General features: G+C 35.8%; 1 protein-coding gene across 2 annotated transcripts; it reads right to left on the bottom strand.

The window, feature by feature from the left end:
• Nucleotides 1-296: 296 nt before the first annotated feature.
• On the bottom strand, nucleotides 297-14,124 carry LOC131147724 (uncharacterized). Of its 2 annotated transcripts, none has more exons than XM_058097260.1 (3): nucleotides 13,782-14,124; nucleotides 13,440-13,577; nucleotides 297-1,303 (listed from the first exon to the last, which is right to left on the bottom strand). In XM_058097260.1, the coding sequence occupies exons 1-3, from the start codon at nucleotides 13,971-13,973 to the stop codon at nucleotides 1,235-1,237; spliced, it is 399 nt and encodes a 132-aa protein (XP_057953243.1). In that variant the 5' UTR covers nucleotides 13,974-14,124; the 3' UTR covers nucleotides 297-1,234. The 2 variants fall into 2 exon arrangements, with proteins under 2 accessions (XP_057953243.1, XP_057953242.1); XM_058097259.1 differs by lacking the exon at nucleotides 297-1,303 and adding an exon at nucleotides 8,450-8,681.
• Between the last annotated feature and the right edge of the window lie 40,165 nt (nucleotides 14,125-54,289).

Raw genomic sequence — 54,289 nt, 5'->3', positions numbered from 1 at the left:
TTCAAAATATATAATTGGTAAATTTAATTATAACGAAGGTATGATCAATTCTCCATTTTTAAATTTAATCCCCAATATATTTTTAAAACCCGAATATAATCAAATCCTCGCAATTTAATTTAACTCCAAAATATTCCCAAAAAATCTGATTTGATCAAATCCATAGAGTTTAACTTAATTAGAATATATTCCCAAAAATCCCGATCTGATCAAAACCCTATAGTTAATTTAATTGAAATTTATTCCCCAAAACATACATATAATAATTCAAAATTTCCATTTCCATAAGCCTAAATACTCAGAAAATCATGTATATTATTCTTGAAACCAATTATTACAATTTAATTGGGAATATTTTCAAAATAAACTGACATAATATATTTTTCTTACCTCACCCCAGTAGTGGTACCTACGACACTCTTACGACAAATCAACTCCAGTTAAAATGTTGGTTGCCTAGAATGGAACCCAAGGGTATTTTCCATTCTTCGATCAACACACGTTTGGCCGATGAATTCGAGAAGAAAGAGACAAGAGAGACATGAGGAGAGAGAAGCAGAGAGAATGGCGCAAGAAACTCAGCTTCTCAAGAAGCAATTTTTTCTTTCTACTTTCTTGAAGCTTTCTTATGCTTCAAGAGCAAGTTATACTTATATATATATAATATAATATTATATTAATATATTATTATATCGTATTAATTAATTATTTTTTAAAATTTAATTTAATTTAATTTTTTTTTGAATCATTACATTTTTTCCTCATGAAAAATTTCGTCCTCGAAATTTGTTTATCATTACGTAATGCAATTTTCTCTAGAAATCACCGAATTGTTTACCCAACTCTAGAAAGAGTTGGGGCCACTCACATAGCGGCCCCATCCCAATACAGCGAAGATCGGCACCTTTGACCATACAACGCTTCATATGGTGTCATCTTAATATTAGTCTGATAACTGTTATTGTAGGCAAATTCCACCAGTGGCAAAAACCTGATCCAACTACCTCTGAAATCCAGTACATAGACCCTCAGCATATCTTCTAAGATTTGAATCGTTCGCTCCGACTGTCCGTCAGTCTATGGGTGAAATGCAGTATTGAAAGTAAGTTGAGATCTCAAAGTTTCCTGCAAACTCTTGCAGAACCGAGAGGTGAACCATGGATATCGATCTGAAACAATGGACACAGGCACACCATGGAGTCTAACTATCTTCTGCACATAAAGTTTTATCAACCTATTTATGGAGTAACCGACTCTGATCGGAACAAAATGTGCAATCTTTGTCAGTCGATCCACAATTACCCTGTAATGACCCAAAAAATAGTTATACAAAATTAATGAAATGATCCTAAAAAAAAAAGTTGTTAATTAATTAATTATTATTAAATTGAATTAAGTAAATGAATAATATGATATACATATATATATATATATATAATATTAATATAATATAATATAATATAATATTAATTAAGATATAATATATATAACTACAGGAAAGGTGATTTCAATTGGAAATCTCTTTGATTTCCTGCAAAGAGCCCCCAGACGCTCCTCTCTCTCTCTCTCTCTCTCTCTCTCTCTCTCTCTCTCTCTCTCTCTCTCTTTATTTTCTTGGTGAATTTTTGACTGATTAAAGAACGGAAAATACCACTGGGTTTCTATCTCAACCACCAACATTTTAACCAAAGTGGATTTGTCGAAGGAACGTCACACACACCACTCCTGGGTGAGGTAAGGGGAATCAATTATGTCAATTATTTTCAAAGATTAACCGATTAAATTAAAGAATAGAATTGTATGGACATTATGTTGATTTTAATCTGAGTATATGTTGGTTTTAAATTTGAATATATGATTATATTATAAGATATATGATTTTGCTGAGTGTTATTAAAGTATGATTTTATTATTTAAATGTGTAGCATGAGATTATTTCAAATTATTGTATAAATTAAACATGTTGAGATCACGGAGATTATTGATAGTAATGTGGGTAGACCTTTATGAATATGGTACCATGGTATCATGCAATTGTATATATGAGAGATATGTTTAGTGACATCAAGGCAAAGGGGGACGTGATCTTGATTATGGGATCCTGATTCTTGGGACTTAATCGAGGGCTTGCTGGTGGGGGATAGTGAGACGTAACGCCTCACAGCGAGTGTCTGGGTATGCACCAGATGTGACCACTGAAAGATAGAATTACTTATACGTAAACATAATATAGGGAATGAGGAGATAGAAAAATTGGTTTATAGAACTATTTAGTTGTTTTATATGTAAACATGAATGTTACACTATTAAATGTTATATATATGTATGATAAACTAAAACTCATTGGGCACACACTGATAATAATTTATTTCATCCTTACTGAGAGGAGTCTCACCCTATCCATATCTAACATTTTTCAGATACCATGTGGTGTATAACAGTAATTAAAGTGCACAGTGCAAACGTGAGTGGGATAAAAGGTCCTTGGTTAGAATTGTTAGTATTTTATTTATGTTTTTGATGACCTCAGAACCTTATTATTATATTGGGATTTTTATTGTAATAAAAGTTAATTTCTAGTGTTTTAGTAATTGTTATGGAAATCTTCCACTATTTTGTTATATGGTATCAAAGATTTATTTAAAATAACAATTCGGACCCCAGTTTCGGGTTTGGGGTGTTACAAGTGGTATCAGAGCTTAGGATATAGATTCTGTAAACTCTAGGAATGATGTTACCAAAGTACAGGAATAAATTCTGATGAAGGTAGGAAATGGGTAAATTAGGAATCTAGTAAATCATTATTGGAAGTTAAAGTGGAATTTGAGGTTTGTCTCATAGGCTAAAGGTAGGAATTCTGTGACGGTCTTATATGATTTTCCTGAGACAATGATTTTAGGAAAGTCATGGCAAATTATCGACGATTTTTGTTTATGATCAGTGAGACGGTTTTAGAGTCATATAACTATTTAAATACATTTTTGAGTTTGTATAAAATGATTGGTTAGCAAATTGCGAGGACGAAATTTTATAAGGAAGGGAGAATGTAATAACCACAAAAATAGTTATACAAGATTAGTGTATGATTCTAAAAATAAATAAATAAATAATTAATTAATTATTAAATTGAATTAATTAAATGAATAATATGATATATGTATTTAATATTCATATAATATAATATTAATTAAGTTATAATAATATATATATATATATATATATATAACTACACCTTTCCTGAATCTTCAGGAAAGGAGATTTCAATTGGAAATCTCTTTGATTTCCTGCAAAGAGCCCCTAGACGCTCATCTCTCTCTCCTCGCCTTCCCTTTCTCTCTCTTTATTTTTTCAGCGAATTCTCGACCGATTGAAAAACGAAAAATACCACTGGGTTCCTATCTCGGCCACCAACATTTTAATTAGAAACGATTTGTCATAGGAGCATTGTAGACACCAAATCTGGGTGAGGTAAGGGAAATAAATTATGTCAATTATTTTCAAAGATTAACCGATTAAATTAAAGAATATAATTATATGGACATTATGTTGATTTTAATATGAGTATATGGTGGTTTTAAATTTGAATATATGATTATATTATGAGGTATATGATTTTGCTGAGTGTTATTAAAGTATGATTTTATTATTTAAATGTGCGGCATGAGATTATTTCAGATTATTGTATAAATTAAACCTGTTGAGATCACGGGAATTGTTGATAGTAATGTGGATGGACCTTTATGAATATGATACCATGGTATTGTGCAATTGTATATCTGAGGGATATGTTTGGTGATGTCAAGGCAAAAGAGGGGCGCGATCTTGATTATGGGACCTTGATCCTCGGGACTTAGTAGTCGAGGGCTTGCTGGTAGGGGACAACGAGACATAACGCCTCACAGCGAGTGTCTAGGTATGCACCAGATGTGGTCACCGAAAGATAGAATTGCTTATACGTTAACATGATCTAGGGAATGAGGAGATAGAAATATTGGTTTATGAAACTGTTTAGTTGTTTTATATGTAAACATGAATGTTACAGTATTAAATGTTATATATATATATATATATATATATATATATGTTACACTAAAACTCATTGATCACACACTGATAATAATTTATTTCATTCTTACTGAGAGGTGTCTCACCCTACCCATATCTAATAATTTTTAGATACCATGTGGAGTATGACAGTAATCAAAGTGCGCAGTGGAAGCGTGGGTGGGATAGAAGGTCCTTGGTTAGAATTGTTAGTCTTTTATTTATGTTTTTGATGACCTTAGAACCTTATTGTTGTATTGTAATAAAGGTTAATTTTTAGTGCTCCGATAATTGTTATGGAAATCTTTCGCTGTTTTGTTATATGGTATCAGAAATTTATTTTAAATAACATTTCGGACCCCAGTTTCGGGTTCAGGGCGTTACATACCTAGATGACGTTCTGTCCATGCAACGCTGACAGTAACCACGTGACAAAGTCCATTGAGATGTGCTCCCACTTCCACTCAAGAATGTGAAGAGGTTGTAGTGGTCTCGCTGGTCTTTGATGTTCTGTTTTCACTCACTGGCATATCAGACACTTCCACAAATCGGGCAATCTCCCTTTTTATATTGCTCCACTAGAATAATTCTTGCAGATCTCTATCCATCTTTGTACTCCCTGGATGTACAGTATAAAGATAGCGATGAGTCTCCTCCATAATAGCCCTTTTTATCCCTATGTCGTTAGATACACATAGTTTGGTGTGAAATCTAAGAATTCCATCATCTGAGATATTGAAATCTGTTTGTTGTCCACTCTGTACTTTCTCCACAATTTTCACCATTTCTGCATCTTTCATCTAAGTAGCTTTAATCCTTTCCTGTAAGGTTTTCTGGATTGCTAGGCTTGCTATAAATGCCGAGTGATTCCCTTCCACCATTTCCATGTCAAACCTCTCCAGGTCCATGTTGATCTGGTGTTGGGTCACTACTGTCGAAACTGACGCATCCACTGACTTCTGACTCAAAGCATCTGCTACCACATTAGCTTTTCCTGGGTAATAACTGATAGTGCAGTCATAGTCTTTTATGAGTTCAAGCCATCTTCTCTGTTTCATATTCAACTTTTTTTGTGTGAAAATATACTAAAGACTTTTATGATCTGTGAAAATTTCACACCTTTCACCGTACAAATAGTGCCTCCAGACTTTTAATGCAAAGACCACCGCTGCCAACTCCAAGTCGTGCATAGGATAATTCTTCTTGTATTCCTTGAGCTGTCGAGAAGCATATGCAATAACCTTTCCCCATTGCATCAGTACGCACCCAAGCCCATTTCGAGACACATCACTGTAAATTACGAAACCCCTCTTCTCCTGAAGGGATTGTCAGTACCGACACAGTGATAAGTCATTGCTTTAACTCTTGAAAACTCTGCTCACACTCATTTGTCCACTCATATCTCATAATCTTCCTGGTCAACTTTGTCAGAGGGTCTGATAACTTGGAGAAACCCTTCACTAATCAACGGTAGTATCCTGTCAATCCCAAGAAACTCCTGACCTCGTGGACATTTATTGGTGTTACCCAATCCACTACAGCCTCTATCTTGCTCGAATCTACAAAAATACCATCCCTGGATATCACGTGCCCCAGAAATGCCACCCATTCCAGTCATAACTCACATTTCTTGAATTTGGCATACAATCTCCTTTCCCTCAACACCTGAAGCACTATCCTGAGATGATCCTCGTGCTCTTCGAGACTCTTTGAATACACCAATATGTCGTCAATAAATACCACTATGAATTGATCCAGGTAGTGATGGAAGACCCTATTCATCAAGTCCATGAATACAGCCGGAGCATTGGTCAGTACGAATGGCATAACCAAAAATTCATAATGGTCATACCTGGTTCAGAAAGCGGTCTTCGGTACATCCTCTGATTTAACTTTCACTTAAGGATACCTGAACCAAATATCAATTTTCAAGAAAACCTGCGTTCCCATGAGTTGGTCAAATAGATCATCGATAAAGGGTAGCGGGTACTTATTCTTTATCGTCACTTTATTTATCTCGCAATAGTCAATGCGCATCCTCATCAACTCATTTTTCTTTTTAACAAATAATACCGATGCGCCCCACGGAGATACACTGGGTCTGACGAACCCCTTAGCCAACAACTTTTGCAGTTGTTCCTTTAATTCTTTCAACTCCGCTGGGGCCATCCTATACGGAGCCTTAAAGATCAGTGCCATTCCCGGAGAGAGGTCAATAGTGAATTCTACTTCACGCTCAAGAGGTAATCCTGGAAAATCATCCAGAAATACGTCAGGAAACTCCTTTACTATCAGAATATCCTTTAGCTTAACTTCCCCCTTGGATGTTTCCTTTACCCAAGCTAGGTACCCTTGACACCCATTCAAGAGTAACCTTTTAGTTTGCGTGGCTGATACAATTGATGTTGAGGCGCGCACACGTAACCCCACAAATCTAAATTCCTGTTCCCCTGGAGGTTTAAACACCACCTCTTTCTTGTAGCAATTGATACTGGCATATCTAGAAGCAAAACAGTCCATCCCCAAAATCACCTCAAATCTGTGCATGTCAAGAACTACAAGATTAGCAGGCAACGTCTTTCCCCGAATATCAATCGAAAAATTTTCAAGTATCCTCCTACACATTACTACGGTCCTTGTCAGTGTAGCCACTGATAAATCGACGCCTAGTGGTTGGGCCTCTATCCCACACAATCCAATGAACTCTCGAGCCACGAATAAATGTGTCGCCCCTAAATCAAACAACACAATAGCTTTATGCGACAAAAATAAAAAAAATATGTGTCACCACGTTGCTAGCGTCCTCTGCATCTCTCGACGTAAGCGTGTACACCGACGCTTGGGTGGTGCCCCTGTAGTGACCACCTCAGGGTGCCTGATTATATCCCCGGAACTGATGAGGTGCGAGCGCATCACTGAACGGTGCACGGCAGTCTCGTGCTATGTAGCCAGGTTTACCACATCGGTAACAGCCAGTGAATCTACCTCGGTACTCACCCCAATGCTTATGATGACACCTGGGGCAAAGAGGGCATGACTGAGTTCCCTAAGGAACTTGGGGCTCCACCTCCTGTCATTGACCCACGTAGCCACCAGGCCTCCTCCATGTATTCCAACTAGTGCCGGTTTGAAACCCATGAGGCAGGGGTCTATTCCTCTGGTTCGCTACCCCCTCACACTCCTGTATACTAGCCTCCATTACCATGGCCTTGTCCACCACCTCAGAGAAACTTTGGGCCTACAACGCCACCACCTATACGCGTATTCCCTGCCTCAAACCTCTCTCAGACCTCCGGGCTTTCTTCGGCTCATCCGGGACCATGTACGGGGAGAAGCGAGATAGCTCCACGAACTTGGTCGCGTATTGCTGCATGGTTAAGTGCCCCTGTGTTAGATTCAGAAACTCCTCTGCCTTAACTTCCTTAGTGGAAGCGGGAAAATATCTGTCGAAGAAGATCTCCCTAAATCGGCTCCAGGTAGTAACTGCAGGTCCTAGCCTCTAATCCTCCACCAGCTTCACTACTCTCCACCACCGCTTAGCCTCCCCAACCAACTTGAAAGTAGCGTATTGCACCCTCTGCTCGTGTAATGTAAAACAGCCAAAAGCTCCTAAACCCAATCCTCGGCTGCAATTGGGTCCGCTCCTCCTACAAATGTCGGCAGACTCATACGGGTGAACTGTTCAATAGTGCAGCCCCAATCTACTTGTGGGTGATTCTGTCCTCTAGGGTCCCGCCGAATTTCCTTCCTAACTTGTCGAGCTAAACCTTGCAGCACCGCCGGGGTATCTATATCCTCCTCGATAGAAGTATCCACATTATTATTACCTTTGGCGTCTACGCCCTTATCCCTAGGATCAATCCTGAAAACAGAGCAAAGAATAGTTTCTTAGAATCGTATTGCTGGGACCCAACCAGTACAACAAATTAGGTAAAACAATAGAATTCCCTACATTCTCGTACTTAAATGCTTAGACTTCCCTGATGCACTTTTCTCGCACAAATAAATCATCTGACCTCCAACACCCCAATCCAAGGGTCAGCCTTATCACTCAGAAACGAAATCGTCAATGGTTTGCCATGATTTTTTTAAGACCGTCGCCTCAGGAAAACCACAGAAGACCGTCAAGGGAATTCTACCTCTAGGATACAAGACAAACACCAACATCTCAGGTACTCTAATCCACTATCCACCCTATACCTGACCCACTTTACCTTACCTAAGCTACCCCTTCCCTACTCTTATCACCACTCATTCCTATACTCTGATAGTATAATTCCTTTAGAGTATGCAGAACCTAACAACCTAGGCTCTGATAGCACAATTGTAGCGACTAAAAATTTATGCTATATATATATATATATATATATATATATATATATATATATATTTTTTTTTTTCCATATAAAATAAGTCTGCCCGGAGTGCTAACATTCCTTAGATAATTTAAACATACAACCAACGGAAGCAAAATATAATTTTACAACCACGCCTAGCAGAGTACTACCTCTCAACCTTAACATCAACATCTCCCCAAAAACATATTACAACCCCGAATAACCAAAACAGCTAGATATAAACAAAATATTGTCCCAGCACTCCCGCCTTGAAGCTTCCAGACTCAGTTTCTGAAGGTCCTGAAAAATTGGTATATTTAATGAAATGAGACACTTCTTAGTAAGACGGACTAGATTATTATCAGTATGTAGCTAACATAAGTTTTAGTGAAATCAGACACCTCACTTAATTTACTTTATCTGGCAAATATGGTATTTGTATAATATCACTGACACCTATATAGTTGGAAATATACATTTTCTTCGTAATATAACTTAGTTGCATACATAATATCATTTACATAAATTCACATATATGCATAGAAGAAACCCCATTTTGGACAAACAACATCATCATATATAAACCCCCATGATCGGGTTATGCGGTCCGAAGACTGGACCTAACCCTGACTGGCCTACCACCAGGCTAAGTCAAACCTCATGTCTATAAGTCTGATTTACCTACCCAGCCTAGTCTAGACTCCATGGGGGTACACAACCCTTCTATGGCCAATTTCACTTTTCATTACCAACACTTCTATCCAGAGCAATGTGGTTGCATTATCTCAAATATTAGTTACAGTACCGTGCTCTCATTACATTTGGTTCTCAAGGTTTTTAAACCATATAATGCAATTTAGTAATAAAAATTGTTATTTAAACTCATTTCGTCATTCAGTATAAAATATGTCAAATAAAAACCTGGCATTCAGCCGTCATATCAAACCCTCGGCATACAACCGTCATATCAAAGCTTGGCACTTGGCCGTCAAATCAATCTCAACATACAGCCATCATATCAAACCCAGCACTTAGCCGTCAAATCAATCTCGGCATACAACCGTCATATCAAAACCCAGCACTTAGCCATCATTTCAAAGTTTCACCATTTCCCACATTTCTAGTATTTTCATTAATCAATATAAATCACATTTTTTTTCCACGATAATACCATAAAAATACTCAGATTCAATTATGCAATAAAATATAATTAAATTTCATGTCATACGATTTATTCAATAATTATAATTTCACCAATTACCTGCAAAATTTTCAAAATATATAATTGGTAAATTTAATTATAACGTAGGTATAATCAATTCCCTATTTTTAAATTTAATCCCCAACATATTTTAAAAACCCGAATATGATCAAATCCCCACAATTTAATTTAACTTCTAAATATTCCCTAAAAAAAATCTGATTTGATCAAATTCATAGAGTTTAACTTAATTAGAATATATTCCCAAAAATCTCAATCTGATCAAAACCTTGCAGTTTAATTTAATTAAAATTTATTCCCCAAAACATACATATAATAATTCAAAATTTTCATTCCCATAAGCCTAAATACTTATAAAATCCTGTATATTATTTTTGAAACCAATTACTACAATTTAATTGGGAATATTTTCAAAATAAATTGACATAATTTATTTCCCTTACCTCACCCCACGAGTAGTGCCTACAACGCTCTTATGACAAATCCACTCCGGTTAAAATATTGGTGGTCGAGAATGGAACCCAATGACATTTTCTATTTTTCAATCAGCGCACGTTTGGTCAAGAAAATCAAAAAGAGAGAGATGTGAGGAGAGAGAAGCGGAGAGAATGACGCAGGAATCTCAGCTTCTTAGGAAGCAATTTTTTTTTTTCTACTTTCTTGAAGCTTTCTTATGCTTCAAGGGCAAGTTATATATATATATATATTAATATATTATTATATTGTGTTAATTAATTAATTAATTAAATTAATCAATTTATTTATTTATTTATTGAGATCACTACACACACACTAATTCATGTAAGTTCAAGCCCACTGCAAACATTTGAAATCAACGAAATGGTTGAAAAAAAATTATAAGAGTGATAAGACATATTATAATTCCAAATAACTTTGAATAGTTGTTACTCCATGTAAGTTGGTGGCTAATGTTGATGCAAACTCCTTCAAATATATTTCATGCTTTTCAAAATGTGGAGATTGCCTTTGGGGCAAATATAAACACTTGGTGTCATTTTTAACATCTCCACATGCTCTTGAGGTCATCCATTAGCCAATCTAAGTCAAATCCTTATAAAAAAACTTTCTAGTCAATTGACTTTAAGAACACAATGTCACAAAGATTTGGCCTTTAAACAGTCCTGACTATGGAGATTTCAATGGTCAAAGTAATCACTCTTGCCAACATTTGCCTATGTCAAGGAGTCACGTTTGTGCGATTGTAAGACTATACCAAGTTCAATTCAACAATATTCATCCTTATCTAAGGAAACACTCAAATAGCTAACTAAGTAGTTGAGGCTCATGGCTTGATAATCCTTGATCTAAGTGAGGTTGTCAAAAAGTATCCCAAACTCTAACAATAAATGAGATAAACTCTTAATCCACCAATACTGAGGGTAACTCTTATTCTTAGAACATGATCTTGTGTTAGCGTACCTATCACTAACCACCCACTAGTTGGGACTAGGGAAAGTGATACCATATAAGACTCAAGTACGACACACAAAGGATTAATACTCCTTAATAGTTCAACCAAATCTATAATGACTCCGCACAATAGAATAGCCAACGACTAAGTAGAGATGGACATCAAACCTTTGGTTGAGAGTACGACACAATCTCATTACTAAATGGATCGTCTGTGGACTCCCAATCTCAAATGGAAGCCGAAAATACCCCTTGAGGATGTCAAAAGCCCGCCCCTGAGCCCTCCTCAAGGTGCTCACTTAGTTCCCTACCGAGGAAGGTAAGGTGCTCATCTAGTGTTCTTCCAAAAGATATCTCTCCAAAGTATTCTATGTTATGTAGAGCCAAAACTATAGGGATCTACCTATAGGCACATTAAACCTTTCGTTACTCATACACTTAATAAATAGGATGTATCTAAAATAAATAGATACATACCTAAAATTAAGGTATACTCACCTAAATGACTTATAGGTTTATGAAGTACATAAATTAAAACTCATCTAAACGTAGATACATTTCTCAACCAAAGGTACATGTCCTATCCCAAGATACATTCACTCCATATATAAATTAATAATATTAAAATATTAAAATACACTAAAAATTCCCTCCTCATTTCAATATTATTAATGCAATATGCATGTAGAGAGTTCAACAACCAAAGAGGGATAATTATGCATAATTAAGGTGTGTTTGCATTGAACTTTCACTTAGTGAATAATAATTTTACTCTAGAGTCAGTAGTGGTCTCAAACTTGAACTATGATTGCTTAAGGGAAATAAAGTATTACTGCTTACATATAATGATCTAGATGTTTGACAAAAACTTTAACAACCAGTATGTTTTGGCCTTGTATTAATTCCAATTTCTTGAGCATATTTGAGAATAAGCCCAATTTTCATAGAAAGCAATCCTAATCTCATACTCATATAGGTAAAATCTATCAAGGGTACTCATGTAACTCTAACATCCCGTTCATAAGAGATACAAATTATCATTGAGAGTTTTAAAAACTCAACTTCCCCTGTTATAAGATAAATGAATATACACCATAAGAATGAGTTTAAGATAATAGTGCATTTCTTACAACAACATATGATTCGTTCTTTCCATTGAATCCAATTATAAGATCTCTAATCCTTGGGTTTGGTATCCTTGGTTCATAATTCTATGGACTTTAACTCTGTCCCTCTCAATATATTCTAGACCCCTTCTCTTGCTAAGGCTATAGTAATGGATATGCAAGATTCTTAGTAAATCTTATATAATTCGCATTAATGATGTCACTACTTAAATATAATCTCACACTATTGTGTTTCCTTCTTATTTTTTGTTGTATAATCTCTTTGTATCAAGTATTATTAAAAATAAAATGATTAAAAATTAAGAAAATCAAATGTAATCATGTGTACGATTAAATTTTTTTCATTGATTTAATATATTTTTATTTTTTTCTCACTTATAAACGTGAGAAATTAGATTTTTTTACTACTTTCTTTCATTTTTCAAATGTTTTTCAATTTCAAATTGATGATAATGAAAAATGAATTTCTTTCTTATTTTTTTTTCCCTTTTCTCAAACAAAATTCTTACTTCAAATGGACCTTAAGTTCTGTCTAGATGAATAATTTTGTTTGGAAAAAGAAATGTAAAAAAAACTAGAAAATTTTCATTTTTCATTATATGTTCCCTTGCTATTAAATACTATTAAAAATAGAAATATGTTCAAATTAAATATTAAGGACATAAAAAATCAAACTTTTATTTATTTATTTATTATATTTTTATTTATTTTTTATTTTTTAATGATCAAACATGAAAAAGTGTATCTATTCATATTAATTTTTTTAAAAAATAAGAAGAAGAGAAAAATACATAAGGAATTTTTAGAAATATTTAGGAAGAATTAATTATATATATATATATATATATATATATATTAAAAATACTATAAAAAAATGACTTATTAACACTTGAACTCACAACCACTTTATTAAATTTAAATATTGAGATAAATACACTAATATCATAAAATTGATGGGTTTTACATTTTATGTTGAGAAATTATTTCATATAAACATTTCTTCAAGATTATTTATTTTTACAAAATTCTAAAAACAAAAAAGTAAAATAAAAAGATCTTCCAGAACATAATAAAGAGACGGTCATTTTCGCATCAAACAACTATCAGTATACGGTGCTGATGCACTAGGGTCTAGGAGTCGTGGTGGGCGTAGATGTAAAACCCACCAAGTGAATTGATGGGTTCATGCTTTTATGCTTATGCAACTAATCGATTAAGAAGGTTGAATTGCAGAAAGCAGAGAGATATTTTGATTTTGAGTTTGGAGGGCGGGCTTACATGAAGCTTGGCAGCAGAAAGGTAGGAGATGGAAATGTCGACTGAAACGTTACCGGGTCCCACCACCGGCAGCACCGACGCCCCCGCTGCATCCACCAAGGTCGCGATTGCGCCCGACGCCAATTCCCCTTTCCTGTTCTGCAACCCTAAAATTAATTAACAATCCCCAAAAAAAAAAAAGGTGGGGGGGGGGGGATCTGGATCCTTTTTCTCGAATTGGAATTTATTAGTTTTGAGATGGATTTGACTTTGAAATTTTCTGAGGCGAATTGATATCGATAGGAATAATATTCTTCCGGCGAAAACGAAGAATGTGCGAGTAAAGAATGGGGATAAACTTACGGTGAGACGAGGCGGGATCTTGAAGGAGCAGAGGGCAAAGCCGGGGCGGGCTTGGAGGACTCGGATGCCGCGGAGGGCGAAATCGTCGTAAAAGCTCGTCTCGTGGCCGACTCTGTGAGGCCGGACGGCGACCCTCGACACGGTCTCCGACTCCTCCTCCGTCACTTCCAGAAACGCTTTGACCTTCTCCATTTTTATTTTTTCAACGGGAGTAGCTCATCCAGTAAGAGAATCAAGATTCATTCCCAATGAAAGTATGAAACTACTTGGGGCTTCTCTAGGATCCTAAAATGCCCGCAAAACCGAAGAATGCCGTCATTGGGTACCCTCTCTCTCTCTCTCTCTTTCTTGGTAATGTTGTTAAGTTTCCTATACGAACGTGGCACGGCTTCATTGGTCCACGCTACTGTACAGTGAGACCTTGCCACGTGGATCTGATAATTATGGGGCATGATAATGAGTATTTTCTGAAAAAACATCATAGTAAGAAACAAAATATATAATTTGCATATATAATACAAACAGTTCTATCTTTGTATGTATGTAAATATAGAGTTGTAAACAATTCAAATTGTTCACGAGCTATCACGTTCCAAATTCGGAAAAGGGACCTAGGGATGAAAATGTAATCTAACATATTCCAGTATCTAATAAATCATCCAAAGATACAGTACAATGAATAAGGGTCCAATCTCGTGGGGTTTTTAGGCACCCTACACACATCCATACACAATAGAAAATATGCAGCGAAAAAAAGTCATTCTATACATATATGGTACCATACCAGAGTCTATACCACAAGAGTCCAAACTCCATAACACAAAACATAACCCAGTTATCAACCATACTCCAAAACGACAACCTGAGAACAAAAGTCCTAGTACTTACCCAATCGTTATCTGTGATACACCGACCACTATGCTCCTACACCAAGAAGCTAGTCCCGGTTACCCAAAGGACTTGAAAATATGTACGTACAGCAGGGGTTTGACACCTCTCAGTAAGGAAGAATACAAGTTATATCGGTGTGTAGCATTTGAGTGTTATCATGACGCAACACATATACAATTAAATGCAGTTCCAGTACTAATTTCACAACAGTGCATATACGCACACACACATGATTAAGTAATCCCGATATCGTCACACCCTTCAGCCCGAAGTCAGCTCGCGACATACGGCGTTGGCCCGTAGCCAACCCGCGAAACACGGTGTCACTAGCACATAGCTAGTCCCAGACTCTCATGGCATCGTACCGGTGCTAAACTGGTGGATCCACACCCTTCGATGATCAGCCGGTAAAACTAACGCCCTCAGATATAAAGTTAGACACTCTTGCCAAACATGACCAGCGATTTTATATGCCTTCAGATATAGAGTTGGACACTCTCAGTACCTGGAACAAATTCAGAACCCCGTTCCTACTCGCATTTCAACCAAACACAACATAAACATGCATGCTCATATAACCAAACAAACCACACTTATTTGGTAATCTAAAATCATGATTTTTCAAACACATATAGTTTAAACAAGTCAAGGCACGGTCATCTCTATAACACAGTATAAATCAACATATACATTCGGTTTTCAACAAAACTAGGGATGCAGCCCGTCGCCCCCTTTTTCCCAAAACTGTAATCATGAAAAACCCATAGTTTTCCCTCCATTAGATCCCCCTAAATGAGTAGTCAAAATACAGACAAGACCGTAATAACCGACATAAACAGATTCCTCTTACCTTTCTCCCAATGATCAAATCTCGAACTCCAAGGCCCCTAAACAGCGAACCGAGTGCCAAAACCTACAAATCCCAATACAAAAAATACTCATAACACTGTTCTCTACAAAACTACCGATCAGAATTGAAAATCGAGTCTTACCTCAATTTTGAGCCAAAACCCGAAAATAGCCGAACCGAAAATCCAATTCGTAGAACTTGTAGAGAATCCTTCCACGATCCTCGTGGTAACTTCGGATTAACGATTCTCGCGATGAACGGTGAAGAAATCTAGAGAGATGAAGAGTATGAAGAGTTTCTAGAAAGATAAAGAGAGAAAATGAAATTTCTTAGTTGAGAAGTAATGAAAATATTTATTTATAGTACCCTTAACTCAACCGTTCTCGTCGACGAGTCCCTATAAACACCTCTTTGAAGAAGTGGGTGATCTTGTTGACGAGCCTGAGATTCCCGGTTTTCCGAAATCCTTCGATTTCTCCTCGTCGACGGGCCCCTGAAACTCATCCGCGAGTATCCTTAAGACTTCGTCGACGAACTCTGGATTCGTTGACGAGGCCTGCTTAATTTACCTTTTTGCCCCTCATTTAATTAATTAAACCCACCTATCACGATTCGGGTTCCTACACGAGTGGTTTGGGAGTATAGTTCGGTAAGAGTTGGTTCAAGCATATTTATTATCTAAATGAGAGAGTCTCACTTATAATTTTTAAACTTGATTTGTAAACAAGTCAAGCATGAATACAATCAAATTTGACTCGTTTCGACTTGTGAATGGCTTGATAATCAAGTCGAATGAACTTGTTTATTAAGCTCATTAAGGAACTCGATAATGAACTCGTTAATAGGCGCATTAAGTTGGTTAAATCCCAAGAGTCTAATTTTGACCTAATTGTCCAAGGAGAAAGACATAAATTCTAGGTCAAAAAAAAAAAAAAAAAAAACAAATGGATGAAATTAATATTATTAGGTCATTTATAAAATTTCAACTTAACGAGTCGAGCATGAGTACAGTCGAGTTTGGCTCCTTTTGACTTGTATATGACTCAATAATGAGGTCGAATGGACTTGTTTATTAGATTCATTAAGGAACTCGATAATGAGCTCGTTAATAGGCTCATTAAGTTTGTTAAATTCCAAGAGTCTAATATTGACCTAATTGTCCAAGCAAAAAGACATAAATTTTGGGTAAAAAAAAAAAAAGAACAAATGGATGAAATTATTATTATTAGGTCATTTATAAAATTTCAACTTAACAAGTCGAGCATGAGTACAGTCGAGTTTGGCTTGTTTTGACTTGTGTATGGCTCAATAATTAGGTTGAATGGACTTGTTTATTAGACTCATTAAGGAACTCAATAATGAACTCGTTAATAGGTTCATTAAGTTGGTTAAATCCCAAGAGTCTAATACTGACCTAATTATCCAAAGAGAAAGACATAAATTTTGGGTCAAATAAAATAAATGGATGAAATTATTATTATTAGGTCATTTATAAAATTCAACTTGAGGCCGAACCCAAGTCTGCAAATAAGTCAAGCCCGAGCTTGAGCTCGAGCTAATATTTTAATCTCAAGCCAAGCCCGAGCTCAAGTCTAACTTTCAAAGCTCAAACTGAGCTGAGGTAAGCCCGAACATGCTGAAGCTCAGCTCAATTTGACTCGTTTGCAACCCTATATATATATATATATACGTGCATAATATATACATAAAAAAACACAACTATTTTCACAAAATAATATACTATATTAGTAAATTATAAAAGTCATAAGCGCGCGCGCACACGCGCACACACACATTATAGTGCCCTCATAAGCCTCCAAACTCAATTCTAATTTTCTCAAATTTTTGGAATTTCAATTTATATGATTATTTTTTAGTTAGTTGATTTTTTTAGCTCTTCAACTTTTATTTGTTCAAATATGGATGCAATTACATGATTTGCACCGTTTCAAAGTTTTTTGTAGCGACCCAAAAATTATACTGCTATAAATATGTTTCGATACCAATAATAATAGTATCTACAATGTCAACCCGGACCCAAAGTGGGGTACCAGGGGTATTCCTGTTCTTAAATACATACTATTCATGCAGCGGAAAACATTATGTACCTGAACCTCACATATAATACCAAAGTTCTGCTATCTTCATAAATATACGTACACATTCCCAAAAATCCATAAAATATCTTAGGGATTCCACAAACATATCCCCCAACTCAAAACACTTACCTTAATACTATAGTACCAAGGCCTCCTTTACCTCAAAGTTTGCTCCACACGACTGTCCGGATTTCCTGAAATATTTAAATTCCTAGGTGAGACACCTCTCAGTAAGATGGAATAGATTATCATCAGTGTGTGGCAACATAAGTTCTAGTGTGTAATAAACATATCTTATAAAATAAAACTGTAACATAATTAACTGTAACTGATAAATCATATAAATTTGTACTCATACTTATATAAGTTTGGTAAAATATTATTTTCAAAATAAGCTTACTTTGACATAATAAATTTCTATATACATGTAAATCGTCTATTGTATTTGTATAATACTAAAATTTTCCTCTTGATGGATTTAGCTAGTTGATATCATGTATTACCCCCACATAATTGGATAGTGCAGTCTGTAGGCGGGACTTAGCAATGACTGGCCTACAACACTAAGTCAAAACTAATTCGTCTATAAACATGATTGGCCACCCCAACCTGGTCTAGACTTCCAGAAGGGATATGCTACTCTTCAATGACTCAATCGTCTACCATACACCAACACTCTATTTGAGACATATGGTGGCACTAATATGAAATAATAGTTACGGTACCATATTCTGAATTTAAACTAATCCATCAGGGCTCTGCTACCATATAATACATAATATAACCGTAACATATCTCATTTTCATATTTCTGCGTAAAAACTATTATATCATAATTTCTAAATAAACTGTCATATCATAATTTTTGAATAAATTGTTATATCATAATTGATCACGACATAAAGTTGGCTGAACTATCACAACACTTGGCCAGCTGAACTATCATATTATACTAAACAATATCATATTTTCTATAATGTTTATAACATTTTTTAAAAATCATTATCAAACCACACTTCTTCTATATAATCATAAAATAATCTGGTCTACTTATCTATGTTGGCTTTTTTAGTCCAATCTCTGTTCTGATACTGACAAATCACTAGTATATTATGTATGCATTTAGTGTATGAATAGGTTATCATTTTAACACGAAAATAAGATACTAGAAAATGGAAGCCAGTAGGGACATAAAACTCACACACTCTTGGCGAATTCCATGGAAAATGAAGAGCAAAAGAAGAAGATATTTTGATTTTAATTTGTATTGCATTTAATTTTTTATTTGGTTTGTAATAATACATGCATATGCATGATATGATTTGAATGCTCAGATGACCGTAGTTTGACCATTGGGAACCAAAGGCCATAGACAGACCTTAGGGCTGACTTCAATCAACCGACCCCAGGTTTTTTAGGCTAAATTAAAGAACCTTGACCTTAGATAGATCCTAGGTCCTTGCACGTAACTTTAAATGAAAATCACGACTTAAATGCACACCTTGAGTGTGTTCAGTCGACTGAACCCAAACCTTCATAGAAGAGTTGGTCGATCGAACCTCCTAGGGTCAATAGGTTGACTATTTGGTCGACCATTTTGAAATGCACCTAACACTTACTATCGACCGAACTGGCACGTGGGTGATTCTCAACACCCTAGTCGACCGAACCTCTTAGTTCAAATTGGATATGCTCGATCAAACCTTAAAATTTGGTCAACCGAACATGCCCTGGTTGTCCGAACCTCGGAGGGTTCAAAATCGAATATGGTCGACTAAAACCTTAGTTCAAAAATAGCCTGATCGACCGAACTTAGTGATATGGTCGAACGAACCTTAAATATGGTCGACCAAACCTCTCGGGTTCCGAATTTTTTAAGGGTTTAAATGTAATTAACTTTTAATTAAACAAAAACAATTTGAAAAATACCCAGCATGTCCTCAACAGTTATAATTTTTGAAAAATCTATAAATACCCTTTCTATAACTCAAATTAACAACTTTGATTAGCCTTAATTTTCTCTCTAATTCATTGTTAATTAAAGTTCCCCCAAAATATTTTTTATTGTTAAAATCATTCCTTTGGGACCAAATCTTTTATACAAATCTCTCAAACTCTCTTTCATGCATTTATTTCAAAATCATTTTTGAGGAGAGTATTTTATTTAGGGCATTTTATTTGCTTTTACTCTTACATAGCTTTTATCTTTGAAAAACATTTTTTAGAGTATTTTCTTAGGTTTTCTCCCAGTTATCTCTTATAAATATTCTTTATTTGCAAAAATATTTATAAGAGAACAATAATACTCATTTTTCATATGCATTTTATTTGTGTAAAATTATTTGATAGCACCCTTACTCTACTGAGCATATTTCATATGTAATGACCTGTTTAATTAACATGATTATATATATATATATATATATATATATAGACTCAGATACCTTCTACGTCATTAACCTAAACAGCAAGAAGCGTAAATCATAATAAACATATCCATACAATATAATACTAGAGTTATATACATATTACTGTTTTCCCAAAATATAAATACATCTCTTCCCCAAAAATACCCTCAACTAGCTAGGGTTAATACAAAATCTAACTCTGTACTCACTTTGCTGACAGGGCATTACAGACGCCCCTTTACTTGAGAGCCTGGTCTGCTCGCCTACCTGGATCACGTAAAAAATGTTTCAATATTGGGATGAGCCAACGCTCAATAAAAAGAAATATGCTATTACTAGTGTGTGGCAGATGAACTACTGTATATATCATGAAATCTGTTTCCATATAAAATGAATAACTGAATACAAGAGTACAGTACCATAATAAAATACATCTCCCCTTTTCCCTGTTGCTTAACATATCAGTATTATGGTTATAATTTAAAATACTTCTAGTATACATAAGTAGGATCCCTGTTTCTGTAAATCCATACGTAAATAATAATAATTGAAACTATTCCCTGTGGCTATCTGTGTCATGACATGCTCCTTATGATGAGGTTGTGCGGCCCGTAGGCTGGATTTACCCTGACTGGCCAACTAGGAATAAATCACTGAACTCCGTGAGTCGACCTGCCCACCTTAACCCATATCTGGATGGGGAGTCTAACCTCTTCAAGGGCCTAGGTGGTCGACCGTACCACATATATTTGAATAGGTGGTTGCACTCATAAAGTAACATCGTATCTGTAGCAACGGTACCATGCTTTGTAGCTGCAAGTCCAACAGGGTCTGATATCATATAATATATTTCTATATACATGTCTACCTGATTTACCATGATTCTGAAATACTGAAATAACCATGATACTGCATAACGTACTGAAATCTGAATAATCATAACATGGAACTGCATATTCATAATACTGGAATTCATGTTATCATGGCACTGAAATTCATAAGATCATGGTACTGAAATATCGTAAAATCATGGTATTGGAATTCGTATAATCATGGTACTGAAATACGTATAATCATAATACTGAAATTCGTAAAATCATGAAACTAAATTCATAAACGTATTCCCGTACCATATACATAATCATAAGCCACACCATACTAAAATACATAATTTTTGTAAATAAATAAATTGCATAATATTCAGAACTTTCCGAACATAGCATATTTCCCTTGCCTTATCTCTGAAAAGCCCCTATTGTACTCTAGCCTGATACCCGCAGGGCCTCCTACAAAACACCCTAAAACCCATATTTTTCAGAACTAAACATCAATATTTTTCGGCCTGTATCAATTCCTATAACTACCACAAGGCCAAAAGGAGACTAAAAGGCCTTACCCTGAATTTGGGATGATTTCCAACTCCAATTTCCTAACAATCCGCTCTGGTAGATGCGTAAAGAACTTCGCCAGGAGCGTCGTGGTAGCTCGGATCATCGATCCGGCTACTGGTGGGGCCGAAAATGAAGAGAGAAGGGAGAGAGAGAGAGAGAGAGAGAGAGAGAGAGAGAGAGAGAGGAGAGAGTGAGAGAGCGGCGAGAGAATAAATAAAAATCCCATCTTTCCACTATTTATGCTTTTAGATTCGTCGACGAGACACGCCGCCTCGTCGACGAGTGCTTCACAAAATTCGTCGACAAAGCCCTATATTCGTCGATGAAATTTAGACCGCCCCTAGACCCTCTCTCGGTATTTTCTCGTCGACGAGGCCCTGTGTTCGTCGAAGAAATCCTTAATGTAACGACCTACTCCTTTTTCACATATATATTTATATATATATATATAAATTATCATCACATCATACATTCCAACTTAGCAGGTCACAATCCACCTGGGCCCGTGGGCACCAGGGATATAACAAAACACACAGAAGAAGCCTACGCAGCAGAAAGTATAAAATCATATACATCTCATCATAATGTGCATAACACATACTAGAGTCACTACAATTACTATCTCACAGTGTATACATCTCAAAAATGAAATCTAAGGACAATCCCCACAAAACCTAACTGTCCCTACCAAAAACTTACCCTTCCAAAGAGGGCAAACAACTGATCTAGATCAGCGGGGCTTTTCCCACTCTCCTATAAGGGGCTCTTGAAAAATGTATAAGATTTAGGGGTGAGACACCTCTCAGTAAGGGAAATAAACTAATACCAGTGTGTGGCAACATGAGTATTCTGTGTGCTACATATACTATACATAACATATTCAATACTGTTTATCAAATCTGGGAAAACATATGCATATCAAAACATGGCAGAACATACTGCATTTTCGTAAACATTTCTCATCTCATATCATAATAATAATAACATAAAAACAATCCTAGTAGGTTAGCTGACTGTTGTCATGTATTACCCCCACATGACTGGGTTGTGTGGCCCGAAGGCGGGACCTGACAATGGTTGGCCGACCACTGCCAAGTCAAACAGTAGTCTATAGGTCCGATGGGTCTACCCAGACTGGTCCGTACACCAGGGGCGATAACAACACACTTCTTGAAAATAACCACATCGACCATCCAATCTCACACCACTCCGTACAGCGGCGTTAACACAGATATCATGATCACGAGGACCATGGACACATAGCAACGGTACCGTGCAAGTGCTAGCCTAGACCAAGCCAACCAGGTTCTGATATCATATACATATACTAAAACCGTGATACATAAATATCTCATATAATTTATTTTTTCACATCAATCATATCATTTCACATATATACGTGTATCATGAAAATCATCTACCGGTACGCCGGTATTACACATTTTATCATAGCTCGGCTCGTACGCCGGCAAATCACATAGCACAGCCCGTACGCTGGCAAACCACATAGCACGGCCCGTACGCCGGCAAATCACATAGCACAGCCCGTACGCTGGCAAATCACATAGCACGGCCCGTACGCTGGTAAATCACATGGCACAGCCCGTACGCTGGCAAATCACATAGCACGGCCCGTACGCCGGCAAATCACATATACATATAAAAATATCTCGGCCCGTACGTCGGTTTTCCATCATAGAAATCCATATCGTCCCTATTCCAAAAAAAAAAAAAAAATAGTATTTCACAACATTTTTATACTCATGCCACACTAAACAAATTTTCTACGTATTCAACATATCATCATTTAAACAGTATTTTTCAAATATAAATCATATATATAAATATATTTATTTTTTCTAAAACCAGATGCTACATATATATACATACATTTTCTCAAAACAAAACTAGTTTAGTTTATCCCCTTACCTGATTCCTGAAAAGCCCCTAAGAAAATTTTTCCCGTACTCACAAGGTTCTCAACTCAACACCCTGAAAATGAAAACTCACAGAATTAAAGTTTAGTATTTTCGTACGTACAACATTTTTTATAACTACCATTAAGTCAAATTCGACTTAAAAAGTTTTACCTCAACTTAGGGATGATTCCCAACGTTCCCAATTAACACGCTGGAACTGAAAATTTCCAGTATTAAAGTTTAGTATTTTTACGCGTATATCACTTTCTTCAACTGTCAAAAATCCAAATATTGAATATAAAGTCTTACCTTGGATTTGGGATGAAATTCAACTTCGTTTCCCTGACGATCCGCTCCGGCAGACTTGTAGAGAACTTCGCCAGGAACGTCGTGGTGGCTTTGGTTTGTCGATCCGGCATAAAAATAGCCCAAAATTGAAGAGAAAGAAAGTCGTAGGAGAGAGAGAGAGAGAGAGAGAGAGAGAGAGAGAGAGAGAGAGAGAGAGAGAGAGAGAGAGAGAGCACTTCCAAAAAAATCCAAGTAAGCTTCTTGAAGAAGCTTGAGTTATATTTTATATATAGTAATCATTAATTAAAGTAAAGCTTCTTGAAGAAGCTTTCCACTTTCTATATATATATATACCTTTAACCTTTATATTAAATGCATATCATAATAACTTACTTTTATATATATATATATATATATATATATATTTCTTATCATACTATTCATTTTACTTGTTAATTTAATTAATTTATTTTATTTTATTATTTTATTATTATTATTTTTTTAAAATTTTATTTTTCCCGGTTACTACATTCCTTTCCTCTTAAAAGAATTTCGTCCTCGAAATTTACTATTTCCGTAACTCGCCATCCTTTAATCAGGAAAAAGGGTCTACTCATTTTATTACCTACCCTCACTTATGGCGGAGGAATACCGTGATTACATTCCAAGTCCTAGAAGATTACATGTACAAAAGAAACTTCTTCTAGAACTAAAATACTACACTATTCAAATCATTACATGTACCTGCAAAAGAAACTACCTAACTACTTACATTTTATCCACTCAGACCTCTTGAAATAAATGCGGATATCTCTGTTTCATCTGCTCTTCGGACTCCCAAGAAGCCTCTTCTACTACATGATTCCTCCACAGAACATTTACCTGAGGAATTTTCCTGTTACGTAGTTCATGTACTTTCCTATCCAGAATCTGTACTGGTACCTCCTCATATCCCAGTGAATCACTAAGTTCCAACTCATCATAACTGATGACATGAGAAGGGTCTGGGACGTATTTCCTCAACATAGCAACATGAAATACGTCGTGAATCCTGGACAATACAGGTGGGAAAGCTAGCCTGTAGGCTACCGGTCCCACTTTATCTAGAATCTCAAATGGACCGATAAACTTAGGACTAAGTTTACCTTTCGTCCCAAATCGCATAACCTCTTTCATCGGAGCTATCTTCAAAAATACGTGATCACCTACGTCAAACTCTAAATTCTTGCGGCGATGGTCGGCATAACTCTTCTGTCGACTCTAAGCTGCACTGATTCTGTCCCTGATAAGACGAACTTTATCACATGCCTGCTGAACCAGCTCTGGCCCCACTACTCGCTGCTCACCCACTTCATCCCAAAACAAAGGAGAACAGCATCTCCTACTGTACAGAGCCTCAAATGGTGCCATGCCAATGCTAGACTGATAACTGTTATTATACGCAAATTCTATTAATGGCATGAACTGAGTCCAACTACCCCCAAAGTCTAGTACACACGCTCTGAGCATGTCCTCTAATATCTGTATCGTCCTCTCAGTCTTCCCGTCTGACTGAGGATGAAATGCCGTACTAAATGATAACTGAGACCCCAGAGCCTCCTGCAAACTCCTCTAAAATCGTGATGTGAATTATGGGTCTCGATCCGACACAATAGATACAAGCACCCCATGAGAACGTACTATCTCCTGAATGTAAATCTCCGCTAAACGGCTGAGGGAGTAGCTGATCTTGATGGGAATAAAGTGAGCGGTCTTCGTCAATCGATCAACAATCACCCAGATGGCATTATGACCATGCAACGCCGTCGGCAGTCCTGACATGAAGTCCATCGATATGTGATCCCACTTCCACTCCGAGATGAATAACGGCTGTAACTGCCCTACCGGTCTCTGGTGCTCAGCCTTTACCTGCTGGCACGTCAAACACTGCGCTACATATTCGGCAATCTCTCTCTTCATACTACTCCACCAGTATGACTCTCGCAGATCTCTGTACATCTTCGTACTACCGGGATGAACTGTATACAAAGATCTGTGAGCCTCCTCTAGAATAGTCTTCCTGATCTCAGTATCGGCAGGAACACATAATCTGGAACGGAACCGCAAAGTTCCGTCATTTGCGATACTGAACTCCTCCCCCTGCCCACTCTGTACTTTGTCTATCACCTACACTAGCTCTGGATCTTCCTTCTGGGCAGCTTTAATTCTCTCCTGCAGGGTAGGCTGTACCACTAGGCTGGCAATACATACTGGGAGATCACTCTCCACCAACTCTATGCCGAGTCTCTCCAAATCCATTATGATTGGATGCTGGATCCCCGTAGCCGCCAACACTGGCTCCCTAGATTTCCTGCTCAACGCATCAGTTACCACGTTTGCTTTCCCTAGGTGATAACTGATGGTACAATCAAAATCCTTAATCAGCTCCAACCACCTTCTCTGCCTCATATTCAGTTCTTTCTGCGTAAAGAAATACTTCAAACTTTTATGGTCAGAGAAAATCTCACACTGCTCACCGTACAGGTAATGCCTCCAAATCTTCAGTGCGTGTACCACTGCAGCCAACTCAAGATCATGGGTAGGGTAGTTCTTCTCATATTCTTTCAACTTCCTGGATGCATACGCCACTACCCTGCCATGCTGCATCAATACACAGTCAAGTCCTTTCAAGGATGCATCACTGTAAATGGTATACCCCTCACCCCCACATGGGATGATCAACATTGGTGCAGTGACTAGTCTCTGTTTTAGCTCCTGAAAACTCTGCTCACAACTATCGTCCCACTCAAATCTAACATTCTTCCTCGTCAGTCGTGTCAAGGGCCCTGACAAAGCTGAGAATCCCTCAACAAAACGACGGTAATAGCCTGCTAGCCCCAAGAAACTCCTGATCTTGTGGACATTTCTCGGTCTAGCCCAATTCACTACAGCCTCAATCTTGCTAGGATCCACAGAAATACCGTCTCCAGATACAACATGCCCCAAGAACACGACCTTCTCCAGCCAAAATTCACATTTACTAAACTTGGAGTACAACTTCTTTTCCCGAAGTGTCTGCAAAACCTGCCTCAAGTGCGTCTCATGCTCCTCATAGTTCCTAGAATATACCAGTACATCATCAATAAAAACAACAACAAACTGGTCTAGGTATTGGTGGAAGACTCTATTCATCAAGTCCATAAATACCGTAGGAGCATTCGTTAAACCAAACGGCATCACTAGAAACTCGTAATGCCCATACCTAGTCTTGAAGGCCGTCTTTGAGACGTTTTCTGCTTTCACCTTCACCTGATGGTAGCCAAATCTGAGGTCAATCTTCGAATACACCCGTGTACCCTGGAGCTGGTCAAACAAATCATCGATACGGGGTAGAGGATACCTATTCTTGATTGTCACTTTATTTATCTCCCTATAGTCTATACACATCCTCATAGTCCCGTCTTTCTTTTTCACAAATAAAACTGGAGCGCCCCACGGAGATACACTGGGCTGTATGAAGCCCTTATCTAGCAGAACTTGCAACTGATTCTTCAATTCTGCTAACTTCACTGGCGCCATTCGATAAGGTACTTTAGAAATCGGCGCTGTACCGGGAGGTAGATCAATAGAGAAATCCACCTCACGGTCGGGTGGCAAGCTTGGTAACTCATCCGTAAAAACATCCACAAACTCCTTCACTACAAGCGTGCTAGCAAGTTTCGACTCATTCTCTGACATCTCTTTCACAACCACCACAAACCCCTGACAACCACTCAGCAGTAGTCTCCTGACCTGAATAGCTGAAACTAGCTGAGGCGGGGATTGTACATGCGACCCTTCAAACTTGAATTCTGCTTCCCCCGGGGGTCTAAATATCACCTCTCGTGCACGATAATCTATGCTGGCAAAATTAACTGCTAGCCAATCCATGCCAAATATAACATCAAACCCATGCATGTCTAACACTATCAAATCACCAGACAATGTTTTCCCCTGAATCTCTACTGGGCAGTCGCGGAGTACCCTACCACACCTCACTACCGACCCAGTCGGTGTAGATACCAACAGTTCAATATCTAATGATTGTATTTCAGCCTCACATAATTTAATACACTCCAAGGACACAAATGAGTGTGTAGCTCCTGAATCAAATAATGCAATAACTTTAAAAGAAAGCATAATGACCATATCTGTCACCATGTCACCTGACGCCTCAGCCTCACCCGGCGTCAGAGTAAACACCCTAACTGGAGCAGTATTCCTCTACTGGCCCCCCCGTGGTGCCTGATAACCTCCCCGGTATGGTCTAGGAGCTGGAACTGCATCTAGTGGAGTAGGACAGTCTCGTACCATGTGTCCCGATCTACCGCAGCGATAGCACACCGGAGCTGCATCTGGCGGGGTAGGACAATCTTGCACTATATGTCCCGATCTACCGCAGCGGTAGCACACTACACCACCAACTCGACACTCTCCCCAGTGTCTCCTACCACAAGTCTGACAAACTGGAGGACCCTGCCCTGTCTGCACCTGGCGTCCTCCCGTCTCCTGTCTCCGCCCTCTATCATGATTACCTCTCCTCCACTGACCCGGCCTGTGACCCTGCTGGTAGCTTGTAGATGCAGATCTCTTCCTCTGTCCCGGCTCATCCACATCAAGACGCTAAACAATCTCTGCCAAGGCCGCCCTGTCGACCAACTCAGCGAAGTCCTGGATCCGCAGCACCACCACCTGCCTAAATATACTCCGCCTCAAGCCTCTCTCAAACTGCCTCGCCTTCTTCACCTCATCAGGAACAATGTATGGGGCGAAACGAGAGAGCTCGATAAAACGTGCTGCATACTGCTGGACGGATAGCTGTCCCTGCTTCAGAATCAGGAACTCTTCTACCTTAGCCTCCCTCACAGTAGCTGGAAAATATCTGTTAAAGAACAGATCTTTAAACCGGTCCCATGTCATAGCTATTGGAGTCACCCTCTGCTGCTCTAATAGTCTCACCACAGTCCACCACCTCTCAGCCTCTCCTGTCAATTTATAGGTGGCAAAGAGGACCCTCTATTCCTCAGTACATTGCAGCACAGCCAAGATTTTCTCAATCTCCTGCATCCAGTTCTTAGCGGCTGCAGGATCAACTCCACCTGAGAACGCCAGAGGATTCATCTTTGTAAATTTTTCTATAGTGCACCCATGGCCTGTAGATGGACCACTCTGCTCCCTCGAACTCCTAGCAATCTCAGCTATAACCTGCTGAGCCACGCTACGTAATACCGCAACAGAGTCGGTCCTAGCTGTACCTGATGGTCCTGCTCCATCACTGCCACTCGCATTGGCACTATGTCCTTCTGGATCCATCCTGGAAAATAGCAGTTGCAATTCAGTAATCCTATCCTCATAATTTACCCACCTATCCTCACCACTCATCTCAACATTTCTAACTCATTATTAATCCCCAGTTCTACATTCTAGGAACACAACCTGACAATAGCTTACTATGGTTTTCCTGAAATCGTCACCCCAGGAAAAACACAGAAACTACCATGGAAGTCCTGCCTCTAGACTGTAGAACAAAACCTCAAATCATTTCCTCAACTTTGGTATTATTCCTGCTGCACTTTAAAGTCTACAGAACCTAGCAACCTAGGCTCTAATACCAACTGTAACGACCTACTCCTTTTCACACACACACACACACACACATATATATATATATATATATATATATATTTATATAAATAAATTATCATCACATCATACATTCCAACTTAGTAGGTCACAATCCACCTGGGCCCGTGGGCACCAGGGATATAACAAAACACACAGAAGAAACCTACGCAGTAGAAAGTATAAAATCATATACATCTCATCATAATGTGCATAACACATACTAGAGTCACTACAATTACTATTTCACAGTATATACATCTCAAAAATGAAATCTAGGGACAATCCCCACAAAACCTAACTGTCCCTACCAAAAACTTACCCTTCCAAAGAGGGCAAACAACTGATCTAGATCAGCGGGGCTTTTCCCGCTCTCCTATAAGGGGCTCTTGAAAAATGTATAAGATTTAGGGGTGAGACACCTCTCAGTAAGGGAAATAAACTAATACCAGTGTGTGGCAACATGAGTATTCTGTGTTCTACATATACTATACATAACATATTCAATACTGTTTATCAAATCTGGGAAAACATATGCATATCAAAACATGGCAGAACATACTGCATTTTCATAAACATTTCTCATCTCATATCATAATAATAATAACATAAAAACAATCCTGGTAGGTTAGCTGACTGTTGTCATGTATTACCCCCACATGACTGGGTTGTGTGGCCCGAAGGTGGGACCTGACAATGGTTGGCCGACCACTGTCAAGTCAAACAGTAGTTTGTAGGTCCGATGGGTCTACCCAGACTGGTCCGTACACCAGGGGCGATAACAGCACACTTCCTGAAAATAACCACATCGACCATCCAATCTCACACCACTCCGTACAGCGGCGTTAACACAGATATCATGATCACGAGGACCATGGACACATAGCAACGGTACCGTGCAAGTGCTAGCCTAGACCAAGCCAACCAGGTTTTGATATCATATACATATACTAAAACCGTGATACATAAATATTTCATATAATTTATTTTTTCACATCAATCATATCATTTCACATATATACGTGTATCATGAAAATCATCGGCCGGTACGCTGGTATTACACATTTTATCATAGCTCGGCTTGTACGCCGGCAAATCACATAGCACAGCCCGTACATTGGCAAACCACATAGCACGGCCCGTACGCCGACAAATCACATAGCACAGCCTGTACGCTGGTAAACCACAGAGCACGGCCCGTACGTTGGCAAATCACATAGCATAACCCGTACACTGGCAAATCACATAGCACGGCCCGTATGCTGGTAAATCACATATACATATAAAAATATCTCGGCCCGTACGCCGGTTTTCCATCATAAAAATCCATATCGTCCCCATTCAAAAAAAAAAAAATAGTATTTCACAACATTTTTATACTCATGCCATACTAAACAAATTTTCTACGTATTCAACATATCATCATTTAAACAGTATTTTCCAAATATAAATCATATATATAAATATATTTATTTTTCCTAAAACCAGATGCTATATATATATATATACATACATTTTCTCAAAACAAAACTAGTTTAGTTTATCCCCTTATCTGATTCCTGAAAAGCCCCTAAGGAAATCTTCCCCGTACCCACAAGGTTCTCAACTCAACACCCTAAAAATGAAAACTCACAGAATTAAAGTTTAGTATTTTCGTACGTACAACATTTTCTATAACTACCACTAAGTCAAATTCGACTTAAAAACTCTTACATCAACTTAGGGATGATTCCCAACGTTCCCAATCAACACCCTGGAACTGAAAATTTTTAATATTAAAATTTAGTATTTTTACGCATATATTACTTTCTTCAATTGTCAAAAATCCAAATATTGAATATAATGTCTTACCTTGGATTTGGAATGAAATTCAACTTCGTTTCCCTGACGATCCGCTCCGGCAGACTTGTAGAGAACTTCGCTAGGAGCGTCGTGGTGGCTTTGGTTTGTCGATCCGACATAAAAATAGCCCGAAATTGAAGAGAGAGAGAGTCGTAGGAGAGAGAGAGAGAGAGAGAGAGAGAGAGAGCACTTCCAAAAAAATCCAAGTAAGCTTCTTGAAGAAGCTTGAGTTATATTTTATATATAGTAATCATTAATTAAAGTAAAGCTTCTTGAAGAAGCTTTCCACTTTCTATATAGATATATACCTTTAACCTTTATATTAAATGCATATCATAATAACTTACTTTTATATATATATATATATATATACACACACACACACACACACACACACATATACATGCTTCAATATATATATATATATATATATATATATATATATATATTTCTTTATCATACTATTCATTTTACTTGTTAATTTAATTAATTAATTTTATTTTATTATTTTATTATTATTATTTTTTTAAAAATTTTATTTTTCCCGGTTACTACACTTAAGGCCTTCGTCGACGAAACCCTGTGTTTGTCGATGAAGCTGGAAATTTCCCTGAAATTATAATTATTTAATATTATCTCCCAAAATGCAATGTCGTCGACGAAATCTACGACCTCCTTCTGTTTCAGTATCTATTTTCTCTCCCTCTTATTATTATTAACATGCTATTATTCTTTGAATCACTATATCATATCATATTAGAGTGCATGTATTTAGAGCTTCAACATTGTACATCTCTGCTTGTATTTAGAAGCATTTTATCATGTACAAAAATGATTTTTATTGTATTGGTTGGGTTCAGCCCGGAATTGAACTAGGGAGTCTCAACCTCGTAAGTGAGACCGGTTCAGTTCAGTCCGAAAATTGAATTGAGATTTTTCCTCGCTTCGTAAGGAGAGGATGTAAACAACTTCTGCTCCGTCCGTTTAAGTGAGCAGAGATAGTGTAATCCTTGGGGGGTATGCCCAAGGCGGGAAAGTAGGTTGGTTTGGCCAACTTTGATAACAAATATCGTATCTCTCTCTCTCTCTCTCTCTCTCTCTCTCTCTCTCTCTCTCTCTCTCTCATTTAAAAAACTGTACTTTAAATTCAGTATGCGTATGCCTATTTATTTACTATCATATTTATTTACATGCACACATTTAAATTAAATGAACGTGTATGTCTGCACTCAAAATTTAATTATTTTACATACATGTTTGTATTATGAATGAGATATGATATGTAGTGAATCGGCGTAAATGTTTAATTTTGTCAAAATGTTTTAAAACCCAATTCACCCCCCCCCCCTCTTGGGATCACACCAATTCAAACAAAATATACTATGAAATATTCATACTCATGCCACACAAGTGAGTATTACTCTATAATATACTATCAGCTTGGGAGAAACATATTTTGCTGAAAAACAATATTAATACAACTTCTAGGGTTTACTCAACTCAAACACTTGATTTCCCAAAAATACACAATTTATAAACACCATTTCCATATACCTAATTATTCAGAAAATCATACATATAATTTCTGTAATCAAATACTACATTTTAACTAGTAAATTTTCTAAAAATACCTAACGTAATCTATTTTCTTACCTGATTCCTAGAGAAATGCCTACAGGGATCCTAAAAAAGTACCTGCGGCATTCGCACAAAACCATGTATTCATATACCTTAGTTTAATGAGCTTAATCTTTGAATGATAACCATATTAACATTCTTAGGTCCACATACTCCCAAAAACTGGTTAAATTTTAAAAACAACTGATATAATTCATCTTCCTTACCTTAACTTTGGAGTGGTGCTTAGGATCCCTAAACTACGAATCTGCTCCGGTTAAATTGCGGAGAATCGACGTTGGGATCCCAAAATGCCGTTTATCCTTCGATTCGGGCTTAAAACGGAAGAGAAAATGAAGAGAGAGAGAGAGAGAGAGAGAGAGAGAGAGAGAGTTTAAATTTACCCCCAAAAATGACTTAGAATCTATTTATAGAGATGTTGGCCCGAACAAAACCGTTGACAGTCAATCAAACCTTTTCCTACTATTTTACCTTCACCCAACCTCGGTAACTCAAAATTGTCGACGATTTTACTGGGGCGCTCCAAACCGTCAACGGTTTGGTCCTGAACCAAACCAAATTCTCCATTTTATTTATTTATTTATTTATTTATTATTATTATTATTATTATTTGGGTCTCTACATTCTCCCCTCCTTATAAAAATTTCGTCCTCGAAATTTGTTATCTAGCCCTTATACCAACATTTAGGAAAATCACTAAAATTTTATTAATTACCCTCGCTTATGACGGAGGAATACCGTAGTTACATCAAAGGCTTCTAGGAAATTACAATTAGTCACATAAAAACTCTCCCAAAGCCCACTCAAAACACAAAACTATTACATGAAAATCTACAATTAAATACACCTAAATTTACTTAAAACATACTTACATACCACTAAATTCTTACCTGGACTATTATATTATCTGTCTAACTTTGAGCCCCGCTGAACAAGTGTGGGTATCTCTGGCGCATCTCCTTTTCTAGTTTCCATGATATTTCCTCGACCGCGTGATTACGCCAGAGTACTTTTACCAGCAGAATCTCTTGGTGCGTAGTTCCTGCTCTTTCTGATCTAGGATATGAACTGACACTTCATCATATGATAGAGTATCACCAAACCCAGTTCCTCATAACTTATTATATGTGATGGATCTGAGACCTATTTCTTAAACATAGACACATGAAATACGTCGTGGATTATGGATAATGTTAGGGGTAACGCTAACTTGTAGACAACTGAATTGATTCTTTCTAGTATCTCGAATGGTCCAATGTACCTAGGTCTTAACTTACCCTTCTTATCAAATCTCATCACTCCTTTGATTAGTGCAATTCTCAAGAACACGTGATCTCTTACATCAAACTTCAGTTTCCTTCGGTGAGTGTCTCCATAGCTTTTCTATCAACTCTGAGCTGTTTTAATTCTTTCCTAAATAAGCTTGATTTTCTTAGAGGTCCGCTGTACGATTTCCGACCCTAAAGTTTGTCTTTCACCAACGTCATCCCAATATAATGGAGTCTAACACCTCTGACGACATAGTATTTCATACCGGGGAGGTTAGCAGGTGCCACGTGGGGGCCAACAGAGAAATATGGCTCCATCCAAAGTGTTCGCTCTAATATCGAGTGATGCTGAGGCAACAGGTGACGTGGTGACTGGTATGGTTTGTATGCTTTCTTTTAAAGTTATTACGTTATTTGATTCAGGAGCCATGCACTCGTTTGTATCTTTGGAGTGCACTAGACTCTGTGGGGCAGAAACATAGTTGTTAAACACTGAAATATTGGTATCTACACCAACTAGGTCAACAGTGAGGTGTAGTAGGTTGCTTTAGGGTTGTTCAGTCAGTATTCAAGGGAAAATCTTGTCTGCCGATTTAATAATGCTGGATATGTATGGGTTCGATGTAATATTTGGTATGAATTGGTTAGCAACTAATTTTGCCAGTATAGATTGCTATTCACGAGAAGTGGTATTCAGACCTCCATGAAAAGCGAAATTCAAATTTGTAGGGTCGCAAGTGCAATCCCCGCCTCAGCTAGTTTCAACTATTCAGGTGAGGAGACTACTACTGAGTGGTTGTCAGGGATTTGTGGTTGTTGTGAAGGAGATGTCAGAGAATGAATCGAAACTTGCTAGCATGCCTGTAGTAAAAGAGTTTATAGATGTTTTTCAAGATGAGTTACCAAGCTTGCCACCTGATCGTGAGGTAGATTTTCCTATTGATCTACTTCCGGGTACAGTGTCGATTTCTAAAGTACCTTATCGTATGGCACCAGTAGAGTTGACAAAATTGAAAAATCAGCTGCAAGATTTACTGGATAAAGGATATATACGACCTAGTGTATCTCCGTGGGGAGCTTCAGTTCTATATGTGAAGAAGAAATACGGGTCTATGAGGATGTGTATAGATTATAGGGAGATTAATAAAGTAACAATCAAGAACAAATATCCTCTACCCCGTATAGATAATTTGTTTGACTAGCTCTAGGATACACGGATGTATTCGAATATTGATCTCAATTCCGACTATCACCAGGTGAAAGTGAAAGCAGAAGACGTCTCGAAGACGGCCTTTAGGACCAGGTATGGGCATTACGAGTTCCTTGTTATGCCATTTGGTCTGACGAATGCTTTTACTATATTTATGGACTTGATGAATATGATTTTTCATCCATATTTAGATCAATTTGTTATTATTTTTATTGATAATGTACTAGTCTATTCGAGGAGCTATGAGGAGCATGAGACACACTTAAGGCAGGTTTTGCAGAAGCTTCGGGAAAAGAAGTTGTACACCAAGTTCAGTAAATGTGAATTTTGGCCTAAGAAGATTGTGTTTTTTGGGCATGTTATTTCTGGAGATGGTATTTCTGTGGAACCTAGTAAAGTTGAGGCAGTAGTGAATTGGGCTAAACCAAAAAACATCCAGAAAATCAGGAGTTTCTTGGGGCTAGCTGGGTATTACCGTAGTTTTGTTGAAAGATTCTTAGCATTATCTAGTATCCGATCATGATGGATCTAGAGAGACTTGGCATCAAATTAATTGAGAGTGATTCTCAGGTATGTATCGCTAGTTTAGTAGTGTAACCTATTCTGCAGGAAATGATTAAAGCTGCTAAGAAGGAAGACCCAAAATTAGCAGAAGTGATGAACAGGGTGTAGAGTGGTCAGGGGGAGGAATTCAATGTTGCAGATGATGGAGCTTTGCGGTTACGTTCCAGAATATGTGTTCCTACTGATGTGGATATCAGGAGGACCATTCTAGAGGAGGTTCATAGATCTTTATACACAGTTCATCCTGGTAGTATGAAAATGTATAGGGATCTGTGAGAGTCGTACTGGTGGAGTGGTATGAAGAAAGAGATTGTCGAGTATGTAGCCTAGTGTTTGACGTGCCAGTAGGTAAAAGCTGAGCACCAGAGGCCGGCAGGGCAGTTGCAGCCATTATTTATCCTAGAGTGGAAGTGAGATCATATATCTATGGATTTTGTGTCAGGACTGCAAACGACGTTGCACGGACAGAATGCCCTTTGGGTGATGGTTGACCGGTTAACTAAGACCGCCCATTTCTTGCCTATCAAGATAAACTACTCCCTCAACTGGTTAGCTAAAATTTATATTCAGGAGATAGTTCGTTCACATGGGGTGCCGGTATATATTGTGTCAGATCAAGACCCATGCTTTACGTCACATTTTTCGAGGAGCTAGTAGGAAGCTATAGGGTCTCAGTTATTATTTAACACAACATTCCACCCTCGGTCAGATGGGCAGACTGAGAGGACGATACAGATTTTAGAGGATATGTTCCGAGCGTGCGTATTAAATTTTTGGGGTAATTGGACCTAGTTCATGCCGCTCGTGGAATTTGTATACAATAACAGTTATCAGACCAGTATTGGCATAACACTATTTGAAGCATTGTATGACAGGAGATGTCGTTCTCCTTAATTTTGGGATGAAATGGGTGAGCGGAGAGTTATGGGACCAAAGCTTGTTCAGTAAGAACGTGATAAGGTTCGGCTTATTAGAAACAAAGTTAGTGCAGCTCAGAGCCGATAGAAAAGTTACGCTGATACCCGCCGCAAGAAGTTAGAGCTTGACATCGGTGATTATGTATTTTTGAAGATAGCTTCGTTGGAAGGGGTTATGAGATTCGAAAAGAAATGTAAACTTAGCCTTAGGTTTATCGGTCCATTTGAGATTCTAGATAAAGTGGGGCCGGTTGCCTACAGGTTAGCTTTGTCACCTGTATTATCCAAAATGCATGATATATTCCATGTTTCCATGTTAAGGAAATACGTCCCTAACCCTTCTCATATTATCGGTTATGATGAATTAGAGGTCAGTGATTCACTAGTGTATGAGGAAGTGCCACTATAGATTCTGAATAGGAAAGTACAAGAGTTACGTAACAAAAAGATTCCTCTGGTAAAAGTTTTGTGGAGGAATCATACAGTGGAAAAGGTTTCTTGGGAGTCTGAGGAGCAGATGAAGCAGGAGTATCCGTAATTATTTCAAGAAGCTTAAGTAGTTAGGTAATATTTCTTTTGTAGGTACATGTAATAGTTAGTAAGTAGCATTTTAGTTTTGGGGGAATTTTCTTTTGTATATGTAATCTCTCAAGACTCAAAATGTAACCACGGTATTCCTCCACCATAAGTGAGGGTAAGTAATAAAATAAGTAGTTCGTTTTGTTTTAAAGGGATGATGAATCGTATGAATAGCAAATTTCGAGGACGAAATTTTATAAGGAGGAGAGAATGTAGTGACTCGGAGAAATTATAGTATTTAAATAATGGAAGAATGAGGGAAAAGAGAAATTAAAGAATAATTAACAAGGCCTCGTCGACAAAGGCAGAAGATTCAATGACGAGAGCACATGAGGGACTCATCGACGGGCACGTGTCTCGTCGATGAGAGGATACCGAGAGGGTGTTTTGGGCAACTCTGAATTTCATCGACGAGGGGGAGAGTTCGTCGACGAATTGCCTCTTGATCTCGTCGACAAGGTAACGTGGCTCGTCGACGAAAGCCAGTGTATAAATAAGCTTAACCTTCATTTTTTGGCCGAAAAACTTGCGATAATTTCTCTCTCTCTCTCTCTCTCTCTCTCTCTCTCTCTCTCTCCTCATTTCATCCCTCCTACCTTCTCTCTAAGATCTCGGGCCAGATTCTCACCGGTTTGACGATCTGAAGTCACCACGATGCTCCTAGGAAAGTTCTCTGCAAACCTACCGGAGTAGATCGTCGATGGAGTTACTTTGGAATTCATCCCAGAGTCAAGGTAAGACTTTTTATTCAAAATTTGACTTTACCATAGTTATAAGAAATGTTATATACAATGAAATACTGAAGTTTAGTTATGAGAAATATCATTTTCAGGGTATTGAACGGAGAACCCTGCGAGTGCAGGGCTAATTGTCTTAAGGGCTTTTCAGGAATTAGGTAAGAAGATAAACTAAACTAGTTGTTTATGAAAATTATAAGTATGATTTTATAGCATTTGATATATATATATATATATATATATATATATCTGTGTGTGTGTGACGATATGTTCTGAATATACGTACCCATTTTGTGTGGTATGAGTAGAATTTGTTATAAATTACTGTTTTCTGAGAACATGATAATGATACAGAGTTTTAAATATGAAAAATCGGCGTAAGAGCCGAGAATTTAATATGATTTGTTGGCGTACGGGCCAAGTTATGGATATGTTTTGTCGGCGTATGGGCCAAACTATGAATATGTTTTACCAGCGTATGGGCCGAGTTATGGATATGGTTTGCCGGCGTACGGGCCGAGTTATGGATATGATTTGCCGGTGTACGGGCTGAGTTATGTTAAAATATGAAATACTAGCGTACAGGCCGATGATTTTCATAATATATACATATACAAAATGATGTGATTTTATTAACTTGGCAAATATTAGTATGAAATATTCATGTATCACAGTTTGATTATATGTTATATGTTATCAAAACCTAGTTGGTTTGGTTTAGGTTAGCACTTGTATGGTACTGATGCTATGTGTTCATGATCATCATGATATTGTATTAACGCTGTTGTACGGGTGGCGTGAGGATGGATAGTCGATGTGGTTTATAAAAAGTGTGGACACCCCTAGTGTACGGACCAGGTCTGGCAGACCCATCGGACTTATGGACTGTACTTTTGACCTGACAATGGTCGGCCAACCATTGTCAGCTTCCGCCTTCGGGTCACACAACCCAGTTATGTGAGGGTAATACATGACAACAGTCAGCTAACCTACCAGGGTTGTTTTCGTATTATTATTATATGAGATAGATTAAGGTCTGGTAGATCCATTGAACTTACAAATTGTACTTTTGACTTGGCAGTGATCAGTCAACCATTGTCAGGTCCCGCCTTCGGGCCACACAATCCAGTCATGTAGGGGTAATACATGATAACAACCAACTAACCTACTAGAGTTGCTTTCATATTATTATTATATGAGATAGATTATGTTATGAAAATCCAATATGTTCTGTCATGTTATGATTATGCATGCTTTTCCCAAAAAAAATACAAACATATTTACTAGATATGCTTATATATGCTTTTATATATAGCACGGATAAACTCATGTTGTCACACACTAGTATTAGTTTATTTCCCTTACTGAGAGGTGTCTCACCCCAAATTATATGATCATTTCAGGAACCCCTGATAGGAGAGCGGATAAAGCTCTGCTGTGATAGATACAGCTGATCTGCCTTTTCTAGAGGGTAAGTATTTGATAGGGTCAGATGGATTTTGTGGAAAGTGACCCTAGGTCTTTTTTGGGTTGTGTATATAAATATAATGGATGTAGTAACTTTGGTAATGTGATGAGTGATGTTGAGTATATGGTATTATATGATATGTATGGTTTTATGTTTCCTGCTGTTTAGGCTTCCGTATTGTACTTCTGATATATCATTGGTATCCACGAGTTCAGGTTGATTATGATCTTTTGGGGTTTGTTACAATGATAATATTATATGAAAAAAAACTGTGAAAAATAAGCAGGTTGTTACATAACCCGAAGTGGGGTACCGAAAAATTTGTCCATCAAAACATACTATCCATGCAGCGAAATACATAAAGTGTCTGAGTCCTATATACAATACCAGAGTGCTATAACCTCCACACATATACATATACATTCCCCAAAAATCCATAAAATACTCTAGGGCTATATAGAACATATTCTCAACTCTAAAACACTTAACTTGAAAGTTAGGGTACTATATCTCCACTATATCGTAGCTCACTCCACTTGTCTGTCCTGATTTCCTGAAATGTTTAAATTTTAGGTGAGACACCTCTCAGTAAGACAGAATAAATTATTGATAGTGTGTGGAAACATGAGTTTCTATATATCATAACACATTCATTCAAATAATTATATCAATTGAGAAAAACATATATATATAAACATAGTTTCAGAAGCTTTCATTTCTCATATTCAAGTTCTAGCTCATGAGTATCCACCAGTACACAATACTACACGTCCGTAACTCATGGCTGTTCATCTTTCATTTCATTTTTCATATTCATATTCAAATCCATGGATATCCACCAGCATATAGCACAACACGTCTGTAACTCATGGTTGTTCATCATATTGTAATGTACAATTATCACGTCTATAATGAGGCATCATCTTGAGGATATTCATGTCACATCGTCATGTATTTACCCCACATGACTGAGTTGTGCGGCCCGAAGGAGGGACCTAACCGTGGCTAGCCTACCAGGTTAGATCAAAACTAAATGCGTCTGTAGTACAATCGGCCTACCCAATCCTGGTCCATACCCCAAGGGGTAACTCTACTCTTCACAAGCCCAATCGAAGATGTGTGGTTGTACTAACACATATGCTAGCAACGATACCATGCTCTCTATATATCTCTAGTCCATCAGAGTTCTCATTATCTCATCATATCTGTATAATTCTCATCATATTTGTACATATCTCATTTCATGTCTGTATATATCTCATTTCATTATTTTTGTATAAAACATCTTTATGTATATCACATATCATCATTTCTATATAAACACATCTGTGTATATATCACGTATCATCGTTTTAGTATAAAATATATCTGTATTTCTCATATCATCATATCTACATAAAACATATCAGTATATCTCATATTATCATATCTGTATAAAAACAAATTTTCATATCTCATAATTTCATTACTACATAAAATAATATCTATGGTTTTCATAACATCATTCTTAATGCAAATCATATATTTCAGTATTAATCACATTCCCAGTATAAAATTGTTATTTCATATTTCTCATGCCATACAATTTTAGACTGATAATCATAATATAATAATCACAGGAAAAATATTCATATCGTAGTTTTTCCAAAACCATATACAGTATTCTCAATTTAACATACTTTAAGTCAACCAGTTAATTTCCCAAAAATATTTGTTATAATTTATTCCCCTTACCTATTTACTGAGAGGGTGTTTGCTAAGATCTTTAAACCAATGCCCACGACTTTCGAAACTCCAAACCCTGAAATCATATTTTCCTAATTTAATCAGTTCAACCCTAGAATTACAATTATCTTAATATTCCTAGGCTCACACACTCCCATTAGCCAGTTAATTTTTTTTAAAAAATAAACGTGGGTATGATCCACTTCCCATATTTTAAATTTAATTTCTAACATATTACCAAAAACCCGATCTGATCAAATCCCTGCAGTTAAATTTAACTCCAAAGATACTCCCAAAAATTTGTTATAACTAAATCCCTGCAGTTTAATTTAATTCTAAAGTATTCTCAAAAATCTAATTTAATCCAATACTACAATTTAATAAACAATCCGTAATTTTCATATCCATAAAATTACTCTGAAATCCATTTACAATATTCCAGCAATTATATACCATAATTTAACCGGGTGAATTTACAAAATAATTGACATAATTTGTACTTCTCACCTTAACCCTAGAGTGATGCCTAAGATCCCCAAATCAAAAAATTGCTCCCATTGACTTGCTAAGAATCAAAGCCGGGATCTCGTGATGGTGTTCATTTTCTAATTTAACCGAAAGACCGCCGCAAAATCTAGAGAGAGAAAGGCGGAGGAGAGAGAGAGAGAGTTGGTGTCCGGGGGAGATTTCTTTAGATGTGTTGAAATCCTAAAGCTTCAAATATATATATATATATATAATATTATATTATATTAATATATTATTATATTGTATTATATTAATATATTATTATATTATATTGTATTATTTAACTAATATTTATTATTTATTTATTTATTTTTATTTTTTGGAATCACTACAATGCTCTGAATCCAAACTAATCCATCAGGGTTCTGCTACCATATAATACATAATATAATTGTAACATAACTCATTTCATATTTTTGCGTAAAAACTATTATATCATAATTTCTGAATAGACCGTCATATCATAATTTTTGAATAAACTATTGTATCATAATTGATCATGACATAAAGCCGACTGAACTATCATGGCACTGGGCCGGCTGAACTGTCACGGCACTAGGCCGATTGAACTATCACGACATTGGGCCAACTCAACTATCACATTACATTGAACAATATCATATTTTCTGTAATGTTTATAACATTTTCTAAAAATCATTATCAAACCATACTTGTTTTATGTAATCATAAAATAATCTGGTCTGCTTATATATACTGTGAAATATTTTGAAATATTTATACTCATGCCACACAAGTAAGTATTACTCTATAATATACTATCTGTCTGGGAGAAACATATTTTGTTGAAAAATAATATTAAATCAACTTTTAGGGTTTATGCAACTCAAACACCTGATTTCACAAAAATACACATCAATTTATAAACACCATTTCCATATATCTGATTATCTAAAAAATCATACATATAATTTTTGTAATCAAATACAACATTTTAATTGAGAATTTTCTAAAAATAGCTGACGTAATCTATCTCCTTACCTGATTCCTAAAGAAATCTCTGTAGGGATCCTAAAACAGTACATACGGCGTTCACACAAAACTCTGTATTCATATACCTTAGTTTAATGAGCTCAACCTCAGAATGATAACCATATTAATGTTCCTAGGCCCACATACTCCTAATAACTAGTTAAATTTTAAAAACAACTGATATAATTCATCTTCTTTACCTTAACTTTCAAGTGGTGCCTAAGATCCCCAAACTACGAATCTGCTCCGGTTAAACTGTGGAGAATCGACGCTGGGATCCCGAAATGACGTTTATCTTTTGATTTGGGCTTAAAACGAGAGATAAAATGAAGAGAGAGAGAGAGAGAGAGAGAGAGAGAGAGAGAGAGTTTCCCGCAGCCAAGGAGAGAGAGAGTTTTAATTTACCCAAAAAAATGACCTAGAATCTATTTATAGAGATGCTAGCCCGAACAAAACCGTCGACGATTTCAGGGGGAACCGTCGACGATTAAGCTTTTAACCAAACATTTTCCTACTATTTTACCTTCACCAAGCCTCAGTAACTCAAAATCGTCGACGTTTTGGCTTTTAACCTAACCTTTTCTTTTTGTTTTACCTTCACCAAGCCTCGGTAACTCAAAACTATCAACAATTTTACTTGGGCTCTCCAAACCATCGATGGTTTGGTCTTGAACCAAACCAAATTCTCCCTTTTCTTTATTATTTTTATTATTATTATTATTTTCCGAGTCTATACATTTTCCCTTCACAAACCCTCAAAAAAATCTCACCCTCCCTTTCTTAATTTCCCTATATTTCATCAAATATAAGACTAATCAAATCGTCTCCTTTCCAACCTATCCCCCTTGTTGGCCCCCCACTAACCTTTAGATGAGCAACATTTGATCTTTACTAAGGAAACTCAAGGATAGCATGACCCTTGCAGCTAATTGCATCTAGGAGTCCAACATTTATCTCCTGCGCAGACACCATGGCAATATGAAGATCAATCTTTGTCAAGACCTCAAAGGGAAGACCATATCCCCTAAGATTGAGAGTTCTAATATCATGGTGGTTGCATCTATTATTCTTACACAACTTGGAGCAACAAAAGTTTAAGCTTCAATGGTTAGCGATCATCCAAGTCTATTTTGGTATGAATATGACATTCTCGTATGATTTGGTGGAGGAGAGTATGAAGATGTGGTTTTCTTGAAAACATAGTGTTCTGTAAGTCCGAATATGAATAATCTCATTTCTTTGTATTTTTGAAATTATAACTAATAACTTTTGGCTTACACATAGACATGTTGATGCAATTTGTGTTTATTTGCAAGTAACTTATTATAAGTTTATTTTTGGACTTAATGCAGGTTCTTTGAATTTATATGAGAAATATTTGTCTAAGGTGTATCTAACTCCTTCTCATTCTCCATCTTTGAAATAGAAAAAGGGAGACCCTTCCAAGTTCTTGGTTCCTATCCATTGCTTTCTTATTCTCTCACCCCCTCTATCACTATGTTCACTTTATTGTGATTGATTTGCTGCAAGAATCCAACTGTAAGGGGATATTTAGTGCATCAGCATAATTTAATTTTGAACTAAATTTTTTTCTTTTTGTAATTTGAATTAACTTTTAACTGCTACAAACAATTTAATTAATTGACAATTGTTAAATTAATAATTTCTATATTGTTGTTAATAAAATAATTAATTAATGAAACAATTAATATTTAAAAACGCTCTCAAATAAAATTATGAATATTTTGAAAACCCTCACAAATAAAATTGTGAACATTTTAAAAACTGTCCATATATTTATAGTTCAATTGTGGTTAAAACTAATAATAATTGATTAATATCTTTGTAACCGCTAATAATAACTCAATTAATAATTTTTTAATCATTAATAATTATTGAATTACTGCTAATGATTCAATTAACAATTTTGGTAACCAGTAACATTAAAATTAAAGTTTCTATAATTTATATTTCTATTTTTTTAACTACAACTAATTAAATTAATTACCAATAATCGAACTAACAATTTCTATAATCATTGTTAGTCAATGAACAAATTTATAAAATAATATATTAAAAATTAATATTTTAAAAATCTCAAAAAATTAAAATGATTAGTAATTTAAATTATGTAGTCATTACTAATAATTGAATTAATAATTTTATCAACTATAGCTTAGTTACTTTGTGACATATTGAGGATAACAATTAATATTTTTAATAATTTCGTAATTTTTTTGACTACTAATCATATATGATCATCAATATTAGTGAGCATACAAAGAAATTTTGTAACTACAGGTTTTTGTCATATGTTTTATTTTTTTACTTTAAAGTTTAGTTTGTTAATACGAAAATTATAATTTATAACTGTATTATTACTCATTTGTGTAATTCAAAATACAAATCTGAAATTTGAAATTTGAAAGTTTTATAAATTGCTAAATGTGTAATAAATAAGGAAGAAGTTGAAATATTTTTTACTAAATTGCGCATTGTTAAAGGAAAACATGGCACATAAATTGGTTGCATTGTTTCTTTAGACATAGTATTAAATTAACTTATTTATGTTTTAATATGACCTTAAATTAAACAAATAAAATTACTTATATTTTTTTCACGCTATTGAAAAAAGGGTAAGACGTTAAAAATAAAAGGAAATGATGTTGAAATTGGTAGCCCCTAAATAACCCTAAATTTTTTAATTACATATAAGTCGAACTTTATATTTGAGAATTTTCTGTATATAAGATCCAATGATGTAAAATTTTGTTTTGATTTACATTTTGTTTCTCATTAATTGGATTGTATTGTTGTTGCTGAAAAATTATAATATTTATAATGCTGCAATTTAAATTGAAAATTCTTAAGGTATAATGAATAGCATAAAAAACTCTTATATTTTCAACGTTATAATGTAAACTTTGTTTTCTAAAAATAATTTTCTCATAACATAAAAGTTCATATTATTGAGTTGTACTTAAAATCTTAATTAATTTAACAATATTTAAAATTAACCATATCTAAAAGGTATCATTCGGATGGATAGGTAGGATCTCGTTTCCGTTCGTCATTAGTTCAACTCTAGAGGTTCGTTTGGTGTATTTCATTTTGATTTTTGTTGTTTTTATGTCTTTATCTCCTTCGTTACTTATGTTTAGTTTTGTTTGTCCTAATTTGGTTGGCTTGTTTTAACTTGTAACAAAGATATTCCTCCATCAAAAGTTATGATATATTAATAAATAAATGAAGGTATCGTCCTCTTTTACGAAAAAAAAATTTTGATATCTCATGCATAGCATGATTCTCTGCTAGCATATATTAATCAAAGATAGTTCAAGCCCACCACAAGCATTTGAAATCGGTGAACTTTGAAAATAGTTGGTACTCCAAGTTAGCCCTCATTTGGGCGCGCGTTAAAATATATATATTTATTTATTTTTAACATTTATCACTTAAACTAAATACTTTTACAAAAACAGTGACATTTGACTTGTAGTACAACCAACACTCATTGTAAAAAGTATTGTTCTAGAACCACTTTCGTAAGAACTATTTAAATAAATTTTGAAAAGTAATCTAAAATACTTTTTTGATCACTTATAAGAAACACTATTCGTAGGCGATGTCACTTTTGTAAATATAACAAAATTTAGTGGTTATTTTATAATTTAAAAAATAAATAGAACATAATCATATATTATTTTATCATGTATTTTATAATATTAATCATCAATGAAACATAATTCAATTTTGAAATAAAGAAGAACTATCTATTAATTTAAATTAATACTATAAATTTAAAATATAAATTTAATTAATAATATTACTTTAGCATAAATTAATATGATAATCATATGTTATAAACATAAATAAAAACAACATTATTGTTAATCAAAAAATAATTTTATATCATTTTTACTTAATAAAAAATTTTAAATATTAATTTAAAATAATAATTAACATAATTACTAATTAAATTATTAATTAAAAATTAATCATATATTATTTTATTATCCATGTTAACCCATTAATTATTAATAAAATATAATTAAATTCTAGAATGAATAAAAAGAACCATCTATAAATTTAAATTAACATTAAATACACTAAAAAATTAATTTAGTTATTAATACTATTTTTAACATAAATTAGTGTGATAATCATGTGTTATACATATACATTAATAACAAGATTATTGTTAATTAATAAATTATACTATATTATTTTAGTAAATAGAAAGTATTTAAACTTTAATGAATTATTAAAAAATATTAACTTTTTAAATTTAAAAAATATTTAAAAATAATCATATAGTATCCTATAATAAAAATAAACATCCAAATACCACTTATTTTAAATATAATCAAACACTTCTTATAAGTTTTAACACTTTTCTAGTTCAACACTTATTATCAGCACTAATTAAATTTAGTACTTTTCCTAAAACACGCTTATATATAAATGGTTCCAAATGATCCCTTATTGGTTGATGTTGATGCAAATTCCTTAAAAAAAATTTCATGCTTTTCAAGATGTTGGCATTGTCTCTAAAGAAAATATAAACACTTGGTCTCATTTTTAATATCTCCATATGTTCTTGAGGTTATTCATTAGCCCATTCGGTCAAATCCTCATAAAAACTTGCTAATCAACCAACTTTAAGAACAAAATGACACAGATTTTGGTCTTTAAATAGTCCCAAATAATATGGTGCGACGAATATGGAGATTTCAATGATCAAAAGAAATTACCCTTGCCAAGATCCGTAAGTGTCAAAGAGTCACCCTTGTGCGACGTTAAGACTATACCGAGTCTAATTTAATCGTACTCATCTTTATCCAAGAAAACACTTCAAAATCTAATTTAGTGGTCAAGTCTCATGACTCACCAATCCTTTAATCCAAGTAAAATTGTTAGAGGGTAACATGAACTCGAATAACAAATGAGATAAACTCATAATCTACCAACATTGAGGGTACCTCTCATTCCTGCAACACAACCTCATATCAATGTATTTATCACTTACCACCCACTAGTTGGGACTAGAGGAAGTGACACCATACAAGACTCGAGAAAGACACACGAAGGATTAACACCCCTTGATAGTCCAACCAAATCTTGAATGACTTTGCATAACAAGGTAGTCAACGACCAAGGAGGGATGAACATCAAACCTCCGATTAAGAGTGCAACACAATCTCATTGTCAAATAGATCGTCCATGGGGTTCCCAATCCCACATGAAAGCGCACGATACCCTCGAGGATATCAAAAGCCCACCCATGAGCCCTCCTCAAGGTGCTCACTTAGTACCCAATAGGATACCGAAAGAGGTAGGGTGCTCATCTAGTCTTCTTCCAAAATGCATTTCTCCTTAGTATTCCCATTCATATATATGAATAACCACCAAAGATCTAATGATTGTACATCTTAGCATCAAGAACACCACCATAAATACTATCCAACCAACCATAATGTGACAGAGACATACCAAGACCATCTCCATGACACATCTCCATGACAATCACATAATCGCTTCTAGCTTAGTTGACCTTTCACCCAAGTCAAAAATTATATACCAAAATTATGTGTTAAGGTCACAAAACTCTACGACCCTGACACTGCTGATTAGTTCCACAATAAGACCACAAAGATCACAAAGCATTTTGCCATTACTTCATATGTAGGTAACTTTGTTTGAACATTAGCCAAAATTTTGATTCACAATGTACATGAGGAGTTTCCAAACCCAAGTTTATGATAGGCCTTGATAGGCATAATCAAAATGCACACAAGCAAAGGCTTATCATCAAAGCCGCATGCATCCTAGAAGAAGATGCTACATTTGAATTTAAAAGTACAAAGTACGCCCGCCCCTAATCTTTGAGTGCGAAATACGAGGAATTAAGGACCAATGGTCAATGACTGAAACTAACCACTTTCCGATCATCAATCATAACTAGGAAAGGGGCCCAACCCAATACAATAACTAGGTAAAAATTCGATATGCACTTCTATACATGATAACGTAATATTGGAATTCGTTGGCTCGTCAAGATTATGTCATCTTTATAGGAAGAACAAGGAATAGGCTCAACACTGATTGCACATTTTGATAGATAGAAATGAAATGAAATAGATGGAAATGTAGAGGTGGCAAAACGGGTTGGGACCCGACAAGCCCATTTAAAACGGGTTCGGATTTATGTAAGTCAACCCATTTATAAATAGGTCAACCCGTGACCCGCCCATTTAAAACGGGTTCGGATTTATGTAAGTCAACCCATTTATAAACAGGTCAACCCGTGACCCGCCTGTTTATAAACGAGTCAACCCGAGTTCAGGTCGGGTCACCTGCCGTGTGATTCGTTTACTCTTCTTTCTTTTTTTTCTTTTTTTTTTTCAATAACACATTAGGGCATTAGGCATTGGGCAACCCATTAACCCACGCACAGATGCTTCACTAACTCACCCAGCCACTGCCGTCTGCGCCTAGCACGCCGCCCGCACCCCTTCAATCTTCCTTCTCTAGGCAACCCAACACCGCAGCACCAGCATGCCGCACCCGCACGTCGTGCTCTCAAACCTCTACAAATCCTCTCGCGCTCGCCAGTCGCCTCGGCCCGTCTCACTCTCAGTCTCACTCTCACTCTCGGCCTTAGTCTCCCTCTCACGATCTTACCCTCAGTCTCTCCCCCCCACAACCACCCCCCCCTCTCACTCCACGATCTCACCCTCAACCTCCCCCCTCCCCCCTCCCTCTCACTCTCAATCTCCAATCTCTCTCTCAGTTTGACTCTGTGCAAATAATTTTTTAAAAAATTTTTCATTTTTTTTATGAAATTTTATCAATAAAATAAAAAGTGTTTTTCTTTAAAAATTAAATATATAATTATTTTTTTTAAAGGATAATCCATGACCCTGCCCCTTTTATTAAACAAGCGGATGAGGGTTTACATGGTTGCGACCCGTTTAACCTCGAAACATTTATGACTCGGCTTATTTACAACCCACCCAGGCCTACCCGTGAATCCGTTTTACCACCCCTATGGAAATGGAATCAAATTTATCAATTAATTTAGTCACACTCATTATTTAATTTTCATTCAATTTGTTTCCTCTCCTACTTCATTCCATTAAACAAACTTCAATTCATTCAACAAACGAAACATGCAATAAACTCTCCTTTATTTTGCGAAATCAAATCTAGAATATAATCAAATTTTAGGAATAAAATCACATTCCTACGTTTGATTTGAGGAATCAAGGTTGAATTGCAATCCAACCAAAATGCAATTCCTGAGAATGGGAAAATTGTGATTACAATTTAGATGGGCTGGAATAGATTTTAATTCCATGGAATCAAACTGAATTTATAATTAAAAAAAAAAAATAATAATAATAATAATAATAATAAATACTAATATTATTAATTACTATCACTATTATAAGAAAATAATAACTAATAATGATTATAATAACAATAAAATTTATTATTATAAAAATAATAAAAAAAATTATAAAATAATAATAAAAACAAGATCAATAATAAAAAGAAAAAGCAAAATAATTATTATTTTAAGGATAATAATTATTATAAAAATAATAATAAAAATAGTAATAAAAACAATAGAAAACAATAATTACAATAATAATAATCACTAGTATGAAAATATTAAAAAATAATGATGGAAGAAAAACAACAATATATAATAATACTAATTGTTATTATTACATAAACAATAACTAAAAATAGTTACAATAACAATAGTATTTATTATTATAAAATAATGACAAGAAGAACAATAATAATAAAAAAGCACAAATAATAATTATTATTTTAAGGATAATAATTATTATAAAAATAATAAAATTAGTAATAATAACAATAAAAAATTATTATTATTATAATAAAACTTCACCATTATGAAGGTAACAAAAAAGTAAAAATCAAACAAAAATAACACCAAATAATAACAAAAAAGATTTAAGTATTACTTTAATGATAATAATTATTATAAAAATATTAAAAAAATAATAATTACAATAACAATTATATTTATTATTATTAAAATAATAATAACAACAAGAAGAATAATAATAAAAAAGAAAAAAATAATAAAATTATTATTTTAAAATAATTATTATTATTTAAGAGCCTATGTCCTAATATCAGTGTTTCTCAGAAGGAGAAATATGGTATTATGATCAACATAAGAGATAGAGAACAAGGGTCGTTTTTTTATCAGAAGGCTTCAATAAAATCTAATATAAGATTTTATGCGAACTTAATAGAAGAGATTTGGAGAGAAAAATATTTCAAATTATCTTCTTCTAAAGCTAATTTTGAATCAGATCCTATAGTGAAAGACCTAAAAAGAATTAAGAAATGTCTAGAATCACAACTAATAGTGATTGAGGGACAGATTAGTTTTTATCAATCTAGAATTAAGCAGTGTGAGTGGCAGTTGGAACAACTCCACAGGACTCTAGGATTAGAATCAGACGGCCAAGATCTCATTAATCTTCAAAGATGAAGGAAAATCAGACCATCATGAATAAAATTAGAGAAATCATGAAAAATTATGAGGACAAAATTCAATCTCTCAATAGGAAAGAAGAACCTCAATCGTCTCAAGTCAGAAGTAATATATCAGGAATATATGTTGCTAAAGACTATGAAGATGCACAGGAACAAGAGGTTCAGAGTGCTCTCAAAGACATTGATGAAATAAAAGTTTTGTCAGACATAACATAAGATATCCAAAACGCTCAAGATGAGTTGGATAAACTACATCGTGAAAAATGGACGGAGAATGAAGTCTCAAAAATTCAAAAGAGAATCAATAAAAGGCTTAATGAGGTAGAAAATCTCAAGGTTAAGAAACTAGCCAGTGCCGAAAAAATTCTTGCAAGGACCACTAAGGGATCTACAAGGGGTGGATCTGTAGGAGCAGGACCATCAAATTATCGGGAAACAATGCAAGTGAGTTTTCCAGAAGTTTCATCTTGGGATGCAAAGCCAGTATGGTAGCCCTTAAGAATGGAACCACAACCGTGGGAGCGAAAGAAGTTATCTTTCAAGGAAATGCTCTAGACCACGGCAAAGTAGTACGAGTCTGTTTTAAATTATCTAGGAAGAATTTGGGCCAAGAAAGAGAATTCCAGAGGGAGTACCCCAGAATGGAACAATCCTTAGGCTCAATTGCTAAAAGGATCCGGCAGTTGCAATTGATGATTGGGCTATGGGTATTAGATCTCATATCCTTAGCATATGATTGGTCAGTGGAGCAAGCCTATAAATTTGCAGTAGCCACACTAAGAGGAAATGTTGGAAATTTTTGGGAAATACTTTAAAGGAACTCGGGTGTGAGTGTCATTATCATAAACACCATCAAAACTCTAGATGAAGTAATTGCTATCATCGCAGATTTCCTCAAACAGGAGTTTATAGGATATTCGCTAGTTGATAGAGGTGACGAGCAAGTTGAAAAGGCCAAAATGGCTCTCACAAAGATTCAGGTATGTGACATGTGTTACTTTGAAGAGTTTCTTTGTGAATTTCAATATTGGTATTACAAGCTCGGACCACAAGATCAAGCATACACGAAAGAAGTCTTCATTAATAAATTACCCGGTAATTGGCCAAAAGTGGTAAGACAGGCTATTAAGCAGAGACTTGAGAGAGATACAGAAGTATCAGATACTATTGGAGCCAGAATGGAAACAGTAAGACAAATTATAAGACTTTACTGTATGTAGCGGCATATGTTTCAAGATGTAAGAAACATGTCTTATATGAATCTAGATTGTTGTCCCAAGACAAGTGGGGTAGTAGGGAGATATGACTGTAACCAGAGACCAACTAGATACTTAGAACAAGTAGAAACTAGTTGTGCCGGAGGAGTCTACCATAAGAAGATTAAATCATTCAAAGTCAAAGGAAAGACTTGGAAGAAATTTGGAAAAAGGAAAAGCTCTAGAAAGGGCAGAAAAACCTAGAGAAAAGATATCTTACACTCAGTAGGGTCAGAGAAGATGTCAAGGAATCATTCAAGAAGAAATATGGACAATATCCTAAGTTTCCGCAAGGAAAATCTCTAGAGAATTGTGACTGCTGTTGGTTTTGTGGCAAGAAGGGTCATAAAGCTAATAATTGTCCAGAAGCTAAGAAGAGGAAGGGCAGCCTCAAGAGTATCTTGATGGAGAACTCTTCAGAACTTCTTTATGAACCAATTTGGGGAGAGAAGATAGACTCAAATGATGAATGCATTTATTCTATTTTCTCAGAATACTCTGAATCTAGAAATGAAGAAGAAGACTTAGAAGATGAATCTCCTTATCATCTTAAGCTAAGTCAGTTGAAACTAGCTATGATGAAAGCAATAGACAAAATACCAGAACTAGTTTCTTTAGCAGGAGAAGAAGAAGATCTAGTGCAAGCTGCAGAAACTGAAATTCCTTCAGAAAGTAGGGATTGTGAGGAATGGAGGATGCCTCGAGCCAGTTGGGCGGAAGCATATCAAAACTTATGGATACCTTACAAAGAGACAGTAAAGGTAATCGAGAAGGAGGTAACGGCGGAAGTGTCCAGTACGGATGCAGGAACATTTATAGTTCCATTACTCACCACACAAGAAGTTAAGAGAGCAATGGAAAAGAAGGCAAGATATGTCCACCATAGAATTATCCAAGTTGGGATAGATCCATTAGTAAGAAAATGGCAAGATCTTCCAATCCTTATTGCAGTTATGGACGAAAGTATCAGTAATTTTGGTAAATCCTTACTAGGGGGAGCAAGGGCTAACTTACATTCAGGAGCAGCCTGGATAAAAGTAATACCAGATTTACATGTTAACCTTCAGGGTAAAAATGCGGAAAAAACTCTACAGATTACAGTTAATACGAGAAACTGGCAGAATATGTTAAAATGTAGCCTAGATAGGAGGTGCATTAAACTCATTGCTAGATTATATTTGAAGTTTTATAATACAGGGAAACTAGCCCTCAAAAAGGGAGCTAGTAGATTTACTCAACTCTTCGAAACAAATCAAACCGACTCAGTCAGAGGATTACAACCAGAAGTTATAAATCCAAGAGCACTAAGTTGGCCACAGATTTGGTTAACCCTAAGAACAGAAGAGAGAATGAAAAATCTTTTGCCAAAGTCAGAACAACAAGAGGCAAATAGATTAATTATAATAGAACCTCTAAGTGATTATACTCCTAGTAGAGTGACTGTATCTAGAGAGGAAGATATTAATTCAGAAACTAGGTCAGAAGGATCTAAACCATCTGAATTAAGACCTTCAAATAGTAGAAGGATAGTGGATTAGAGAACCATAAGAATCCCTATCTACGCAGATGAAGAAGAAGACCAATCTCATATAGCATATATGGGAACATCAACTTTAAGTGCCAAAATCGAAGAATGGGCAACACTGGTAAAAATTTTTATTTGAAAGATAGAATGTACAGCTCTTATCGATACTGGATGTACATGGTCTTGTATGGAATCCGATTTCAGAAAGTAATTGGGATCAAAAAATCGTCAA

Source organism: Malania oleifera, chromosome 2 (assembly GCF_029873635.1).
Source record: "Malania oleifera isolate guangnan ecotype guangnan chromosome 2, ASM2987363v1, whole genome shotgun sequence".
NCBI lineage: Eukaryota > Viridiplantae > Streptophyta > Magnoliopsida > Santalales > Ximeniaceae > Malania > Malania oleifera.
The sequence above is the reverse complement of the archived record's forward strand: the minus strand, read 5'-3'. Positions and strand labels throughout refer to the sequence as shown.

What these genes read in the sequence shown, in the direction of transcription:
- LOC131147724 (XM_058097259.1), bottom strand. Translation starts at nt 13,973, where the DNA reads ATGGAGAAGGTCAAAGCGTTTCTGGAAGTGACGGAGGAGGAGTCGGAG. An exon ending in AGATCCCGCCTCGTCTCACC is followed by an intron (nt 13,578 to 13,781) that starts GTAAGTTTATCC and finishes TTAGGGTTGCAG; the next exon opens with AACAGGAAAGGGGAATTGGC. An exon ending in TTTCTGCTGCCAAGCTTCAT is followed by an intron (nt 8,682 to 13,439) that starts GTAAGCCCGCCC and finishes CCAATTTTTCAG; the next exon opens with GACCTTCAGAAACTGAGTCT.